This window comes from Podarcis bocagei (genome assembly GCF_964188305.1).
Source record: "Podarcis bocagei genome assembly, chromosome: 13".
Taxonomy (NCBI): domain Eukaryota; kingdom Metazoa; phylum Chordata; class Lepidosauria; order Squamata; family Lacertidae; genus Podarcis; species Podarcis bocagei.
The window spans coordinates 20,717,270-20,773,040 of NC_138138.1; the positions used below are offsets into that span (position 1 = coordinate 20,717,270).

Here is a 55,771-nt window from a genome sequence, read left to right on the forward strand (position 1 = left end):
AATGCAAATACTGGTCAAAGGAACGTACAACTGTTGTGTTATACATGGTGGAATTACTTGCAAATGTGTGTTCATTAGGGGAAAGGTGGACTAAAGCTCTAACAATTTTTCATGACTTGTTGCGAAACTTTGTTGCGAAATTTTGAACGAAAAATTCACGAACTGGGGCAGAAATATGGCGAAGACTGGGAAAATAAGCAGAAATTGGACAGATTTGTCGGCGTCTGCTGCTAAGATCCATTCTGCTGCCATCGTGATTATTAGGAGCGTTAACTCATTCCAGAGTGTTCCTGTTTCATGGAATAGATGCATGTAAAACCTTAAAACTGAAAAGAAGCACAAAACCCAAATCCCGCTGCTTCTCCATGCTTCCAAGGATAAAGTCACACAATGATATTTCTCTCTACATTTTTTATTTCTCCGGGTAAAGTTTGCTCTCTTTCTCATGGTGTTTGCCTTGGGATGCCTTCCCTTTGGAATCTTCTTGGTCCTTATTTTAAAACCCAGAAGTGGAGAGGTTGGCCTGTTAAACATACATGCATGCATACGCACACATTTATATGCAGCGGTAATTACAGCTTCTAAAAACTGCAACGTATCTTGTGTGCTGTTGTCATGATGCTGCTTCTTTTTCCAACCAACGTGGCTCTTCACGCTTTCGAACAGTCATGGAAGTTTGCCATTTTTTATTTTTTTTAAAAAAAGAAAAATGCCCTTGAGGTCCATCAGGGAGACGGAGTATACTAGCTAATAAGAAATCTGCCTTTGGATTTTTCCCTGAGCTTCCTGGAATGCTTTTATTTGAGTCACAACAACAAAGCAATCTTTGCAACTGGGAGTTGAGGGGTTTGATCATTCAAACCTTTGTGAAATAAGTGGTGGAAAGTTTGAGGGAGTCATTTTATTGATCAAAGGTTTGGGATACTCTTAGGGAAGTCTCGCTGAGGTTCCAGATTGGGATAAAAAGAGAAATATTGTGATTTTCTTTCTTTCTTTCTTTCTTTCTTTCTTTCTTTCTTTCTTTCTTTCTTTCTTTTTCACATCAATACAAATAAAGGGACGGTTTGGAATGTGGGTAACATTGTGTACAATGGGAAAAACAACTTTGTATGGTTTTAACAATGTGTTTCAATCTGCTATGTGCACATGTGAAAACTACCCTGCTCTGTTACACATCCTAACAGACTGGCAGCCATGAATATAGGTAAGCCCAGTGCTTTTTAACAGCAATGTTAAAAAGCGTGGCACTTACTCCTGATGAGTACCGGCACTGGGTAAGCCATATCACACAGTGAAAGACATGCACAGGTAGCCTTCCTGTTGTTGTTTTTCACAGGGAGGGTGGTCAAAAATGGAAAGCCAAAACCCTGATACTTTGAGACACCCGACCGCAACCCTGTACTACCTGCGATCATAACTCATCGCTCCATTAGTGACTGCATTGCATGCAAGTTAAATCCCACCGATTTTTTCCTATGGAATTCTCAAGCAAGATATGTTTTATTTCACTGGGGTTATAAACAAGACCAACTCCAGAACTTTCCTCTTTTCAAGCTGTCATAAGCAATGTTTCCTGACGCAGAATCTCAGGTGTACTGCGATTCACCTACAGAGTCCTCATATGCATATGGTGTAGAAAAGGAACAGGGGGGACTTCGAAGGTCAGGAAATTCTGTGCAGAGCTGCTAAACGCAGAGGGACTTGCAGAGATATTCCTTTCCCCTGCAGTTTTGCCTATTTGCTTCTTTTCTTTTGGTCCTTTGTAGATCATTTCAAGCTCCCTTCTCGTTTTTTTTAAAATAGGACACTCTCCAAGCCACTATATACACTTTAAAGGTGTGTATATGAAATTAAGCGGCAATTATTTTTGAAAGGACAGTGAGAAAGAGGACAAGGCGGTGAAAGAAAGGATGGATATAAAATTAAAGCAAACAACAACATAGCAAGGATCAGATCGCATTTAGAGGAAGTTTGCAGGATCCCCAGAGTTTGGCTTTTTCTGTACTTAGAGAAGAAGAGAAAACAAGGACAAACAAATACACACTTTGCTCTACATCTCCCTCTGGTGCCTCACCTTCCCAGGTGCGCTACTAGGTCGTGCAAAACCTGCAAGCTCCATCTCACTACTATCTGATCTTGCATGCCTCTTAATATTCAGCTTTTTTCTTCCTAACGCTCCTGTAACTCCTATTCTTCAAATCAGTCTGCTCCCACTTTTCTTTTAACTCCCCCAGTCCGCATACATCCATACACAAACACATAAGCACCCTTCAATTCATACCCCATTACATTCCTCCCTCTTCCTGCAGAATCTACTGCCAACCCAGAAGATCCACTGGTTTTCTGGAAGAGAGGCTAGTGGGGTCCATTCTTTTTGTGATTGGTTAGAAAGGGGCTTGGCTTTGCTTCTCCACTTTTTGGGAGTGGGTGCGTGTGCGTGTGTGTGTCTGCGTGTCTGTGTGCGCCTTGGGGGCAGGCTGGGCTCCTCTGATTGGCTGAGGGGCTGGCCCAAGATCTCCCCCTCAGCACTCAGAAGCAAGCGAAGAAGGGATCCACCTCTGGGACACTGGACCGTATAAAAAGGGAGGCTAAAAACTTGACAGATTCAGTAGGAAGTTTCTGCTGGGGTCTGGAGTGGAACTACATAAACCAGACCATCCCTGTATGACTGGACACTAAAGCAGAACCAAGGATACAAAGAGTCTTCATGTCTAATATTTAGACATGTTCAGCTTTGTGGATTCCCGGTTACTGCTCTTGATAGCAGCAACTGTTCTACTCACCAAAGGTCAAGGCGGAGAAGACCGTAAGTACAGCATCTTATGTACTCTCGCACAGTGTATACATGTTAAATGACAGTTTTTATTGTAGTCCTATAGATGGGGTGGTGCTTGCCCCCATATTTCCTTTCCCCCATCTCTTTCTGTCGAATGCAAAATTAGTTTCCCCCTCTGCGCCACCCAGAACTCCAGAAGTGCAAAAGGCAGTAAGCACCAAACCATTTCTACCGAGCAGTTTGCCAAAGTCGGGGGAGAGGGGCGGCGGTGGCGGCTGAGTTGTGATTTTGCAATCTGTGCTTCCCTGTGGCTGTACTACTCGCAGCGTGTTGCGGTGGCTTGAGAGATGTAAATATAAGACCAGGCAAAGAGAGCGCTTGTTACATACGGTCTTAAGATTCCTTAAAAAAAGAAATTAAAAAAAAATCGAGAAAGGTCAACACACGTTTGTGACCTTTCCAAACCTTCAGGAGTTGGCATGAAGGCAATGCGGGGAGGAAGGCTTAAGAGACTGAAAAAGAGGGTATCTCTCGCACCTCGTAGATTTCTCCTGAAAGTGCTCTATGGAGAAAACAAACCACTCTTCTAAAAGCAAACTTAGCCAGCTGTGCATAGCCTTGGGCGTGTTTCCTTTGGTTTCTCTCCCCCCCTCGCCCTCCCTCCTTCTTTTCTCTTAACATGTCCCTTGGGGCCAGATAACAAGTTGGATCAATTAGAATCTCTGCACTGGCATGCCAAGTTCAGGAAAGCGGGGCGGGGACTGCGAGTGGGTTGTCACTGGAGGGGGGACAGGAAAGGGGAGCGCGGCAAATGATGGAAAACTCATTGTGCGTTCTTGGAAAGCCAAGCACTTGACAGGGAGGAGAGGAGAGCAGGACAAAGCTGTTTTCCCTGCCTTGTCGAAGAAGTCTGCAAAAGCCATCAGGAAAATATTAGGGGGGGGGGAGGAGGAGGAGAGAGAGAGAAGTTTCAGGATGATTCATAAGGAAAATGTTTCAGCAACTTATAAAGCGCAGGAGTCTAGACATCACTTCATAGACAAAGCCTTTTGGATGGTAAAGGATTGGAGGAGATCACTTTTGCTCGCCGACCAAGTCCAATGGCGACATCTACTGGCCATCAAGGGACTCGCTTGTCCTTGGCATTCTTCTATAGACTTGCCAGGGGTGGGGTTGTGGGGAGTGGCCTTAAAATGGGTCAGCAATGATCAAAGGGAGTGTATTTCCGGGGTCAACAACTGAACAGGATTAGTAAACAACTCCTCACCAGAGGGAAATCAATTTACCATCAAGCAAGCAAAACTTTTTGTGTGTAATATATTCATCACTCCAATTATGGAAGTTTTGCTGCCATCTAGTGATGGGTGGGAAGTTTTCCTGCAGCATCCCAGGAGAGTGTTCTCAAACATGAGTTTCATGTTCCCAAAACAACTTGACTCCTTCCCCCTTTAATTTTTTCCTGAGAATAGCGGGTTATCTTTCTCCCTCCCTGTCCAGTATCTGGAGGTTTTTTTATTTTTGCAGAAAATTCAACAGTCCAGCGCTCGGTTTTAAAAGGAGGAAATAATTAATAAAATGCACGGTCCCTCATTTAAAAAACAAAAACAAAATCTGCTAGAAAAGCAAATGCTTACTTCTTCTCCAGCATTCGTCCTTGGTCATATCTCTTGGTACCTTCCTTAGCTCAGGTATGCTCCACAGTTAACATCCATGGTGCTACGAAACTCCTTGTTTCTGAGCAAGCTGGCGTCGGATTTCAGCCAAGGTGGGAGGCCTAATGAGCCTGCCCTATTGTGATCCACACCTGCTGACTCCTCATCCTACCTAAATTGTTTGCGATGGAGCTGATTTCCCAAGGCCTCACGCCATCAGCGGGATGCAATTTCTTCTCTTACACGGGTCCTCCTCCAGTCCAAATTCCTGAGTGTCTCTCTCTCTCTCTCTCTCTCTCTCTCTCTCTCTCTCCTCTTTATCTCTTTTGCTTCTTAGAAGTCTGTGAATTTCTTCCTCCTTTCTGTGTTTGGCTTGGCTTCAGCTCAGAATGTTGAGGTTACCAAGTTGGATGCAACAACCGGCCAGAAGTGTTGTTTAAATTCCAAAGCAACTGGAAAGAGTTATTGTGAGGCTGGCTCGTTTCCTGTGTCATAGAGTTTGCTTGATGAAAAGCAGATGAGGGTTTTCTTAGAGCACACGCACAAAATGTCAGCGTTAAGTGGAGAGCAGGAGGAGGAGGGAAGGGAGGCCAACCATCGGAAACAATTTTATTTTTTTAAAAAATGTATGTGCTCTCCAGATCGATCCGTTGTAAGAGGTTCAGATGTTTGCACCTTGGCCATTCTGCCGACACTGCTGGCTCCCAAAGGACCCTTTCCCTCTTCCCTTGCCCACCTCATTTCTTGTGTCACCTCCTTCTTTAGTGCCATCTGGAAGATGCATACAGAACGGAATAACGTACAGTGACCGAGATGTTTGGAAACCAAACCCCTGCCAGATCTGCGTATGCGACAGCGGCAGTATCCATTGCGAAGACGTGATGTGTGAAAACTTAGACGACTGCCCAAATCCCGAGCAACGCGATGGAGAATGCTGCCCTGTTTGCCCTGGTATGGATACTGACTTTACCTACTCTTCTTCCATCCACTCATACCATCAGTATTGCCTACGGTTCTGTCCGTCCACGGTCACTCAGTCCCCCCCCCCATTCCATTTAAGCATACTCCAATCAGTCTCCTGGAGAAACTGCCTGCCCGCAAATGTATTTACTCATTATATCTATTCTAGTTTTACTAATTCACCCATCTTCCCAAACGAAACATCCACCTTCTACTAATGTACACCAAAATCCATTTGTTTACCTATCTAGTTCCTCTTCTCCCCTCTCTTCTCTTTACATCAACCAATCAACAGCCATCTAATCACCCATCCATTTATCCATCCACCTACAGCCCCATCACCTATTTAATTGTTTCTTTGTATCCACCCCTCTATGTGCTATCTAACCGCTCATCCATCCATTTTGTTTTCATCGTAAACGTCAATAACAAACCGCTGGTTTCATAGAAATATTTGCATCCCTTCCTTGAGAGATTGCAGAAATTTGGCAAAGAAAATTCTGCAGAGTCAGGAAAGAGAGTGAAGAGTTGGGAGAGGACCTTTCAGGCATCTTAACTTTAGTTGATGCTATATTGGTGCATTGTGGGAAGAAACTGGGCTTTCTTTCCTTTCCTTGAAAAGTAAACACTTCAAATAGGATTGCCCAAGTAGACTGGATGATGTGAATTTGGATAGTCCTTCAGATTGGCCCATTACATATTCTGATTAGGCCAATGATAGGAGTTGCCATTTCCTATCAACTTCTAAATGTACCTAGAAAAGAAGCCTAGTCTTCATTCAATGTTTATTAAGGGAAGGATGTTCTGATAGACCAGAGGGTATTGTGGGTGCAAGGGAGGGGTAGCAATGGTACCAGGTGATGATGATAAATTCTGGGTGATGGTTCTGATTCCTAATATTCCTTTTCCTTTTGTATTCAAGAAACCAGTGAACCTCCCCCAGAAGCCACTGGAGTAGAGGTAAATTATCTTTTGGTAACCCTAACTTCCATTTATTTGGATGCATCGATTTTGTTTTCTTTTTGATAACCAGCTAATCACTATTATCTTCCTAATTGGCAGGGTCCTCAGGGGGAACGAGGCCCTAAAGGAGACAAGGTAGGTATCAGTAATGAAACTTTGGCTGATAATAGTTCAAAGGGGAAAGGAAATAAAATTAATATGCAAGCATGGCAGAAAAATTGGTGGCAAGTAGTTGTGTGTGACTAGGACAGTCACAAAATATTCTTTGGCCGCATTTTGAAATTTCCATTCCTATTCGCAAAAGAAATTCTGCCTACTTAGGTTGTTTAAAAGAACACTCGCCCCCTCTAACCTACAGAAAGGAGATTCAAATCTCCCTTTGCTTCTTTTTTTTAACAACATTTGGATTTCTTCAGCTCACATCAGCTTTTAACTAAACATCCCAAAGCTGTTGCAAAAAGACCCAGCCATTTTGGCATTCTTTACTATAGCATCACGGTGGTTCATATTTTGGGAGTGGGAGAATAGAAGGTCCCCCTTCAAATGTTGCTGGTGTGTGAGGAATTTCCAAACCAGTTTTGATCTTCTAATATTGCCTTCTAATAATGGATAGCTTTAGCATACTCAGGAATCTGAAAGTTTTGTGTCTCTTTTGTAGGAAACATATACATTTTTGTGCATTCAGCACCATATACTGCCACGGTGCTAACCTGTGACTTCCTGCTCTCTTTGTTTTCAGGGGCTTCCTGGTCCCCCAGGCAGAGATGGCATTCCTGGCCGACCCGGACCCCCTGGACCTCCAGGCCCCCCAGGCCTTGGCGGAGTAAGTTGGGTTTGCCTCCATAACTTATGTTTTTCCAACAATTCACGGAGGATGCATTTTTAAGAACCTCAGCAACACGTTCTCTCTTCTCTCTTCCTTCTCCTCCTCTCCCCTTACAGTACTTTGCTCCCCAGATGGGTTACGGTTATGATGAAAAATCTGGTGGCCTTGCTCTTCCTGGCCCAATGGTAAGTGTTGACGGTCTCAGTGGATTTGAGCTTAGTGTGGAAGGAGAAAAGTGGGAAGATTGTAGAAGTATGAATGAAGGAGTCTGTTTCAGCCTTCTTGGTTCCTTAATCTCAGGACAGAATGGTGAGGCCACAGGTAGGGAGGTACATGTTGCTAACTGATGTCCGCCTGATGAGCTCTTAGTAGCAGAAACTGAAGTATCAAAGATACTCCAACTTTATTCTTTTTGATCGGGCAGGCATCTCACTAATAAAGCTGAGTAACTAAGGGATAGCATTGCTTCTTTCCATGAGGAAAAGGGACATGGAATGTGGGTTCCATGAACTAATAATAAGCATCATGACAATGATAATTTTTTATGGTCCTAAGTGTTTACCATAGAGTTGGAAGGGAACTTGAGATTCATCTAGTTATATAACATTAGATCCAGACTAAGTTGGTTAGACGCAGCTCCCAGTGAAACCCGTGGAACAAGTTAGTCATGAAAACTCATTTTAGTGGCAACAGTGGCTTGAGTTTATGGCTGAGCAGTGTGGGTTAGTATACTCGCTTTCTTTAAAATACACCGGTTAATCGGGTTTGAAAAAGGAGCAGGGGACTTAACGGTGAGCAAATCCCCACCAAGAAATTCAATTAGTCTTGCGGGAATCTTTTGAGTGTCTCTCATAGCTTCTCAGAAGTTATTCCATTGCAGGAACCTCCCATTTTGTGTTATGTTTCACTTTAGGCTAAATCTGATGGCAGCCCAACGCCTCTCAGCTGGGAGGTATCCAAACACGCTGACCACTCATATAGCAACTACAAAAACAGACATACCCCAACATCAATGTGGAACACTAGACCAAGAGAGACGAAATGGTTGTTTAAAGAGAGATGGGGGGAAAACAATTTAGGAAATGACGTAAAAGTGGGTGGAGGTCAGAGTGAGGCCTAGTTAAGAGAAAAGGTCAAGAATGTATGGTTAGAGCAAGGCAGTACGAGAATGGATACCCACAAGGGTCAAGGCAAGATGGCTCCAATTTCATTTACTTGGGAAACATGACTGATTCTTCTCACTTTGGTTTGTAGGGTCCAGCTGGTCCCCGTGGTCTTCCTGGTCCTCCTGGCGCTCCCGTAAGTACTTCTTTGCTTCCATCTTAATAACAAATTCTCAATACATTTTAGACAAGGGGTTGTGCATTTGGGATTTCAGATGAGAGAGGTGCATTGTAAATGTACGGACCTCAGTACTTGAGACAATGTTCACCAACCAGAAATTCCCAGTTCTTTCCTTTGGTCTATTCCTTCCTTTGGTTGGAGGAATGGGGGCTAGTGGGGTTTCTAGTGCTCTGGAGAGCAAGGATTTTGTGCCATCTTTGTCTCTTTCCAGAAAATAATAATAATAATGCAAATCTTCATTTGTATAAATTCTGGAGTCACAGAATTCACTTATCCTTGGCACAGAATAGGAGATTGCTTTGGTAGCAGATTTCTTTTCTCTTTGCACAGAAGAAATAAGGTCCTCTCTTGAGAGGCCTACTCCATAGGACTGGATGTTCACAGGCATTCACAGAAACTCTGGAGAGATGAGAGAAGGGGCATGGAATACATAACCATTTCCACATTGATGTGTGAGGTGGTTACTTATTGACACTATTCCTTCTTAAAGCGGGTAGACCAACAGTGTGCAATGAAGTCAGGCAAAGGAACCAAAGTAATGTATCGCTTGCCTCTTCGAACAAGAGAGAGGGTGTGTGTGTGCTGGAGATGTAGGTGTCCTGAACTCCAGTCCAAGATACACGAAGAATCTAGATGTTCTGCAGAACACTCTGCCCATGCACAGTGGCACTTGTTTCTATTTCTTTGTTGAGCTCCCAGCACTGGTGAGCTTTGGCTCCAGCTGACCTTTACTGGGAAGCTTATGCATCTATGTTGGGCAAACTGGGATGTAGGCCAGAATAGGACAAAGGTGGTTCAAGAAGAGATGCTTTGTAGCAGCCCAAGAGGGGTGCAGGTTCAAAGGGAAGAGGAAGTTGCTTCAGGCCAGGAGAGCAGCACAGCAGAAGTCATGGAGGTGGAGATGAAAGGAAGGGGGCACTCGGGGCTGACAAAACTCAGGTGGGCCATCATGGTCTACCCAAAACAAACAGGGGTGCAGTAGGTCATTGCCTTCCATCTAATGTAGATGCTCTGATTTATCTTCCAGGGTCCCCAAGGTTTCCAAGGTCCCCCTGGTGAACCCGGAGAGCCTGGTGCTGCTGTGAGTACCATCTGAACTATTTCCCGTATCTCTTGCATGTATTATTATAGCGAAGCTGAACAGCCTCCTTGGAGTCTGTTCCTTGGAGTTCTCTTTTTCCACCACTTGGGGGAGCTTTTGAATGTCGAATGCAGTAGGCAGGTTTCCATACTAGGGATTCTTTGGCCCACTTTTGAAAAATTCAACCGGCTTATAAATAGGAGCAGGGACGACTCGGCTAGGATTTTAATGCATCTATTTCTTCTCAAACTCTAGGGTCCAATGGGTCCCCGTGGTCCTGCTGGCCCACCTGGAAAGAATGGAGATGATGTGAGTGACTTATGTCTTTTTTCGGAGTGGGGGGGGGCCCGGAAACTTCTTCTTTCCAATTATCCAAAGACGGAGTGTGCCCAAATAGCCACACAAATCACTGACTTCAGTGTCGAGGTTACTCTCAACTTACAGACTTGAGTTGGCCGACTTATCCACCTGCCTTGCTTTGCTTCCAAGTAAAGCGAGTCAGGTCTAAAAAACTCGCAGTGTAAAAATAAAAAAAGCCCTATCTGCAATCAGTGACTTGAACTCCTAAGCAGCCCACCAAACCAGCATTTGATGGGAGACCCCCACAGTTTGTCAGTGCTGGGCCTTATCCATCCTTGCCCCTTACCACTTTCTTTGGCTTCTCCCTTTCTGCTGAGCAGAAGCACCAATCCTTAAGGAACACCTGTTGACGTTACAGGGCCATTTGGTTGCAAACCTTAATGCAAGGTCCAAGTCCCTTTTACAAACACAGTTCCCCAATCAATGGTCTTTCATCCTCGCGTAGTGCACTGTTTCTTGAGCATTGGCTCAGACCCTGTCTCCTTTTCTTTCTCCAAGGGTGAAGCTGGAAAACCTGGCCGTCCTGGCGAGCGTGGTGCCCAAGGTCCACAGGTAAGATGTCTCTCATCATGGGGCGGCTGTCAAGCACCTGTCTTTTTAGGAAGAGCTGCTCCTTGTCCTGGCATCCCTGGAGCCTTGAGATTACAACCTGTTGTTTAGGGAAAGTGATGCAATGTCTTACATTGGCGGCCTGAAAGAGCAGATTCGACGATCGTATTAGCAAGAAGCAGCTTAAGTTTTTCGATTCCTGCTTCGGTACAGAGGGATGGTTCATTTATAAACCCACCCTACAGCCGTCTCCAATCTCCAGATATTTTGGACTACAACTCTTGTCACCCCTCACGACTGGCCATGATGGCGTCTGGGGCTGATGGGATTTGCAATCCGGCAGCACCTGTAGGACACGGGGTTGGCGAAGGGTGACATACAACCTATTCCCACCCCAAATGCTGTATTGCAATGCATCCCGATTTTAGTTCACCTTCCCGGCAATTTTGCAAGGTGGTTAGGTTTGACTGTGAAACAGTTTATGCGCCTAAGGCCTCAAGATGGCTGGGTGAGATTTTGGAGCCCACATTTGAATACATCCACTCTGCCCACTAGACTGGGTGATCACTGACAGACTCCTTCCTAGATTGGAAATTTTGAGCTCTTGATGGGTGGTCCCAGCTGTACAGAGAACTAGGATGTTCAAGGAGATGTAAGGACATAGCACAAAACTAGCAGTAAATATGCCACCATCTGCCTTAACGGCACATCTTAACCCTTTTAAACTGAGTCCTACAGTGTTGTTGCTATTGATGAAAAGCACATTCGGTATGTCCTAATCATAAACCAGCTATTGGTGTGAAGAGGTCCCACCCACTTGCCTAAAGAAGGCGAGAAAGGCGAGACACGTTTTCTTCTTCTTTTCTGACTCCTAAATAACTTTTTGTTCTCTTGCTTTAGGGTGCCCGTGGTCTTCCCGGAACAGCTGGCCTTCCAGGCATGAAGGGACACAGAGTAAGTGTGCTCCAATAGCTCAATGACCAAGGAAATTCGGGGATCTTGCAATTCAGAATGTCCCCTGGCTAGATTATTTACTTAGGAGTAGACATGCATTCCCTCTGGAGCTTTTAAGGTTTACAGCCATCACAATACAAACAGCATCTGCCATTGCCATCATGGCACCTCCACTAGATAATGCCTGCCATGAAGGTGACAATAGCAATGTGGTCACATAAACCTTGGGGTGAAGCCCCACCTAGAACTATTTATCTTAGAAGGTAGCCAAGGTCCAAGCTGAGAAGAGCATGAAACGAACCCTTAAAAATGTCTACTCAGGTGTTTCTAGTTGACCATTATATTATTATCTTGTATATTCATATCCTTGGTTCCAAGGTGGTCTTCCACCCAGGCCTCCTCAGCTTTTGCATGGTTGCCAATATGGAACCTGTAGTCTTTTCAGTTGAACAGTAAAATGAGGAGCTGCTAACCTTCCAAATGTAGAATTAAGGCACCCCATTGCATTTTTTATACTCAACTACTTGAATTTTAATGTTCCCTTTTCTTCTTTGCCATCCATTCCTTCATCCCACTACTTTAGGGTTTCAGCGGTCTTGATGGTGCTAAAGGTGATGCTGGTCCAGCTGGCCCCAAGGTGAGTGTCCACTTTTAAGTATGTGCCCCCCCTTCCGTTTATATCTAATTCTATCCTCTCCTGTTTCAGCAACAGGGTGTTGACGTCTGCTCTGTTTCCTCTTTCAGGGTGAGCCTGGTAGCCCTGGTGAGAATGGTGCTCCTGGACAAGTTGTGAGTATCATTGTTCTTCTGCCCTTTGCTTTGATGGGTAGACAATCTTTCCAAATCTTACAAGCATAGGCAGGGTATTAGCAGAAATTGATTTGTTCAGGTGAAAGGATGATGATGAAAGGAAAATTCCTAGTCACCAAAAGGGGGGAAGTAAGAGGACTTACTCATTGGGAGAGTGCATGCTTTGTGTCCCTGAATGTCCCAGGATCAATCCCTAGCCTCTTAAAAGGAACAAGGAACAGATGATGGGCAAAAGCTCTGTCTGTGATCCTCAGGAGCCTCTTGCAATCCCATAGACAATGTTGAGCTAGGTAGACCCATGGTCCGATTCAATATAAGGTATCTCTGTTTGGTTTCTGCCTACTGTGAACACACCTTACATCCTTTGTGTTCTGAGGATGGATTTGATTCCTAGCATGCTTTGTGGAGAATCAAGTGGAAATAATTTGTCTGAAGGCGTCCAAGTTCAGTATGCTTCCTTTCATATGTTGTTCATGAAAACCCTTCAGGTGAAGTAGTTCCATGTGATGGTTAACATGCAGTAACCCCAAAGGACAACACAATAATTCCATCTGAGTATGGCAGTAGCAACCTACATGAGGGACAGGAGTGTTTTGACATAAAAGAATACAACGAGAAAGATCCAGCGAGATGAAGCATTATTTCATAGCAGGGTTGGGGAAACCGAGGTACCCTCCTGATGTGGTTGGATTCTAGCTCCCATCAGTCCCAGTCACCATGGCCATTTCGTCAGGAAGGGTGGGAAGTGTTGCTCGGCAACTTTTGGAGGGCTGTGAGTTCCTCACCTCTACTTTGCAGAGAACTATGTTTGTGTGAGATTTCAGACAGCAGGGCAGACGTCATGGGTGTTTGTAGCATCCGGGTGGCGAAAGCTACAGAGCAAAGGCTCTTTTGCTTGGTCTAAAGGATTCCACTGTGGCATTTATCATCCTTTTGCGTATAGTTGCAGCCAGATTCAGGAGAGCAAGAATACATAATGAGTCAGAGGGGATTACATCAAGAAATGAGGGGGTAGATAAAAATAAACAATTTTAAGCTGAGGGCGCTTGAGAGGTATGAAGCAAAGACACGAAGAAGCAAGGCATGCTGGCATATACAAAGTCTTTGTTCTCACTTTATGGCTCCCTGGGGAATGAAGGAACCCCTTAACACCAGTAGAGGCATTAGAAATGGTAGATGCTAATGAATGGCTAATGAAAGGTTGGGTGGATGGTAACAGGGCATGGATCAAAGCTACCTTCCCCTAAACTAAACTTGTTTCTCCTTATGCCTAGGGCCCACGTGGTCTTCCCGGTGAGAGAGGCCGCCCTGGACCTTCTGGCCCTGCTGTAAGTACATTGTTTTGTCTTGAGGGACATATTGTGGGGCTAGATGCAACTGGTACCAAGGCATCCTTGGTGTAGCATCCTCCAGGTCTGGTGTGGCCTGGAGAGGTGGCAGTAACTGAAAGGCCTTTCTTCCCCTCTTGTTCACCACAGGGTGCTCGTGGTAATGATGGTGCCCCCGGTGCTGCTGGCCCCCCAGTAAGTATTCCTGCAACCTGCAGTTTCTTCTCTGCTCAAGTGGTGATTATTTTCCTGTGGAGAGGGTTTGTCCTGCCAGACAAACACTGGCCGTTGCCAGACTCCGTATCCTAAATGGGAATTTGCAGGACAACACTCTGTAATTAAACCAGCCATGGGATGGAAGGCCTTGACTCTTGTTTCCCTTTCCCTGACATTTTAAATCACAGACCAAACCTCTGGGGTGGAGTTGGCCAATGTTAAGAGGTTGCTAATTTGGGACTCCAAGGAAAATGCTATAATTGCCATTTCTTTCTTTCTTTCAGGGCCCCACTGGTCCAGCTGGTCCCCCTGGCTTCCCTGGTGCCGCTGGCCCTAAGGTAAAGACACCGGACGACACTGATGCTCAGAAGCAATTGTTTTGTATCAGGAATATCAAAAATTGTTGGGTTTAGACTCTATCAATATCTCAGGTGCCAGTTCTCATGCAAGCCAACATTGCACCATCAGTGCATAAGAGGGAGGTATCTGGAGAATCCCAGTGTTTGCAGGTGTACAAAAATATTTAGGGGGAAATTCTTACAGGTAAAAATTAAAAAAAAATTAAAATACCAACCAATAATGACTGTGCAGACTCGGCACAGAATGCTAACAAACTGTTGGGGTGTGAAGAACAGAAATCTGGGCAGGTGATGAAGTAGAATGGAGTATCTGGAATTGTGGACGGACTGCAACATTTTGTTGCAGATCCCACTGGTCTTCTTGATTTCTCAGTCTATTGTTAATAATAATAATAATAATAATAATAATAATAATAATAATAATAATAATAATATTTTTAAAAGGGGGGAGGGGAGAGACAGTCTTCCACTTCCCCTTCTTAGATGAAAAGCTCTGTAGCACCAGCTCTAGATGAACTATTTCTTACCAAACCAGCTACAAGCACCTTAGTCTTCTGTGGGAAAGATCACAGGCTATTTCTGAAAAGCCATGGCCCTCATAATGTTTGAAAGGCCCTCCTCCCTCTGAGTCTCTGTATTCTGTCTAGAATTATAGCTCTTCATTCAAGAATGGAGGTTGACACATCTACATGGGCCCAGTTCTTAAATTCCATGAGTGGCAGCTTTTCATCCTACCCAGCAATGTCTGAAGCTTAGAGGTTACTTGAGAGGTGCTCGCAATGTTGCTTACTGTTCCAGCGTCTCTTTCACATACAACAAGCAATGTTGGTCTGGGAGGGAAGCCACTGCATTGCTCAACCTCTGGAGTGGCTTATAGGGTTCAGGTGTTCCCAGAGCAGCAAGATGGAAGTCTGTAAAGGACTGGTGACTGCCAAGTTCCTGCAGCATAAGCACTTAGTGGTAGACCCCAAAGAAGCTGTAGCAACAGCCCGCCTCAAAAGGACCAAGTAGTGTTCTTCAGGTGGCAGGCCTCAAACCTCTTGATTTCTGAGAGACAGGGTGGCAAAGGGAGGCCTGAGGCATTGTAGTACTGATCCAACGAGACAAAACTGTGAAGCTTCAGAAGGGCTGGGTGTGGGATGGTGTGGTTTGACAGGGAGACGCTGCCACCATACCTGTGGAAGAGTGCTTATGTCCCTTGTTCTTCTTTCTCTTATTGCACAGGGTGAAACCGGTCCCCAAGGTGCTCGTGGTAGTGAAGGCCCACAAGGTGCTCGTGGTGAACCTGGTCCCGCTGGTCCTGCTGGCGCTGCTGGTCCTTCTGTAAGCTGCGCTACTGGCCGATTTTTGGCTTTTGTCGAATGCGCTTCAGGACTTTCTAAGGTGCATCATCATAATGACTCTTCTCTCCTCCTTCTCCTCTGCTTTAGGGCAACCCCGGTTCTGATGGTCAACCTGGTGCCAAAGGTGCAACTGTAAGTACCCTCCCATCGCTTTTCTTGTCTTCTCCAATGCCTTCCTTTCCCAGTTGCTTCACCAGTGTTGCTCTTTTCTCCTAGGGTGCTCCTGGAGCTTCTGGCGCCCCCGGCTTCCCCGGTCCTCGTGGCCCAGCTGGACCTCAGGGTCCCAGCGGCGCTCCTGGTCCCAAGGGTAACAGCGTAAGTCTCACCTGATCTCCCCTCACCTTTTGGCTCATCATTTAAGTTGTGCCTGCCTTCAGAGGTCTTTGAAGAAATTAGAAATAGAGGCATCTGGGTGGGTTATCCAGGAAACCCAGACTTCTTTAGCCTAACTGAGAGAACGCAAGGAGGAGCCTACCATAACATAATTAATTCAGGAAATACCGCCCTCTGCATATCCTCTCCGACTGTGCTTGTTTAATAGCTAAAGCACTGTTTCTTAGTCTTTTTCAAGCCATGACCTCCAATACTACCAATAATATCAGCTTTCCTGCCTTGGCATCATATAATACACTGGGTTTTAAAATTCTGAAAATGACAGTATTCCAGAGCAGCTAGATTTGTGTAGCAGGTAGGATAAAGGTATCAAAATGGTAGGCGATGGTGTGCAAATCTCTTTTTTAAGGGCAGCAGTATCCAAGATTATTTAGCAGGCCGCTCCTTCTACCAAACCCCATTGTTAACTCTCATATGGTGGAGGTTTACATCAAGTTGCATGTTCACGATTACATTCTCAAGTTCCCTTTCCTTGACTCTGCTTCCTATAAACCAGGCATGGCCAGACTTGGCGCTCCAGATGTTTTGGGACTACAACTCCCATCATCCCTAACTAACAGGACCAGTGGTCAGGGATGATGGGAATTGTAGTCCCAAAACATCTGGAGGGCCAAGTTTGCTCTAAACTGTCCCTTCTATTCAGGGCCCAAGCCCATAATCACATGCATCAGCATCTTATCAAATCTCTTCCTCTGTGGATTGCCAGCCTGGATAGCTCAGCTGGTTGCATCATGGTGCTGATAACTCCAAGGCTGCAGGTTCGATCCCTGTATGGGACAACTGCATTGCAGGGGGTTGGACTAGATGATCCTCAGGGTCCCTTCCAACTCTGCAATTCTAAGTCTTGATAACAGATGCATGTTGAAAGCCATCTCAGAGAAGCCACATCCCCTTGTTCTCTCGTAGAAAAAAGGATTCATTCTTGCCTTCCTTGTGCTGAACGAGATTTGTGATCATGTTGTTTTCTGTCTCTTCCTAATACGTTTAGGGTGAACCTGGCGCTCCCGGAAACAAAGGAGATACTGGCTCTAAAGGCGAACCCGTAAGTATTCCTCTCACCTGGGATGTGTAGTTCTAAAATGGTGCATTTATTCTTGTTTCATTTTCACTTTTGTTAACGCTTGCCTCTCCTTCCTTTTATCTTCCAGGGCCCCGCTGGTGTCCAAGGCCCCCCTGGTCCACCTGGTGAGGAAGGCAAGAGAGGATCTCGTGGTGAGCCTGGACCCGCTGGCTTGCCTGGACCTGCTGGTGAACGTGTACGTACCAACGTTGTTCTCCATATTACTGCCCTCCCGAACCAAAACTAGTCTCTCCTTAACTGCGGGCAGCAAGATCACACCCTCTTAGCAAGCAGACTAATTTGTGCACGGACCATGTATCTGTCTAACATACTCACAGTACATTATTAGATTAGTTAGGAATTGCTGGGTCAAATTACAAATGAAAGCAAAGCAGTCTGGAAAGGCAGCCTCAAGAAGCCTCTGTGAGTCAGAGGAGAGCTATTCTGCAGGGAAAAGCTGTTGCAAAAATAGAGTGCGCTGCAGCACTTCAAAGAAAACTGAATCTGCAGATACCTTTGCCACTTATTAGGAACTGCCTCTTAAGGTGTCTAAGATGGGAGCCCAATTGGTACAATGTGTTCACCGTGGAGTGTTTTAAACCCACGAGGAAGCACTGTCTAGGCCCGGAGGTGGGCAGAACATCGCTGTCCTTTTCACTTAACAGATCACTGCCTTAAGAATCATCCACGGCTGAATTTAGAAAAAGAAACACCGTCATTCTTTTCTGTTCTCAAGTTGGAATCCCAGGGCAGTCCCACGAGAATTGATTTCATACAGAGAAATAAAAAACAACTGAGACCTTTGAGGTCAAAAGACCGCTGCAATATAGCCAGGTCATCAGTTGTGTTTTGAACTTCAAACATTTGATCAAATCCAAACTTCCCTCTCACTTAGACAGTTTTCCTTGTTTACTTTTGTTTCTTTGCTCCCTCTTATAATATGCCATCCGGTACTTTCGCTTGAGTTACCTGCAACTCTTTGCACACCTTTTCAGCCCCTTATCTCTATTTGTGGGTTGTGTCTTGCTGCTTTGAGATGGGGTTGGCAGGTGTGGGGTCCTGTCTTCAGCCTGGGCCCTAAACTAGGATTCTGAGATTCTCAAGATTATCCTGAATCTGAATTTACTTTCTTTGATCTGCATGTGATTCTGCCCCACAGGATTTGTATTTTTGGTCCTTTCTGGCCAATCAATGTTTATTTTCCCTGTCCACTTTGATGGGAGAGCCCAGTGCTGTGTATATGACATTAACCTGTTCTCCTCCTTACCATTCGCAGGGTGCTCCCGGAAGCCGTGGTTTCCCCGGATCTGATGGCATTGCTGGTCCCAAGGTAGGTTCTAGTCTCACGCTGTCACTTCCTTCTCTACAGAACAAAAGGTATAAAAATAATGGCCTCTCCATCCATTGGCATCACTCCAATGGGCTGAGGTGGGAAGCCTCAGATAAGGCTCTGGGAATGTGGGTCAAGGCAGAGACAGTTAAACCAGCGAGAGATGGAATGTTCTCTTAGTAGAAAGGAGCCTGGAGCAATCTTAAATGCTACTGGATATTATTTTATTTTTGCTAGCCGTTACCTACATTAGGAATAGTTTAAAAGAGTTAAATGGGTGATGGAAAGAAAGTCTTCTTCTTTGGAACTCCCCTTAATCTCAGGTGGCCTGAGCAGATTTTCACAACGTTGAGAAACGGCACTCTGCACATGTTCTAATGCTATCAAAACATGACTAGTTCTCAATTTCTTTCATTTCTTTCCTGCCCTGCCAATGCTGATAGTAGGGCTAGTGAAAGTAAAAACATCGAAAATAGCAATTTTCTTTTTTAAAAAAAAAATTACCGTATTTTTTGCACCATAACACTTTTTTCCTCCTAAAAAGTAAGGGGAAATGTCTGTGCGTGTTATGGAGGGAATGCTTACGGGTGGCATGCCTACAGATTTTCCTCCTCTAAAAACTACGTGCGTGTTATGGTCGGGTGCGTGTTATAGAGCAAAAAATACGGTAAAAAGTAAAGCTTCCAGCTCGAATTAACGTCATACAACTCCCATTTTAGATGTGGATGCTGAGTGGGAATTTGGCCAAGCTCCTGCTGAATAAGTTTATGGCAGGCATGCTCCCAGATCTCTAAGATGGAAGTCTAATTGTCCAGCAAATATAGAAAGCTAAGGAGCTCCTTTGCACTAAGTGAATCTGCTCTCCACCTCCCTCCAAAACTCCCTGAAGGAGCTGGGTAGTCTTGTGGAAATTTATAGGGGCCAGCAGGGGTTGCCTAATCATCTGATACCATCACACGCCATCCCTTTTGAAGACACTGCAGCCTCACCCTCAAGCCCCCAGATGAATGATCATTGCTCCCAGCTCTTGTTTAACAACACCAGTTGCTTTCATGTCTTCCCACTCCTGCAGTCCCAGGTTTTTGAGCTTTTTTCTATTTTTTTTAAAGGCACCCAATCTTGTCTGGAAGCCAGCTTCGGTCCTATCCCCGTCCCCCATCCTTTGCCCTTCCCACCCCAGCAACATTTCATTATTATATATCACACTTTACCATGTTCTGGAATTCTCCAGCATAACCTCAAACCACTCACATATGCTCATCTCGCTAAAGGAGAATCAGAGCCCCAGTAGTTATTGCTCATATTGTTGGGTTTGGGACTTTTTTATGGCTCATATCTTATATTTTCTGCCCGTGAAGATGAAGCCATCCACACAGAATCAGGCAGCCTGGTGTTGGTCTCCTTCCCTTGCTGTCCTCCTAGTGGTGCAGCAATAAAACTGCTAGCACACTTGCAAAGCTAAGCAGGGTCCAGTATGGTTTCAAACTGGAGGGGAGACCGCCTGTTCAGATTCCTGCATTGCGAAGGGGTTGGACTAGATGGTCCTCGAGGTTACAATTCTGGGAATATTAGATTGAGCTCTGATATAACACAACAGCCTTCTGAACCAGAAGAAGATGAAACAATGTCGGCATTTACCTGCAGTGCTTCATGGGATAACTTGACCGCTTTTTCTCTTCCAGGGCCCACCTGGCGAACGTGGCTCTCCTGGCCCTGCTGGCCCCAAAGGAAATACTGGCGAAGCTGGACGCCCTGGTGAGCCTGGTCTCCCTGGAGCCAAGGTGAGTGGATTGCAAGAGATCTGGCAGAAGTGCAAAGGCGATCTAGCCATACGCTTTCCTGTTAGGCCCTGGGCAGTGGGAAATGAGGTGCATTCTGTCAGAAGCTCCCATGCCCTAGAGAGGAATTGAAAAACAAACTGTGTTAGGAAATCACAAGCTCCCCTTGTTGTTATAGTAATGGCACCTAGAAAATAACATAGGACTTTGAGGTATGCAAAGGACTTTGCACACCTTGTCACATCCATCCTAACAACTTGGTAAGGGGCAGAGGCAGATTTCGGGCAGCATGACCGGTTCTGCCACACTGGGCGCTAAGCCTGGGGGCGTTGCAGGGTGTCACAAATATGGCATAGTGAATTGAGCAGAAAGGAAGGTGAGAGACAGGGGCACCAAACTGCGGCCTTGCACAGAGCGCTGCTAAAATTTGAAAGACCACCCCTGCAAGGAAAGTCTGCAATGGTTCCATTTTGCAGATGGGAAAACGAGGCTGAGAAACACATAAGTGAATTGAAAGGAGGAAGACTTTTGGCGACAGGTTTTAGTGTCCTCTTTTGGCTGTTTTTTTACGGAAGGGCCATGATGGGATAAGGGTAAGAATTTGCCCAGTTAGAATTAGGGTAATGGATGGCATCGTGGCACCCTGTAGCTCCCTATGTGATCCTTGATTGGTGAGGGTCATTTCTGGAAGGAGAAGAAGCCCTTAAAGAAATAGCAGCCATGTGGGGAAGCAATAGCTGCAAACAGCACCATCAAAGTAAATGCAAGGAGTTTTTAGGGGGAAATTCAGCCTCCCTGAACACCCCATTTTTGCCAAGAACATATCCAGAGGCAAACGTTCAGTGCAACTCTAGAAAGAAGTGACTTGCCCAAGAGCACTAGAAAATGAAATACAGCACTGTAAATTTAACTAGGGGGCTTATTAGCTAAGCTGAAAAACCCTTCTTACTGGGTCACACAAGCTCTCAGATCCTTCCTTGCTCAGTGATTTGAACCCTGCTTCTAGGCCCCACTTCAAGATGCAAAGGGGATCATTACACCCACCTATCTAATGCACCAATCTACCACTTTCTCCCATGAGCTCAGGGCAACTTAGAACAAAATTAAAATCAGATTTTGAAAAAAAACCATGCACCAGTTAATCTGAAATAAAACAAAACCAGAAGGAGGACAACAAAGCAGGACTCGAACTGGAACTGATTTAAGAGAAACCAGCAATCCCTAGAATTCTTTTGGAAACAAAACAAAAGTCTTCCCCTGCCCCCTTATGAAAAAAACACCAACTGCAAGGGACACATTGGATTTATTAGCTGCTCAGATATTCTGTACAGCTGGAGACTATTTAAGGGAAGGGCGAGGGCAAACGGTTCCAGAAGGGGTTCGCAAAAGCTGTAAAGAAGCATTTAGGAGAACTGGGAATCGTTCACAAAAGAGATGCACAATAAGGGGTTCCTATGACAAACAGATGTTGTCAAAACAGAGGTTGTAGAGCATTTATGAGTGACTGTGCTGAATGGGGTGGCAAAGACAGAGCAATTCTACCTTACCCTTTCTAGGTCACAAACCCTCTTTGTTATTGACCAAAGGATGTTTCCTAACTCTCCTTCCTTTTCCCTCCCACCTGTAGGGTCTGACTGGTAGCCCTGGAAGCCCTGGCCCCGATGGCAAGACTGGACCCACTGTGAGTAGCAACAGGATGGCATTCTTCATTTTTTTACTTTGCTCAGAAAGGAATTGTTCTTTTAAAAACACACACACAAACTTACGGGCTTTTTTGTCTCCTAATAGGGCCCTGCTGGTCAAGATGGTCGCCCCGGACCTGCAGGTCCACCTGGTGCAAGAGGTCAAGCTGGTGTCATGGGATTCCCTGGACCTAAAGGCGCTGCTGTAAGTAACTGCTTCCTTTTCCTGAATCTCACATTCTCTTGGATGAAAAGTCAAGGATGGCAAAATCCAGCTTTCTCCTCGCAGTGCCCAGTCTTTGCTTGAAGTTCAGCTTGCAGTGTTGCCATGAAAATGGCAGAACTTCATTTCAGGACTTCCTGAAATGGCTGCCTTCAAGTCTTCATGAAATAACGGCTGGCAGTGCCTGTCACTGCAAGCTCCTTCTAGCTGCCTTCCTTACATTTTTGAACAACTAGAGGGACAAAAAAACAACTTCTGGGTGTTTATAAAGACCAAAAATATTGGTCATTTCTGTTCTTGGTTTTGGTTCTGCATCTGCAGTTACTGCCATGGGGCATCAGCATGGTTTCATGGTTTAGATGGCTCCCTTTCCAGAACTGAATCTTCAGTTCTTGTATTGGACCTTAAAATTAAGCAGATCATTGCAGAGATTCTGTTCTGGGTATGTGGTAAAACAGTTGCAGTCCAAGGATTCAGTATGAGCAGTGGGCACACAAGACAAGTTATGGCTCCTTGTTCATTATTGTTTTGCAAAATAAAGCTACCCTTCAGCTAAAAATCATTCCCAAGAATGCAGCAACATGCAGGCTCTGTGGTTTCCCCATAAATGGTTGTATCCATTTGTGGTCCAAATTTTGAACACAGCATACACATACCCTGGATTTGACTCGTTCTAGTATGACCCAAAGAGTGCAATGAAGTCCCACTGCTACGAATATCTTCTTGCTCACTGCTTGTCAAGTTGTCAATCCTGTCTCTGAAATGACCCCCTTTGTCCCCTTCTTTTTCTAGGGTGAGCCTGGCAAACCTGGCGAGAGAGGTGCTCCTGGACCTACTGGTGCTGTTGTAAGTATTCTGCTTAATGCCCTCTGCAGTCAGGTTCAGATACAGCTTTGCACCTGCACAGGGATTTTTAGATGAAAGCAAGAAATCTTGGGCACTTGTTCGCTATAGCAAGCCCCGTCGCGGCAAGGAGATGGATTTGACACCAAGACACTATATAGATGTCAGGGGCTGGTCTGGATCAGAAGACTGCGGAATTCAAATGCAGGGAGATCAGTTCCCAACGGAAGAGGAGGGGGAATATTTGACCCTGCCTGCTTCCAGTGTTTCCAGAAGCAGAGAGACAGGTAGACACAGAAGCTGCACAGTTAGAGAGGAGCTACCCAGTTATGAGATAGTAGCTAAGCAACCAGAAGGGAGGGAGCAGCTGGACGATACATCAGTTGAGAGTGGGGGGACAACACCCTCCCTCCCTCCAAACTTCGAGGTCCGAGCGTGTCAGAAAACAAAGGAGACACGGGAGGGTACTTCCCTTTGGCACACTTCTTGCTGCGGAAGTGGGGAGGAGTCAGAGTAGGCAACTGATAGCCTTGCGGAGGGTTGCCTGTTTGTGCTGGTAACAGAATGCCGCAATAAAAGGACTATAAATCTGCCAAACGCTCATTAATTCTTATCGGTGAACCACCGGAAGGGAGAGGGGAACTCCCATACCTGACAATAGAACACAGAAGTGATCACAACCCTAGCTTTCAATCTATGTAACAGAGAAGGCTGAGAGCAGAGGGAGAGGTTGGGGACTGATACATTTGTCCTGGGCCTTTATCCCACGAGCCAGTCAGAGAGCAGTGGAGGAGCAGGCAAGGCGAAGCTCTGGGAAGGCTTTACTAAGGACAAATCACAGATGAGATGCATTTCTGTGGAGAGTCACACAAAGAAGAGCAGCGCATAGACGTTAGAGGCTGCAAGTTTGACAGTTGTATAGAGCGACAAGGAAGTCAATGCAATGAATTCAGAAGATCTGGACACAGGAGTAGAAAAATGATGAAGTGCTTTCAATGTAGACTGTTCTCCGAAGAGTCCATCCAGATACTCTCATCTCTGCCTTTTTGATTCTCTTCTCCTCTGCAGGGTGCTCCTGGTAAAGATGGTGAAACTGGTGCCCAGGGACCCCCTGGCCCAAGTGTAAGTATGAATTCTTCCCTGATCCCGCTTTCCGTACCATTGATGGCTATTATAGGAAACCACTTTTTGAAGCCTACCAACCTTTGAACTTTCCTTTGCTTCTCATCCCAGGGCCCTGCTGGAGAAAGAGGTGAACAAGGTCCCGGTGGAGCTCCCGGATTCCAGGTAAAAAAAAAGCTTTCCATGAATAGAGGCACATACAGAACTGTGTGTGTATTTTCTGCCAAAACTCCAAATTTGGAAGCCGGCTGGATGGGGAAGAAACTTCAGGGATAGCAATAAACGATGCAAACATAGTGCATTTCTGCATTTTGCATGCTTAAACCTGCTCCTTCGCTTCAGCTTTTCAGATTTCTTTGCAAATTTTCTGGAAGGAGTGGGAGGCAACAGTATAATAGTTTGACAGGGACAACATGCAAATATGTTCTTCAAATCAAGGCTTTGAAGAAGAAAAAAGGAAAGCTGGGGAATTTAACTATGCAGAAACCATGACAACAGGCATCAATGCCTGTGCTTGTGCACACACAAAAAATAATTGTGGGTGATCAAATTATAGGATAGATATAGCTAAGCTCTTTGAAAAGCAAGATTTCAGTTCCTAATCTAACTCCTTCTCCATCTCTGGTTTTCTCTTACAGGGTCTTCCTGGTCCTGCAGGTGCACCTGGTGAATCTGGAAAGCCTGGTGAACAGGTAAGAAATGAGGCTGCACATAGAGAAATGTGAAGAAGAGACTACTGGGTTCGGAGATAGGTAGTTTAGGGTCTGATCTGAGCATGCTGGCTCTCCAGTAAGCCTCGCTCCACATATAGATATGGCATTTGCATCTGCCTTCCTGAATACCTTCAGACAGAATGCAGTACTTACACCATACTATAGAAAGGCGTAAGGATACCTTGAGGAGAACCGGGTGGTCAAGCTTCTCCCCACTTAGCCTTTTCTGCTTGGTTATTCACCATCTACATGTGCGCGCACACAGCAGGGTGAGGTTTCTCCTCCTTTGAATAGCTGGAGGGAATTTCAGCAGGCAAAGTTTGCTCCTTCCTTTCAGGACCATGAAGTTTAGAATCCCTTAGCTCAGGTGGCTTTCTTTAGTCCCTGCAAAAAAACAGGACAGTGCTTGTGCTGAATCTATCCGGTAACCTTCTGAGAACCACATGCACCCTTTGCACTGAATGAATTGGAAGCTGTGCAATCACAGCAGAGTTCGTGCTATGCCTGCTTTTCATATGACGCTTTCCCCATATGACGCTTCTCCCATGCTTCCAGTTGATTGGCCAACAATAAAAATCCAGAGCACATGCAAAGATGTATATAGGAGGGCGGGAAGTAAATATTTTCCTTTTGCATGGCCCAATGGCCATAGAAACCTCCCATATAGTAGGCAACAGATCTGTATCTCCCCCATGTCCTTCTCCTACTAGAGATAGGATTGATTGCTTGGATTAAAACTGGGGTTTCAGGCATTCAAAGCACGGTAGATACTTGATGCTTCTTGTTGCTCAAGGGGGCGTTGTCTCAGCGAGGTGAAGAGATGCTGAAACGAGTGAAGTCCTTAGTTTAGGCCTAATGACTCTTTCAGTAAGCCATTGGATTGGACACAACTTGATGATTCAAAATGCACAGGGCTTTTTGATACCCAGGAGCCCGCAATTCATGCTAATATTCTGCGGCTGAAGTTGGCATTTTAAAAGAGTCCATCTTCAGATCCTGTCCGCTCATGTTTCCAATGTGTAGTTTTGGAGAAGCCGTCAAGGGAGGTTTACAATGCATACCTCCTGAATTGTCTCCTACCAGGCAGAAGAGAATAGCTAGATGCTTCTCATCATGTTGTCCGCTTTCCTCCATGCTTTCATATGCTAGAGAGCCTGCCCACACTGCACAAATCCTGCCACTTCAGACTTGAGCTGTTCCTTCTAGAATTCCACAACTCAAAGGGACCATAAATCCACATAGTCCTCAGCCGTGAAGCAGCAAAATTCACCCCCATTGCTGCACAGCGGGACCATCCATCAGCCCCATTTTGTATTACCTATGACACCTGGATGTCAAAGATTCATTAACCAATTATTTTTCTTCTTCTGATAGGGCGTCCCTGGTGACGTTGGTCCTCCTGGTCCCTCTGGTGCAAGAGTAAGTGAAGATCTTCTTCTCCATACTGGTCTTCCATATGCATTTTCATTGGTCCGCTGCTGTTTACTGTGATGCTGGCATTCTAACCAGATCTCTTTCCCCCCTCTAGGGCGAGAGAGGTTTCCCCGGTGAACGTGGTGTCCAAGGCCCCCCAGGTCCTCAGGGTGCCCGTGGTTCTAATGGTGCTCCTGGTAACGATGGTGCTAAGGTAAGGGTGCATGATAGGATGTAGTCCATCACTTATTATTATTCATGTCCTTTTTCTTCCTTGAAAATATCTTGCATGACAAATATAAAAATCTGTCTTGGGTGCTTGGTTTTTTTTTTCAAATGATCAGAGTTAGGTTTTGAGCCACGTAGGCAACTAAACATCTATAAATCAAGAGGTGAAGGAAATAATCTATGCCTTCTGAAGCATCCCCTCACACCTCCTGTTTTCTCAACCAAGGTGATGTACAGTGCTCACCAGCTTAAGACAGAGTGGGAGCACCTGTAGCATTCGGGATCCTCTTATGAGCTTATGTATCTTAATAATAGTGCATCTCCACACACACACACACACGTTATAAGGATATTGGGCAAATCAGGAGTAGAAGCCCACAGCTGAGCTGTTTCATTTCATCAGGGCTGAGCTAAGTTTTGGAATCCAACCAAGCATCTGCCATGAAGCAGAACACAGCTTCCATTCTGCTACCTTATTACGTTAGCCAGACCATATGGGACAAGCTCTGGGACCTTCTTTCTCCCTTTAGCACCTAGAGGCACATTTCACTCCAAGCAAGGCAACTTCTGCACCCTAAAGCAAATAAGAAAGAAATGGATTTGCCTTGGCATGGGCATGTTCAGGAATCCTTAGTATCATCTACCCAATCCCTCTGAATCACTGCCTTCCTGGGTGCAACAAGGCTCTTCGTCCCTAGCATACAGACTGAAAATCTGAAAAATAAATAAATGTTGTTTTGCAAATGTGTATGAGGCAGACAGACAGAATTCAGAAGGGATTAGGTGCTGTCATCTATGCTGGGCCTGATATCTTAGCTCTGTTTCTGATATGTGTTTGTTTGTTTGGCTCTGCTCCTCTAGGGTGATGCTGGTGCTCCTGGTGCCCCCGGAAACCAAGGTCCTGCTGGCCTTCAGGGTATGCCTGGCGAACGTGGTGCTGCTGGTCTGCCTGGTGCCAAGGGAGACAGAGTAAGTATCTGGTCCATGGAAACAATGCCACCAAAATGGCAGCTCACTAACTTAACCGACCTATAAAGAAGGCGAACAAGCAAACAACAATGGCAACAGCCCTTTGACTCTCCCAAATATAACCCTCCAATTAGGAGGCTTTCCCAACTTCTCCTCGTATCTCTCTCCAGCCCACTTTCACGACGAACCACCATTACTGCAACTGTGCAGAGATAATCTTGACACAGGTCCTCATGCCCACAGGTTCATATGAGGGTCATAGGGGGACAGTGGGTGGAAGACTTAATAAAAACAGGAGGTCACTTGCAAGGCTGTTGCTGTTTTGCAGGTGGGATTTACCTGCACACCAACAAACTCAGGCTGTGCAATTGACATGCATTTGGTGTTGTTTAGCAACACACCCACTTCCCTCCAAAACAGGACTTTTAGATGATAAAGAAAGTGATAGGAAAACGCACTGGGCTCTTGACTGGCTTTGTAACACACCGTTTCAATTGGGTGGGAAGTGTGTGGAAAAGCAACATCCGGAGTTGCTTTACACTGAGTCAGGGAATTGGTCCATCAAGCCCAGTACTCTGTCTATTTCAGCTGGCGACATAGCTCCACCATATCTGGCTGAGACATTTCCCACTCCCAGCACATGGGATCCTTTTTTAAAAAATGGGAAAAAAGGCAGAAATCTAACCTAGGGCCTTCTCCATCCAAAGCCTGTGATCTGCCCCCAGCCCTTCCTCTACTTGAAGTAGACTGCTGGCAGAATCGTAATGTGGGAAATAAGGAACAGGAAGATAATATTAAATTCTGTTCGCTGGTATTTAGAAACTTCCCTCCTTAAAATATCCCGTGGGCAGGCGACTCTTTCCTTCTGTATGGCCAAAGCAAGAGGATGGTTGATGCAGCCCTCCAGATGGACTATAGCTGCCAGCATCCCTGACCATCATCCATGCTGGCTGGGGATGAATAGAAACTCAACATCTGGAGAGGCACAGTTTCCCCACCTCTAGCTTGCAGGCTTTTGCCTTCAGGGTTGGCCTAAGAGTTTGGAATGAAGGGCAGATCTCGGGGTGCTATCCAGTCCTTCTTCCATCAGTTTCCTTGAGATGAATTCCCTCGCGCCAAACTTGACATCCTAATGTAGATTCTGCTAGATGGTCGGATCTCTTTCAAGACCTTCAAATATGAGACACATTGTATTGTCAACACAGAGTTCTTCCTCCCAGTTCTTGCACCAGCCTGTTCCTTTTGGTGCTTCATGGTCTGCTCTGTTTCTCCTTCCTCCTAGGGTGACACTGGTCCCAAAGGTGCTGATGGTGCTCCTGGCAAGGATGGAGTTAGAGGATTGACTGGACCTATTGGCCCACCTGGACCTTCTGGTGCTCCTGGTGACAAGGCAAGTGCTCCACTGACTTTATGTACCTCTTTTCCAGAAAAAAAGTCTAGTGATCTCCAATTGTCAGATGTCTAGGTGCATTTTCTGGTGTTTTAACGAATTTGTGAATGAGCTGGGATCTATTTGGTGTCTTCCGACTTGGGCTTTGACGCCACTCCTTTGCAAAGCATGCTGTGGAGAGACAGAGGAAACTCTTTCCTGACCAGGTGTTCTGATGGCGTAGGGATGCAGAGATCCAACCTGGCCCTTTCTAGTCAGCTCAGCGTCCCCACCCTACATGCTGATGGCCAGAATAGGGCAGCCATGGGGACAGTCCCCTTTCCCAAGAAATTCTAAGTATGAGAATCTCAGCACTGTGTGCCCTTATTGGATCCTGATCCTGGGATTTTAGCCTATGATGACTGGCTTCATCTGAAGCCCTCAATCTCTATGAGGTCACCTGGGCTAGGCTTGGGCAGAGAGCAAGGGGCTAGTGGAATGTTGCTCTATATCGGAACCTTTCTAGCTCATGTCCACATGGACCAGAGCTGATTTGACAGGTGCTAGCTTGAAATTAAAACAGTGGCCAGCAACTAGATTCAGTGATAGGTCAATCTGGAGTGGAGCACTGGGGAGAAGAGCTTAGCCCCTTCCTCCTCACCTTATTCACTTGATGCCACCTGGACACCCATTGCTGGTTGAGGCTACAACCTCCACAACAGTTGGTTCTGCCTGTGGGAAGGACACTGGATGAAAGTTGTTGGCTGTGGAAAGAACACATGGGGACAAAGGGCTTCTTTTTGCCTGCAGAATTGCATGGATGAGAGTGATGGGCCGACAGGTGATCATCTGCAGGTCACATTGTCTCACAGGCCACCCTGACTACACAGATAAAGGATTTCCCCAGCTCAACCTGCTATATTATGTATACCATTTAGGGATGCTTTCAGGTCCTACGAATAGGCTAGGCTGAAAGGTATGACCAGCCTTCCAGTCTCCCCTCTTCAGCCACATACAATCCAAGCACCATTGATCCATCTAGCTTAGTATTGTCCACAATGAGTGGCACCACCTCTCCAGGGTTACAGGCAGGTATCAGGGATCAACCCTTTGGAGGACCTTTGCTTACAGAGGATTCACTCTACCACTGAGCTATGATCCTTCCCCATCCTTCCCCAATTTTGTTCTTCCAACTTGTCACTAATAAGCTTTCCCCCTCCTGTTTTCATACCATAAAACTCAATGGCTCTCTCTCTCTCTCTCTCTGCTAGATATGTAGGCAAACGGTTCATGTTTTTGAATTCACATGTTGAACATGGTGGGAACAGTGGGAACATGATTAGAAAAAGAGGCATTTATCCAACCTGGTGAGAGTAGCAAGGTATAAGAGAGGAACGTAACTAACCGGTAGGATTATGCAGCTTTAGATCACAGATTTGTAGAATTGGAAGAGGGACCACAAGGGTCATCTTGTGTCCAACCTTCTGCAATGCAGGAATCTTTCATCCAATGTGGGACTCAAACCTACAACCCTGAGATTAAGAGTCTCATGTTTGACTGACTGAGCTATGCATCCTGGGTGCATTTTTTGGTGCTTTTTTCCTACTTGTGTTACAGTGCCTTTTGTGGTTCCTCCTGGTTCCCTGGAGCTTAACCTCATCTCTATTTCTTTTCTTCCTCAACCAGGGTGAAGCTGGTCCTGCTGGTCCTGCTGGTCCCACTGGTGCTCGTGGTGCTCCCGTAAGTACTTTCTTTTCCATCCTTGAAACATAGAATTGCAGAGTTGGAAGGTACCCCAAGGGTTATCTAGTCCAACACCCCTGCAACGCAGGGATCTCATCCTTATCACCTTCTCTCATCCTTTGACCCTTCCTCTCATCACCACTGACCAAATGCATTTGTCTCTTTTTCCTCCCCAGGGAGATCGTGGTGAGCCTGGCCCTGCCGGACCCGCTGGATTTGCCGGCCCCCCTGTGAGTATGATGACAAGTGTTCAGTTCTCATCAAACTGTTGATTCGTTGCATGTTGGGTGTCAGGTGCAGAGTGGACAACCCTTCCGTGTTGGTGGACATTGTGGCAAACAAGCGACAACAGTTGACAGGCAAGGTTGGCGACCAGAAGCACCTGTAGATTGTTATCAAGTGATCTCTGGTAGGAGAAAGTGATACGTTCCAGGCATTGCACTCATAAAGTAAACAAAATAGTCCAAATTTGGGGTATATTCATAGAATCATAGAACTGTAGAGTTGGAGGGATCCCAAGGGTCATCTAGTCCAGCTCCCTGCAATGCAGGGATCTCAGCTAAAGCATCCATGACATAAACCTCCAAGGAAGGAGAGTCCACCACCTTCCCAGGGAGGCCTTTCTACTGTAGAACAACTTTTACTGTCAGGTTTTTGCTGATGTTTAGTTGGAATCTCCTCTCTTGTAACTTGAAGCCATTGATTCAAGTCCTACCCTTCAAAGCAGGAGAAAACAAGCTTCCTCCATCTTCCACGTGACAGCCCTTGAGATATTTGAAGATGGCTATCATACCTTCTCTCAGTCTCCTCTTTCCCAGGCTAAACATGCACAGTTCCTTCGACTGTTCCTCATAAGGCTTGGAAGAACAATTCAGTTCTTCCTTACCTTCCTCCTAACTACAGCAATCAAGCCAGCGTTAATTAGTGCACTGTTGAGGTGGCAAATTCAACCCAGCAGTGCCTTTTTCAGTGCCTTATACCACTTTCATTGCCACCTTGAGGTCCTTTGGAGAACAAGGTAGGGTACGATTAAAATAAATAAAATAGGAGCCCAGAGAGCAATCCTCCATGTCCTATGTGAATCCATTTTAGGAGTATTTTCCAGAACTGGGTGAACTTGAATGTAGAGCCACTAAAAAGAACTGGCTCAGTCAAGACAGTAAATCACAAGTTGATTTGGCTTCCAGGCTGTTTCTTGACGACAGCCAATTGCTTTGCAAGTGCTCATCCTCTTTGTCTTCCCAACAAATCCCCTGAGGTTGATTAAACTGAGAGAAAGGTGATGCTTGAACCCAAAGCTGAGGAGTGGGCATTTGAACCTGGATTTCCCCATGTCCCAAGCTGAACTGCAACCGGGTTGACTCCACTATGTAACTGAGAGAGACTGGGAACTGAATCTCCCAAACCTGACTGTGAACCCTCCTCTCCATTTGCACCCTCCCCGTTCCAGGTTGAGCAAACCTTGCTTCTCATGCTGCCTCTTCCTGTTTGATTCACACCTGGTGGATTATCAGAAGCAATGTGGTCCAACCTCCTCTGGCACAATGAGATCCTTTAGTCAGATGTACTTGGATGGTGCAGAGAAAGATCCATTAATACCTTCCATCTTAAGTAGATACGTCTTTCCTTTTCCATCCTTCTGTAACTCACCACCACCTGCTCTGCTCTTACCTCCACAGGGTGCTGATGGCCAACCTGGTGCTAAAGGTGAACAAGGTGATGCTGGTGCTAAAGGCGATGCTGGTCCTCCCGGACCTGCTGGTGCCACTGGACCTCCCGGACCCGCTGTAAGTGACCCTCTTGTTGCACCCCAATCTCTTTTGTGAACCCATCACCTTCCATCAGCCTTTGGCTTAACGCTGTCTCCCTCCCACCTGTTGCAGGGTGCTGTTGGTGCTCCTGGACCCAAAGGTGCTCGTGGAAGTGCAGGACCCCCTGTGAGTATCTTCTTCTTCTGCACTATTAAGCTGGGTGCGAGTCAAAAATGCATTCATGTTCGAAACCCAGAGTTTTCACATCCTAAGGAAATCGCTCCCAGTTTATCACCCTAGGACATTTAAAGCAGATTGTGGGTTAGAGAACTAATACAGCTCTCCACTGCAGCAGTGGGTTGCAGAAATGAACCACAGAAGGGATCGTGCAACCTCTGCCCAGAAAGATCACGGTCTATGTGAGGTGGGCACCTGATCCAGCATAGTTAATTGGTATTCACAGCAGACCAGCTACGCCGTAGTGAGGAAAAGTCTCTGTGTATGTTCAGAGGCTCTCACTAGCTAGCCTAAACTCATCTAACACACAAGAAGGGGGTGGGGGAATCACATTCCAGAGCTCGCCACTGGCAGGTTTTAGGCTGAAATTAAGCCTGAGCTGATTGCAATGCAATTAACCTCAATCACGTCATCCAAACTGATTTAGCTGCATGATGTATGAGGATCTCTAGCTGGTAGAAACAAATAATAAAATAAAATAAAATTGGCACCCTTTTTCTGCATACCCGGAAACAGTAGTAACAAGAGGCTAGAAGAGCTGAGATTATCATTATCTTTCTGTGGCAAGGAGCTTTGGCATTGCAAAGAGGTTGCCGAACTGAAAAATTAAGACGAAATCCATTGCAGGATCCTACTGAGTGGGGAATCTGTGTTAGAATCACACATACAGTTCCTGCTTGGTATGGGAGGAGTTATTGAAAAGGAACCTTCTCTTCTGTTCCTTTCATAGGGTGCTACTGGATTCCCCGGAGCTGCTGGAAGAGTCGGACCCCCTGGCCCATCTGTAAGTACCCTCCCATGAAACACACACATGCCAGCATTGTGGGCAACAATTTAGAAAGCTGTTACACAACCCCCAGGTGGCTGGTGGTGGGAGAGGATGCTCAGTAGGTAGTGCCTTAGAGCCTACATAAGAGGACCTACAAAGATATATGTTGACTTTCTCAGCAGCAGAAGAGGGCCATAAGGTAGAGAAGACACAGATTGAGAATAATGCTGAATCAGTTCATATCTAAATATATACAATGGTTTTAGTCCGAACCAGAAGCATTCCTTATAGAATCATAGAACTGGAAAAGTTGGAAGGGACCCCAAGAGTGATCTAGTCCAAACCCCTTCAAGTAGGGAACTTTGTACATCCACTTTTATTTTTATACTCCCCAAGTTTGCAAACTGGATATCTAGGTTTCCCCCCCAAATTTTTAGCCCCATCCCCCCCCCACAGTAAAAAAATCCAACCTTCAGACACAGCAGAAATTTTTGGGCCTTATGGATTATTATGGCACACAAGAATCTCTAGGTATGTTTATACCACTATCTTAATGGCCATTCCTTCTTCGTGGAATTGCAGCTGGGGAGGAGAGGCCAAGGGTCTTTTAGCATTAAGTTCTCAGCATCCTCGCCGAAACTGCAGTACACAGGATTTGCTGGAGCAAACCACAGCATTTAAATGACGCTGTCACATAAGCACGGGCAGGCTTTTCGTTTCAGTTTGCTCTACTTGGAGCGGCACCTGATTTCGAAATGCGGTGGCCCAAGCTTTTGGCTGTCTCTAGGCACATAGCTGATGGGATGGAAACTCCTTCTCATTCTCAGTGACCCACTAGAACCTCACTGGGGTGGGGTGGGGGTCCTTCCTCAAAGATGCTTCCTTTGGGGGCCACTGTTCCCAAACTCAACACATGGCCTGTGAGTGTCACTGATTTTCTTGTCCTCTTTCCTTTCCCCCAAAGGGTAACATCGGCCTTCCCGGCCCCCCAGGCCCTGGTGGAAAGGAAGGTGCCAAAGGACCCCGTGGTGAGACCGGACCTGCTGGACGCCCTGGTGAAGCTGGACCTGCTGGCCCACCCGGACCCCCTGGCGAGAAGGGCTCTCCTGGTTCCGATGGACCTGCTGTAAGTAAATGCCACCTCTTACCTTTCATTCCTCTTGAACGGGGTTGCTCGAGCCAAACTTGGGCGCCTCCTCCATGGGGTTATCTCCCTGTCGCAACATCTGGCTCCCTGATGGCAGCCCAGCTGCCATGTTAACGATTTCTCTGGCTTAAATTGGCTTTGGAATTTCCCACCGCTTGTGCAAATCTTTACGGCTGCACCTCTTCAGTGGTGATGTTCTAGTGAACATCGTTGAAATGCCACATAATGGCTGCCTACATTATAGACCAGATCCATTCGTTCCGATTGTTGCTTGCCAAGTGTTTGGGTTTTTTAATGTGGGATGTGTTTCAGTAGAAAAGGTAGTCCTTGCCATGTGTGGTCACACTTTGCTTAAAGAGAGCCTGAAGAAAAATCCCCTAGCCAGCCAAGATACAACAAGGTGTGGGTTCCTTTAGGCAAGGGTAGAAAGCCTCATGGGCATTACTCACAATGTGGAGTCAGGGCATCCAACAGTTCTTCTCCTTCAAGCAAGCCCGCCATGTTCTTATTTCCCAGCCTGTCTGGGGTCTTCCTTCTTCTTCGGCGATCACTTGTAGCTGAGTAAGATTGTCTTCCATAAACACGGTTTAACAGTGAGTCTGTAAGTGACCGTGGAGGCCAATTCTGGATCCACACATCCTTCCATAGTGTCTGGGTTATGCTGTTGCCAGTCCACTGCTTGCTGAGGCCCAGCTCACCTCCAACCCTTCTGCAGTGCAACATAACACTGGCAAAAATGAAATGTGTTTTTCTAGCCAGGAACTTCTCTGTTGACATCTCATGCTCATGTCCGCTTTCCTCCTTTAGGGTGCACCTGGTACTCCTGGCCCACAAGGTATTGCTGGACAGCGTGGTGTGGTTGGTCTTCCTGGACAAAGAGGCGAGAGAGGTTTCCCTGGTCTTCCCGGACCATCTGTGAGTGCTCCCCTTCAGCTCTTCTCTGACTACTCTGCTCAGAAAGTCTGGGTTCAGTTTCCTTCTGGGGCTGGAGTTTGTGGGCTGGGGAACAGCGAGGAAATTTTTATTTGAGGGGGAATGTTTCTTAAGTGGACGCAGCCACATAGAAGGCTGAAAACACAAGGATACATAAAAGCAAAATAGACACACACACCCCGAGTCTAACTGGAATATATGCCCCAAGTATACCCAGCGCCCACAATTAGAAGTTTATCAATTGGCAAAGCACTCAGTTGCATCAACTCTGAAGGTGCAAGAATCTAGCTAGCTGAACAGGTCCTCCTACAGACCTGTAGTATGTCCCAGCAGTTGTACCATGCCTCCTCCAGCCCATTTACCCCCCCCCCCCACCTCGGGACATGGTGCATGCAAGCAACCAGTGACTTTTCCTGCGTGTCATGTCCAGCTTCTCCTGTCCCTTTAAGCCCCTCCTCATCCTTGGAGACAGTGCAGGAGGGGACAGAGGAGATTCGATTCCCTGCAGCTGTTCCCCTGTCTCTGACTGCCCAGCCGCTTCCTTTCTCCGCTGCCTCATTGGTGGCACAGAACGTCACAAATAACTGGCCCTTCCCCTGGATCATTCTCCTGCCCTGCTGCCTCCTCTGCCCGTCCCTTCAGACTCCTGCCTCTCCCGGACAATATACTTCAGTGTCTGATGACTCAGCCTGAAGTCTATGCTTGGCATACGAGGCCCAAAGAACAGGAGGGAACACAGCAAAGTTTCAATTTGAGTTGCTTGTTCAGGTTTAGTCTTCAGCTAAACACATTTATATGGAAGTCAGTACTGTATCAGCGGTACATCTGCAGATATGAGGGATTTGGATCACAGCTCGGGTCTCAAAGCAAGGCTTGTTTTCATCCTTGTGCTGCTCTTTGATCCTGCTCCTAATATAATGCATAATAACTATGGGCTCTGTCGTCGTTTTCCTTAGTGGCAGTAAGAGTGTGCATTAACCCAGATAATCGCTTTTGTTTCCTCCAAGGCCAAGAATGAAAATAAAATAAAAGGTCAATACCATTATCCTGTAGAAACAGAGGAACATGTTTTCTATATTGCATCTATGGGCTTACCCACACTTACCTTTTGCCCCGGGCTTTCTTAGGCACAAGTCCTGCACTTTAAAGCTCTGTATTCCCCAGGAAAACCTGCTCTTTAAAGCTGAATCGGAACAAACAGCAATTCAGGTTTTCTGCAGATTGCCGTTTGCTCCAATTCAGCAGTTCGGAGTCTTGCAGGGAAAGCACAAGGATAACAATAACAAAATGCTCTAACACAGAGATTTGAAATGTGGACCTGTGCCTAGAAACACGGCCCAAAAGGAAGTCTTGATGAGCTAAGACAAAGCACTGTTTATTGTTTTAGTTTGCTCACAAATACCTGCACAGCCCCTGGCTGAATTGCTGAAAAGTGAAAGCTAAACCCTGGAATTCAGTTCCAAATCTTCCCTACCCCATCAAAAAGACTTATCATTCAACCACAAGTTCTGTGAATTGTCAAAAGTAAGAAACATTTCTAGGGAATCCTGTTGATCATATTAAATGTAAGCCCTGAGACAGGACGTCCTGAAAGATGTAGTAACGTTCATCTGTTCAGGTTTTTAATCTGACCATATTGCTAGGCCTTTAAAATGCATTTGACAGATTTTCTGTGTTTTAAGGGCAGGTGTATTTTTTTGAGGAGTGCAACTGTTTCTTAGAAGCAGCTCACAATTTTTTGCAATTCTGTTTTAAAACAACCATCCACAGCTCCCCTGAACAGAAAAGAAACCACAGTTGTGTGTACTGGAAATGAAAAGAATTCTGGGGGAAAGTTCTCAAGCAAGTTTTTCTAGCTCAAACTTGTTTTCAAATCTTGTCTCTGTCCTCTCTTAATGAGGATTTGTCTCACAGCCTAGACTGCTAAAGATGTAGTTGGATTAAGTGGTATAGGATAGGGGACAAGGTGGGGAGGAGTTAAAATATTGAATTTGGTCAGTTATAACTTAATATCGTTGCCTTAAGGAAGAGATGAATCTTTGGTTTTGCAAAGTGTTTTTATAAATCTCAGTTTTCAAAGCTGAAACAGATTCAATTTGTAAAATGTAAAATGCAATTATGGTTTGAAAAAACTTCCTGGATTCTCAATACCAGGAAGTGAGCGAGCTTTCATAAATAGAACAGTGCTCTGGGTTCTGCAGTATCTAGAAAAGTGATGTCAACCTTACAAAACAAAACTCAATAGAAATAGACTAGCCCATGCTTTATACAACAGATGCTTCCCCAGTTCTGAAATGCAGAGCTATATATTTCAAGTGATATAGAACCCAATGGAAAAGATAACCTTCCCTGGCTCCATCCCATAAGCCATGTTGCATTGAAAGTTCTACTTTAGTGCTTTCTGAGATCCCAGGGAACAGAATTCAAACTCTGCCTAGACTAGGCTCCTTGTTTCGCTCTTTTTAACCGTAGTTAACCGTGGTCAAGCATGATGTGTGAATGTGATTCCTCTCCTGCTGTCTTCCTCCCGCCTCCTTCCGTATCTCAACAACTGGATTCTTTTTGTTCTAACTGGGACTGATCTCCACAGGGCGAGCCTGGCAAACAAGGCCCATCTGGTCCTTCTGGTGAACGTGGTCCTCCCGGCCCAATGGGACCACCTGGCTTGGCCGGACCCCCTGGTGAATCTGGACGTGAGGCAAGTCTTCCAATTTCCACGGGAGCTCCGGACTCCTAAACTTGTTCACCTTTCTCTGTCAAACCCCAGTCTCTTACCATTGATCAGAAATATGCTCCAAGCCATACTGTGCAGACGGTGGTAAAATGCAGGTGCAGAATGCCTTGGCATCCCCAGCTAAAATAACCTTAGATAAGGACCTCTATCTGGAGCCTTGGAAAGGAAGGCAATACTGGGCTAAATAGGCCAATGGTCTGGCTCAGAGCAGTGTAGCTTCGTGAGGGACCATGATCAGGGTCATGTTTTACTTGCAGAAGATCCCATGTTTGTTCCTTAGCATCTCCTGTTAAAAGGGTATTCAAGCAGGCTGCTGCCTGAGACCTTGGAGATACGGTGCCCGATTTTTTTGGTCCTTACAGAGGATAGACAATACTGCTAGATAGACCAGTAGTCCTCCTCAGTTAATAATAATAATAATAATAATAATAATAATAATAATAATAATAATAATAATATAACAACAACAACAATAACAATTTATTATTCATACCCCACCCATTTGGCTGGGTTTCCCCAGCCACTCTGGGCAGCTTCCAACAAAATATTAAAATACAGTAATGCATCAAACATTAAAAGCTTCTCTGAACAGTGCTGCCTTCAGATGTCATCTAAAAGTCTGGTAGTTGTTTATTTCCTTGACATGTGGTGGAAGGGCGTTCCACAGGGTGGGCGCCACTACCGAGAAGGCCCTCTGCCTGCTTCCCTGTAACTTGGCTTCTCACAGTGAGGGAACCGCCAGAAGGCCCTCAGCGCTGGACCTCAGTGTCTGGGTAGAACGACATATGGCAACTTCATATGTCCGTAAATCCTTACTAGTAGATGTACACTGAATGATATAGTTCAGTTACGGAGCTGAATGGTTTTAACTCAGTTCTAGATCTCCCATGGGTAGCTAGAGAGTTCTAGAGCTTCAATGCCATGGCGATCTCAGTCTCACCATCTTTCTTCTTGGCTGACAGGGCTCTCCTGGTGCTGAAGGTGCTCCCGGTCGCGATGGTGCTGCTGGTCCCAAGGTGAGTTGAAAATGCATGTGTGTATGCAGCAGGTGTCCAGAACGGGCCGGTGTCGCAAGACCTGGGTCCAATAACTCTGCAAAATGAAAGACTTGATTTCACAAACGCACACCGATTCTGAGCTTTGATCGCCTCTTCTTGCCTTTCCCTTTCCCAAACAGGGTGATCGTGGTGAGACCGGCCCAGCTGGTGCCCCTGGCGCTCCCGGTGCCCCCGGTGCCCCTGGCCCAGTTGGCCCTGCTGGCAAGAATGGCGACCGTGGTGAGACTGTAAGTGGCGCTTCCTTTCCTTCTGCTACAACGTTTTCTGAATCCTTCATTTTTCCGAATCCCACTAGGCCACATATATGCAAACCAGCTTATTCCAGATCAGTGGATCTGAAATAATGCCAGTCATTCTCAACTTTCCGCTTTCACGATCAGTAAAGATGCAGGCAAGATGGGTATCCGTTTGCAGATGAGGTAGGCATACCCTCCACACCCAGCTTCAGGATCTTACATATTTCAGGAGCGTGCCTTCGTACTTAATTAACGTGGAACGCATGCCACTTCTGGTCCTGTGCTCACATTCGCTAAAGGGGCTCTCTTTCACGCTGCTTTAATTAACTTGGATTGGCATCCACCTATGGCTCCTCATTTGTTAGTTCGAAATAATTACTCGAGCCATATGAGAGCGCCGTGGGGGGACCTCTTCCATTACGCTCTCCCCATCCTTATTGCAACTCTGCCAGAGGATTAATGAGGTCACTCGTTTGTGATCTTCCGCTGAAATCCTATGGAACATCCCAGGATTTTGCTAGCAAATGCAGGAATAGACAACTCCCAGATTTATTCGTTGGCGTGCTTATATCCTGCCTTTTTCATCTTTGGAACTCAAGGCAGTCTGTGTGGGGGTTCCCAGGTGGTCCCCTGTGCGAATCCTGAGCAGACCTAAATTTGCTTAGTTTCAGCAAGGTGGATGTAGCCATCTGGTGGCCATATATGCCCACCTACACATCCTAAACATCAGGCTGGCTGCTATAGTGAAAACACTTTATAACTAACAATCCAACAAACAGATAGACAGACAGACTCTACAGACAGAATCGAGCTCTTCCTGCTGTGATTGCCCTCCCTTCCAAGGACTGGGCTCCTAAAGGAATAAGTTGCATGCTCAATTACATGCGGAATTTTAAAAGCGATGATATGTACATTTTCTCCTTTTCTCTTTCCCTCTAGGGTCCCGCTGGCCCTGCTGGCCCCGCTGGCCCTGCTGGTGCTCGTGGTCCTGCAGTAAGTTTGGGCTTTGAAATGTCCTCTCTCTTTCTCTCTTTCTTTTCATAAAATCATAGAATTGGAAGGGGTCGCAAGGGCCATCTAGTCCAACCCCCTGCAATGCAGGAATCTTTGGCCCGGCATGGGATTCGAACCCATGAGCCTGAGAGTAAGAGTCTCGTGCTCTACCAGCTCAGCTATGTTATAATGGTAGAATATATCATATGCTATTCAATAAGGCTGAATGGATATACTTGGACACTTCCTGTCTGTATGATCTCTGCTACCTTTGCCTTATGGCTGAAATACAACTAGAAATAAGCACTCCAAGTTCATATCCGAGTTAGGCAGAGTGACTTGCCTTTTTCCTTTGTGAAAGCTCAATAAGCCAATTTTTAAAAATTAAAATTAAAATCTTGCTTTCCGTTTCTAGGGCCCACAAGGTGCTCGTGGTGACAAGGGTGAGACTGGCGAACAAGGTGACAGAGGAATGAAGGGTCACAGAGGATTCTCTGGTCTCCAGGGTCCCCCTGGCCCACCTGTAAGTACCAGAGAGCTCTTTGCCATTTTTGATGTAGAGAAGCTTCAGACGTCACAGATACCCTCTGACATTTCTCAAATAGGGACGTCCTAAGGAAAAGCGGGATCAAATCAGAAACCGGGACGGCTTCTCTTAAGTCAGGGGCATCCCTGGAAAATAGGGACACCTGGAAGGTCTTGCTTTAAGGCTTTAGTCCTCATGAAGGAAAGAAATGTCCTCACACAAATTAGAGCCTTGCACCTCTGATCTAGAGAGCTAGAGCTTTCCTATCTCATTTCTGTAGCTTAAGACGGTCTGGAAAAGAATGAAGGACAGACCTTTCTTTCAATAGCCACAATAACTTAAATTGAGCCTCTGCATTCAGAGGAAACCTGCCTCCTTCCCCACCCTGTTTTCTGAACTCCCCAGAGGCCTCTGACTAGCCACTATTCAGAGACAGGTGGATCTTGGTCCAGTTGTTTAATGAGCAAAAGCTACCGTCGCTTTCTGCAAGGAAATTCCACCTTTGGATACCTTTTCGATGAAACATCTAGTCGGGGGTGGAGGAAAGAAAAGGGGGAGCTTTGACATCTATTTGGCCTGTACGACTGCAGGTCCTTGAAGGGTCCCCAAAGCCCTCGCCCATTAATCGGCTTCTGTTTACAATTCCATCCAGATCTCCAGTTGCACCAACTTACTTAATCAAAACTTGTAATTCCAGTTTTCCAACTTTTGGAGACAGAGGGCAGGCTAACGAGCAACAATTTTGTTCCTAAATTTCTTCAGCTACCCATATGTATTCCCCTTACAGACGGCAGTTTTTTCACGCCATGCATTTTGCAAATAAGTGCTTGCCTGCGTTCATGCACATCTCAATTTGTTCCACATATTCCTCAGTCCAGAAAGGCTTTGAGCCTGCCATGTGGTCGAAAGCAGCAGCGGGCCTCAGCTATAATTCGGTGTATAGTTTTTGTCACTGAGCAATGGCCAAGGCAGGCTTGGGCCTACCTTAGCGGCAAAGAAATAAGAACTTTAAAGATGGAGGCCTTAGATTGCTTCCTTCGGGTCCCTAGTTAACGCAGCCCACTTAATTACAAGGTGGCAAGATTGCAGAAGATGAATTTAGATCTCCACACTCCCCAAAGCAATCTGCATTTGAAACACATTTCTTCCTGGTCCCAAATGTGAATACAGTATGCTACCCAGTAGTTGTGACGAGCATGGGCAAGATTAAAAAAATTGCCTATCCTTCTTTCCACCCAAGACCTATAAATCTAATTGCTGAAAGGCTTCTGTTTGAGATATACCCAGTTTCCATTGTACTGAGTGAAACCTTTTTTTAAAAAATATATATATATAGGGTTGCCATATTTCAAAAAGTAAAAACCAGGACCCGACCCCCCCCCCCCCAAAAAGTGATTTTTCTATTTACTTGCCTAAGATCCAGGACAAAGCTCTGCCTTTTGGAATTTCCTCCCTGACCTCAATTTCACCTTTGAAATCCCAGTAATGTCTGGGGAAATCCAGACATATGGCAGCATAGATATCATTTTTATTTTGTCCTGAGTGAACCTATTGGTTCCCGTTGCCACTTGGAAGAGTAGATTGATGAAGGAGCACATGTGAGATTGACATGGACAGAAGCTAGACTGATACTTCCTCTCTGTTACTGAACAGGACTGCATTTTCTCCCATTTAAATAAACCTGTTTCCCCCAGATGATCATCAAAACTGACAATTTTTTTCTTTTGTGCAGGGCTCTCCTGGTGAACAAGGTCCCTCTGGTGCTTCTGGCCCTGCTGGTCCAAGAGTAAGTATGGATTGGGCTGTAAAGCACAGCATTTTAGCTATTAGCTATTATTGCTAGACTTCAGTCCTTCTATGCACCTGTTGTTGTTGCTGTTGCTGCATACATGTTAACAACAAAAGCTTCACTCATGGTACATTTTTGTTCTGCCTTCCTGACAGGGTCCCCCTGGCTCTTCCGGTGCCGCTGGCAAAGACGGTCTGAATGGTCTTCCCGGCCCCATTGGCCCACCTGGTCCCCGTGGTCGCACTGGTGATGTTGGTCCTGCTGTACGTATTCCTTCTCGCCGTACAAAGCTCATAGTTAACAGCACAATGGGTGGATGAGATCTTTGCCTCCAACTCTTCTTCTTTTCCTTCTCCAGGGTCCTCCCGGACCTCCTGGACCACCTGGTCCCCCAGGCCCGCCCAGCGGCGGCTTTGACTTCAGCTTCCTGCCCCAGCCTCCTCAGGAGAAAGCTCACGACGGTGGTCGCTACTACAGAGCTGACGATGCAAACGTGATGCGCGACCGCGACCTGGAAGTAGACACTACCCTCAAGAGCCTGTCCATGCAGATTGAGAACATCCGCAGCCCTGACGGAACCCGTAAGAACCCAGCCCGCACTTGCCGCGACCTGAAGATGTGCCACGGAGACTGGAAGAGTGGTGAGTACAGTCGGGGGGAAAACAATTCTGAGGTGCATCTCTTAAATGCCACTAATTCTCATTTCTTCTGGACCACGTTCGTTGGCAGAATGGCTCTGCCCTGCTCTTTTCTTCCCCGTATATCAATCTTCTCACTTCCCCTCTCTTCTCTGCCACTGTTGACCTTTCTCTTTCACTTGGGGATTGTTTGCACAGCCAAGCATATAGTTGTTTTCTCAGGTCTGGGGCCAGGAATGGATTTTCCACTGGAGCTGACTGGGCAGTGATTTGGGTGCCTTTTCTTGCAGCCTCTTCCCTAAATAACGTGCTTGAGTCAAGCAGAACGATTAATTCTCCCAAGTAGCTTCTATCTGCAGAATGTGACTTGCATTTACTTAGGTCCTAAAGGGTAAATTTCAGTTTCGCTGTTCTGTATGGGACAATGACAATAAAGATTATCGTATCGTGAAGTGGGCCTTCTAAGTTGCTGTAGAGCTTCTAGCTCCAGCCCAGGCTCTTCTCTGGCCCCTCTTCTTTCTCCTACAAAAAAAAAAAAAATGCTTAGGAACCAGAATGTCATTACTTATGTAGATAATTAATGCTGGGAAGTGATGGGGCAACCATCTATTTTATATAATACACATCCCCCCCCCCCCTATTCCCTGGCTCTCTGAAGTCTATCTCAGCCATACATAGGTAGTTCTCTTTTCTATTCTTTTGTTTTAAGCTGTTTGCCTCCTCGTCTTGTACGGAGTAAGGCTTGGGCAGATATTTTCCTGACCCACTTGGGCAAGTCTGAGAACTCATTGCATGGGGGGTGGGATCTGTGAGATAGGAAGAAGCAGGAGGGGGCAAATGGTTGGCCAGTCCCCTTTTAGATCGGGTTGGCGTAAATTGATGTTTTGTTTTGTTTTGCTCCTGTGATCCGTTCTCCATGAACCTCATTCACTTGACCCCATTCCTCACCAGGCGAGTACTGGATTGACCCCAACCAAGGCTGCAACCTGGATGCTATCAAGGTCTACTGTAACATGGAGACTGGAGAGACTTGTGTCCAAGCTTCTCAGCCCACCATCCCCCAGAAGAACTGGTACATCAGCAAGAACCCCAAGGAGAAGAAGCATGTCTGGTTCGGCGAAAGCATGTCCGATGGCTTCCAGGTGAGACCAGGAATCGGTGAGGCAGCGATAGTTAACCAGCAAGTGGCTTAGCTGGGACTGCCAATCCCGTATTCTGAGCTGGGACCGGAGAGAGTTACTTCAGGGTCATGTTTCCTCCAAGTCACCTGCTGAACTAGAATGGATATGAATTCCACATGAATTCCATGTGTGGAAAGAATGTCGCAGGCAGTAGAACCTGGTGACTGTTTGGTTGTTTCAGTGGAAGCTTTGGGACTGTTTAGCAAGAGGATGAAAAGATTGAGAATAGATAATCACCTTAATGCACAGGTAGGAGCAGCCTCAATGAGACTGAGAAATCCATGTCGACTTTCCATGTCTGCCATGAAATCTGCTCAGATTGTAACCAGAAAGATTAAGTTGCCCATTGAGAAAGGGCCTTTAGCTGTAAAAGGCGGAAGAGCCCTGGAATTGGTTGCATAGGGAGGCCTGGGCATCACTGGGCTTTGTTGGAATGGGCTTGATTCACAAGGCAGAACCTGGATGGTGGCTTGATGTCACTTCTAACCTTTATCCAAGGATGTTGAACACAACAGATGATAAATGGACAGGACGAGGGTATTTATGTTGACCAAGGCACCTCGGAGTACAATTCCTGGTGCTTGCAGGAAGTTGGGCTTGATGGCTCCTTAAATCACTTCCAACTCTATGATACTTGGAAGCAAAAGGGAGAGGGGAAGACCATTGGTTAAAAGCAAGCATAGGCCAGTTTTCAAGTGATATATTCCAGAGGTTCAGCTGGGCTCAAAGGTCCCTTGACTTAGCATGCTGGAGTAGTCTAGCTCAAAGAAGCTGTAGATGCTGCAACTTGGAAAAACAGTCTGTCAAGAAGAATGTATACCTGTGGCCTCATATCTCTCTCTCTCTCTCTCTCTCTCTCTCTCTCTCTCTCTTTCTCTCTCTCTGCATCTTATTTGTTTCCAAGCTGGATTTGGGCTCCTTAAAGAGGGCAGCAGTCAGCTTATCTGGCTTTGCCCATTATTGCATTACTTCCTGCCTCGGCCCTCTGAGCATGAAGAGAAAACAAAGAAGCTGGTTAGATTCCTAGATATAGCAGGGGGTGGGGTTCCTAGAAGACATGACACAAGCGCTAACCAATTCCTTGCTCCCTCCTTCCCTCCGTCTCCCATGGCAGTTCGAATATGGTGGCGAGGGATCCGACCCAGCTGACGTTTCCATTCAACTGACCTTCCTGCGGTTGATGTCCACTGAAGCTTCCCAGAACATCACCTACCACTGCAAGAACAGCGTGGCTTACATGAACGCAGAGACTGGCAACCTGCAGAACGCTCTGCTCCTCCAAGGCTCCAACGAGATCGAGATCAGAGCAGAGGGCAACAGCCGCTTCCTCTATGGAGTCCCCAAGGATGGTTGCACGGTGAGCGATTGGGTCTTTAGATGCCGCAATGAGGGGTGGGGGGTACAATAGATTCTCTCTCTCTCTCTCAGACTGGAGACCTTGTGCATAAGCTGCAGTGTTTTACTCGCAGCTGGCAGGGGTGTTCCCCCTCTGTACCTCCTGCTAAAACCATGCTTTGCAACTGGGAGACAATCCATATAAAAACAAACGTCATATGTAAGAATGGCCAGAGGCAGGGGGAAATAGGGGTAGGCAGGTCTGGCTGAGGAAGTCAGGACTGCAGTTGACGTCTCGGTGCTGTGATTCCTATCTGTGTTTGGAAACACATACACTGGGTGCTTTTCAGTGCTGAAGCATGGCAGATGAGGGATGGAATATCCCTATTCAGCAGCAGAACCCTCTGAAAGATCTCAGGACGGGGAAGCCGTGGCCCGCCAGAAGTTTGTCGGACTTCAGTTCCCATCAGCTCCATAACCAGTGCTCAAGAGTGATGAGGGTTACAGTCCAATAATACCTGGAGGGCCGCAGTCTCCATACTGCTGCCATAATAAATCTTCAGAACCTGCAAAGGTGTATCTCGCTTAGTATAGCAGTCCCTACTTGCTTGTGCTCTTGGCATCTGGATCAGGGACAGACTCTTGGACTGTTTCCCTTTGAAGGCACATCCTGTTTTTTGAGCCAAAAGGCCTTCAAGGCAAAAGAGCGTCCAGATGGCTGAGTCCAGAGTAGCTTAAATCCATCAGAAGACAGTGATAGCTCAAGATCAGATGATATGACTGCTCCCCCTGGCTATTCATGGTGGCTTCCTCTGGACTTAAGGACCTGGATTCTGGTCATGCAGAAGATAGACCATAACATATCCTCCAACTTCTATGTTGGTTCTGCCTCTTCTCTCACAGTGCCCTGAATCCCTGAAGTTCTAAATGCCAGAGTAATTATGTGTTCCAGTGGCACAATGGGATGGGCAGCCAGGGTGGGGAAGGGAGGAGCAAGGTTTTAGGAGCACAGCTGGCCAGGGAAAAAGTTCAAATCGGATGTGGGGAGGGGGTGTCATTCGGAAGCTTCAAAAGTCTATGGAGCCAAAAACAAAATTCTGATTTCTAAATTCTGATTTTTCCTCCCTCTGCAGCGTCACACTGGCAGTTGGGACAAGACAGTCATCGAATACAAGACAACAAAAACTTCCCGGTTGCCCATCATTGATGTGGCTCCCATGGACATTGGTGGCAGAGACCAGGAATTCGGCTTTGAGATTGGACCAGTCTGCTTCTTGTAAACCCAAAAGGAAACCTGACAGTTTAAAAAATAAAATAAAAAACAGCCAAAAAAGAAGGAAATTTCACATGGACTTGAATTTGTGTCTTTTTCTATCCATCATCTCTAAAACTATTTTTGTTTCCGTTAAAAAAAAACAAAAAAAGCATTAAACCAAAAAAATAAAAATAAATGACTTTTCAAAAATAATTAAGGAAGTGCATCCACTTGCTTGACTTTATTATTATTATTAAAATCCCCAAAGACAGAATGGTTTGATTTTATCTTCTTCTTTTTTTAAAAAAAAGATCAAGTAATATTGTGGGACCAATATTTGTACATTCCAAAAATACATATATAAAAACCATACAAAATGACAAAATCAGTCGAAACCAAGTAACAGCTGAAATACACCTGTATGAAAATCTGGTGTGTGTTTTTATCTTCCTGGCAGTAATCAGAGCAATACTAAACTTAGTCGTAGAACCTGCCCATCACAAGCCCATCAAAAATAACCTCCCCTCCTCTCAGCCCAGAACTGTAATAATAAATAAACCCCAAAATCTACCTATAGACCATCTTTCTCTGCCGGTACCTGATAGAAAGAGATTTATCTTTCTCTCTTTTATTTTTACTCGGAGCAAAGCCACTGAAAAGATGATTCTTTCAGCCATTTTAAATGTACGTTTTTTTCAGTTTTGTTCAGTCGGCAACAGGGATGAATTTGGCGAAGTTATCATAAAAAAAGGTGTGGCACTGAGTGGTTTTTCGAAACAGAAACCTGTTTGAAGGAAAAGAACAGGTGATAGTGCCCGTCCCTCTCACAGACATCAGGTAGAGGGGGGGAAAGCCAGGTTTAAGAGCTTTAATTATTTTGTCGGTGAGCAACTGAAGGGGAAAAAATGGCCAATAATACCAGAAAGCAGAGAAAATGTAATGTTTAAATGTATATTATTGTTGTATGGATGGCTACCTCACCATTGTCTTTTTCAAGTTCTTTGGGGTAGTTTTGGGGTCTTTTTTTTAATACTAGCATCAGCTTGCATGGAGGGGGGGCGAAGAAACTGGGCAGAGTTTCAGGTTTAGATAAAGGTGCTACCTGTGTCTTTCATATATCTTTTTTTTTTAGTCTGCGATGTTAATAATTTTCAGGTCCCATGAACTTTTTATTTTTTTGAGGTGACGAAACCTAGAAAAACCTCGCCCCGAGCACAGCTTTGCTGAAAAGGGGGCCATTTGGTGCTATAGAAATGAGATTATTGGAGGGGAAAAGCAAACTGGATGCCTTGCTGCCCAGAGATACTTGTGATTTTTTTTTTCTTCAAAAGGTGCTATTTCTTTTTTAACAAGCAAAAATAATAATTAAAAAAATCGAGGATGAGGAAAAAAAATAAATCAAACATTGCTACAAGGGATCAAGGTCTCAGCAGTTTCTGTCTTTCTCTTGTAAAGCAGGTGGATTCTCTTTTGGCTTGTATTTTCTCCCCCATTCCCTCAGTTCTTCTCCTCCATCACCACCTCTCTCTCTTTTTCTCTCTTTCTTCCATCTTTCGTCCCATCCCAAGCAAACACTTTTGCTCATCGCCCTCCCTCGCTGCTGATTCATTTTTCCCTTTCTTATCCATCTCTTTTTCCTCAGCTCTGCCAACATCACCCCTCATCTCTCTTTTCCCCCCCCTCCACTTTCTGTCTTTCGTTGGGTTTCCAACTCAAGCAAAAAAACCCATAATTCCTCTCTTTCTCACAAGAGGCAGATGTTGTAGGGAGTGTGAGCGGCCGAAGATTCTGTACCTATTTTGTATATGTATAATAATTTGAGATGTTTTTAATTATTTTGACTGCTGAAATAAAGCATGTGAAATGATCCAACACACCGGTTGTTCTTCGGACTTTTTCTGTCACGCAAGGCCAGGGCGTCGGTTGGGAGAACGGGGCAAAGGCTTCCTGCACTTTTACTGGTGTGCCTAACATTTCAAACGTGAGCCGCTTTGGGAAATTATCATTACTAACCAGTGCTATTTTTTTTCTAGAAAAAAGAGGTGCCGGAACTCACCATGAACACCTCCCTTGTTGTCTTATAATGGCACCCATCTGAAGGGTGCCAGAACTGAGTTCCGGCTATATTTAAAAATGTCCTGTTGTTAACTGTCATGGCATTCCTCAAGGAACCTAGGGGGACACAGTTGTGTGAGGGCGTTGAGATAATTTTCTGTCAGAGACAGGGAAGCAAAGCCCAGGCCCTCCATATGTTTCCGTACTTCCAAGTCCCATCAGCCCCTGGTCAGAAATGGTGGGACTTGTAGTCCGGCAAGATCTTGAAGGCCACAGGATCCTTGCTTTGGGGGAAAACATGTCCCTGCGTTTCTCACTGGGAGCCCCACCAATTGACATTTGTAGTGTGGGCACGCTGTAGCCTGAGGGAAAGGAGTCTGAGTTTTGTTCCTTCGCTTAGTTCTTCTGACAACTTCTCCCTTTGCATGGCCCTGTCTCATCCTCGCTCTCTCCTTGTATGCCTGGTTATTTCCTCCCACCCCACAACTTCTTCTAGAACTGGTCAATATGTCCCCTGCCCCACCCAACGCTGCTATTAGTCTCGACAACTTCTAACCGCCTGGCTCCCATATGTTTTAACACAGAGAGACGGAAAAAACAAACTTAAGCAGGTAAAGGGCTCATCGTTTTAGCTCCCTGAGAAGAAAAACGCCTCTTGTCACTCCGTGGGTCACGCTCCCCCCGGCAAAAACACACCACACCTGTCCTCCTGGCTGCCACCCTCATCCTCAGTTCAACAGATTCATTTTGATTTGATGTTTTTCCTCCCCATCTCCAGATATTTCACCTCAGACATTTACCCCCACAGGAATTCCCTGCTGGTTTTCAGCCACCATGGAATTTCTCTTTTAATCCTCCCTCCCCACCATCTCAAAACCCCCAGAGAGCTGGAAGAAACAAGCAAACAGCCAACCCACCACCCAACATTCAGTTTCATAACAGAGTGGCAAGGAATTCTGGACAAAAAAACATATAAAAACTACATACTTAGCAAAATGCTGAGGAAGATGGTACTCCTCGAGGCAGGAGGCTTAAGTTCCGACAAATACTTATAAAGCAAAAAAACTTTCTGGGAATATTCCACCCCGAAAATTTCTTTTTCACACTCACATTTCTCCCCTCATATATTCCCTCCCCCCTCTTCTCTATGAGCCGGAGAACACCTTTCTTTTAAAGGAAGCTGAACAAATTCCAGAAACCAAAAGCCCATCTGCCCTCCCACAAACAAAACATCAGTTCCATTATTTAAAAAGGTGCCCCAACACCACAACGGTCACCTTCCCCTCCTGCAATACATTCTTGCAAAGTGTGATTTATGAGGGTGAAACTCCAGAGCTTGAGTTTGCCTAGCGGCCAATGCCATCTTACCCTTGAAGCCTCATGCCAACGATCCAAACTGTGTGGGAGAGATCTGGGGGGGGGGAGAGATAAAAGGCACTCTGTGCATGCTCAGAAGCACTTCTCCGTGGCACTGAAAAGAGATTTCAAGGCTGAGCTGTGGAGGCACATGCGAAGCTGTGGGATACTGTCTGCAGATGCTCAAAGCCAGAAGGAACAAGCTTCGCAGTCTCATTGCATCACCTCAATATCCACCAGCCTTTCTTTCTTGGGTTTCTTCTTCCTTCTATCCATTGTCCAGGAACTATCCTTGCCTCTGGTCTCCTATTCCAGTCTGCCATTATGTCAGATATGCACCAGTTGCAGCCCATCGCCCCAACACCCTACCAGCTCTCTCATGTACTCAGCATTTCTGAGATCTTTGCAAACCGGACGGAGCTTCCCATTCCTTTTGCTTACCTGACGCTCTAAACAGGCCCTCCTCCTCCCTCACCAAACGCGAGAGCTGGCGTCTTCTCCCCACATGCCAGGAAAGCTGGATGGCGTTCAATGGTCCTCATTCAGGAGCTAGCGAGAAGAGGGGCTCTTTGCATCAAAGGGTGCTTTGTCAAAGGGGAAAACGCACAGCAAGGGCATCATGCGCAAACATGCGCACGGTGGATATTTTGCCCCCTTCCAAAGAGGCCTGGTTGTGAAGCCGGAAAAAGCACAGCCGCTCAGACGGCTGCTCATGAATAAGCAGCTTTTGGAAACACAAAGGATGGATGGAGCGTTTTCAAAACAACCAACATCTGTCTGGGAAACCCCAAGGCCCAAATGGAGTGGGACGAAAACCAGTCTCAGCAGTTTCTGCCTTGATGTTGCTGTGTAGCTGTCTTACACAGGGTCAGACCATTTGCCCATCGCAGGGCCAGATTTAGGTTTGATGAGGCCCCAAACTACTGAAGGTAATGGGGCCCTTTGTATGTCCAGCTGTTCTTTGTCAACAACAAATTGCCTCTGTTTTTTGTGTTGAATATATGCTCTATGGTAATTTATGGACCTAATAGGTATCTAAAGCCATTTGCACATGTTGCCAGGCAACCAGTCCATGCAAAATGTAGGCACCCTATATATAGAAATGAGCAAACCAGAGATATTTTAGGGAGCAGGCTAACAGGCAGGGCCCATTACTTACATCATAGAAGAAGAAGAGTTTGGATTTGATATCCCACTTTATCACTAGCCTAAAAGGTAATGGTAAAGGGACCCCTGACTGCTAAGTCCAGTCACAAACGACTCTGGGGTTGTGGCGCTCATCTCGATTTACTGGCCGAGGGAGCTGGCATTTGTCCACAGACAGCTTCCGGGTCATGTCGCCAGCATGACTAAGCCGCTTCTGGCAAACCAGAGCAGCGCACGGAAACGCTGTTTACCTTCCCGCTGGAGCGGTACCTATTTATCTACTTGCACTTTGACGTGCTTTCGAACTGCTAGGTTGGCAGGAGCTGGGACCGAGCAACGAGAGCTCACCCCGTCATGGGGATTCGAACTGCCGACCTTCTGATCAGCAAGCCCAAGAAGCTCAGTGGTTTAGACCACAGTGCCACCCGCGTCCCTACCCTAAGGAGTCTCAAAGCGGCTAACAATCTCCTTTCCCTTCCTCCCCCACAACAAACACTCTGTGAGGCGAGTGGGGCTGAGAGACTTCAGAGAAGTGTGACTGGCCCAAGGTCACCCAGCAGCTGCATGTGGAGGAGCGGGGAAGCGAACCTGGTTCACCAGATTACGAGTCTACCGCTCTTAACCACTACATACACACTGGCTTGTGTAGGAGTTTTATTTTATTTGTTTTTTATCTTATATTTTGGAAATGCAAATCCAGGTTTTTTTCTTTAAAGAGAGTGGGGCCCTAAGCATTATTAGTATTATTTTTAAAGCCCTATACAGGATTGCCTTCAGATGGCTCGGGGGTTGGATAACACCATACCCTCCAACATACCTCCAATGAAAATAGGGACATCCTAAGGGAAAGTGGGGGGCACGTGTGGCGCTGTGGGTTAAACCACAGAGCCTAGGACTTGCCGATCAGAAGGTCGGCAGTTCGAATCCCCACAACGGGGTGAGCTCCTTTTGCTCTGTCCCTGCTCCTGCCACCTAGCAGTTCAAAAGCACGTCAAAGTGCAAGTAGATAAATAGGTACCACTCTGGCAGGAAGGTAAACGGCGTTTCTGTGCGCTGCTCTGGTTCACCAAAAGCGGCTTAGTCATGCTGGCCACATGACCTGGAAGCTGTACGCCGGCTCCCTCGGCCAATAAAGCAAGATGAGCACCACAACCCCAGAGTTGGCTGTGACTGGACCTAATGGCCAAGGGTCCCTTTACCTTTTAAGGGAAAGTGGATCATTCCAGGATCAAATCAGAAACCGGGACAGCTTCTCTAAATCAGGGACATCCCTGGAAAATAGGGACACTCAGAGGGTCTGTTCAAGATGACCCTAACTACATGTAGACTAGCCCCGAAACACCCACTGCCCAGAAATGTATCCATCATCAATATTAAGACTGATCTGAAATGCCCACTTAGCAATGATGCACACTCAGGACACGAAGAACTACAACAGAGTCCGCATAGTGCTCCAACTATTCATCTACAATGAAGCTTCTGTGCTGAGTTTCCTAGTGGCCCTTCGACTTGGTGGGATAACTTTGCAGCACACTCTGAATTTGCTCCTTCAGAACTCAGGCAATGCTTGCTGTACAGCAAAATCTGTGCTCTGTTCAACAGAAAATGGATTTTACAAAATGGAAAATGATTGTGAAATGGTGAGGCATTGCTGCAAAAAGGACCGTCTTTGTGTTTATACTCATGCATTTATCCATTTCTGGTCCTAGCTTCAGAATCAAGGTGCAGGGTATATGAGATGTGCAGTATGCGCCTTCATATTTGCCTTATTAAATCAAACTTTTCACATGGCTGCTCCACAGATTCGGAGGCAGGGCATGCTCCTCTGGTGATGCCACAGAAACTGGCCAATCAGCAACTACCACAATCACACATATATCTGGGAGATCAAGCTTAGAATCTGTTTCTTTCCCCAGGTAGAGCTTGAAGCGTGCTGAAGATCTGCAAAAACCCGTTTGCTCTGAGCAGACGACAGCTAGACAGAAAAGCTGTGTTCCGTATTGTGGGCTATGGAGACTCCTCCACTTTTCTGCAACTGAATGGAACGGAGATGAGGATAGGAACAGGTTGCTTTTTCGTGGATTATGTGCTTTCATGTTATGGTCCTTGGTTAGCCAGTGAACCAGAAAAGGAAAGAAAAAGCTGGCTTGCTTTTTTTCTGGATGCAGCCTAAAAAGAGAGCCAATACTTTCGGGAGATGGAGGAGGAGGAGGAGGAGAAGAATCCTGGACATTCTGCTCCAATCAACTGCCATGGCATTAAATTTGTAGGTTGTTGTTCTTCAGATGACTCTTGATTCCTCCCAGAACTAAAGACTTAAAAGCACCAAATAGACTTTTTAAAAATATTGCTTTAATCACTGTTCAGAGTTCACTTGTTGTGGCATCACAGTGCGTCCGTTAACAATGAAAGGTTATTATTTAGTTTGGTGGTAGTGCAAAGGTAAGTATAGTGTGTGTGTGTGTGTGTGAGAGAGAGAGAGAGAGAGAGAGAGAGAGAGAGAGAGAGAGAGAGAGAGAGAGGAAGGAAGGAAGGAAGGAAGGAAGGAAGGAAGGAAGGAAGGAAGGAAGGAAGGAAGGAAGGAAGGTTTTTCTTTTAACGAGAGTGTCATATTTAAAGTACAAAACTGTAAAATGTTTTTATTGAAGTGTTCTGTGAATTGTGAAAGCTGACATATACAGATCTCACCTCTTCCAATACAAAGGGGGTAATTTTGCCTGAGTTGTCATTTTAGGATTTTAAAACCGGGGGTGGGGGTGGACCTGTACTCTTTGAAGACAAGGAGCTTCCATAATGTTCTATTTGACAGTTTCTGATGTCCAACTGCGACATACTGTGTGAACCAGGAGTATAGAACATTTGAATCTATAGGTCGGGTGTCTGTGAGCATGTGGCAGTCAAAGGTGTTGAGGTTTTCTTTGTACTGAGCAGGAAGTAGGATTGGGTGAATATGTCCATTTTGGATTCTCTCTGTTTTTCATTTTTCTAGTCTTAAACTCAATTCTCCATCCTGCCACATTAGTTTTTATTCATTAAAAAAATAAGTCAGCGTGAAAATTAATCAGCATCTTAGTGCAAATTTCTCCATATACACATGTCAATGCAATTTTATGCATGTTTTTGCAAGCAATTTCCCCTAATGTACTGCAATTTGATACGTCAGTTCTAATAATCATACATTTCAGCGTATGTGCATTTTCTTTACTCATTACCTGGCTGGAGAACTGCAAGGCAAAATCCGGACAACAGTGAATTCCGAAGGATGCTTCAGGTCACCTTATGTTCAGTGAAGTGTGATTTATGTATGTTTGCCTTTAAATGCGAACTGAACCAAATTTATCTCCATTCCTAGCTGGGGAGGCAGCATTCTCAGAATATGAGGTGTTGAGGATTTCTCTGTGTGAAATGAGAGAGTAGGCTGTGCAAGGACACAGCATGTGCTAAGGGGGTGTGGGAGATTTATTATATGCATTAATAGGTCCATGCTGAAATGTGTGCAGGTTAAAAAAAAAAAAAAAGGTAAAGGACCCCTGGATGGTTACATCCAGTCAAATTCGACTATGGGATTGCAACGCTCATCTCGCTTTCAGGCCGAGGGAGCCGGCGTTTATCGTGTGTGTGTGTTTGTACACTCCGGCAGGATATAAACAAATATTTTGAAAATAGACCTTTGAGTTGTGTGTTGGAAATGAATGTTTCTCGGTGGTGGATAGGTAGTGCCTTTGTTGGAAGTAGAGATAAGGTAGAAATTCAATTCGGCTTCCATTCAAAGCCCGATCTATCAAACCTGCACTTACCAAAACCACGTGAGAGCCAAAACAAAGCCATTTTTTTGAAGTTAGCACTTATCCAAGTTTTACAATGTAGCTCTCCAACCTATCCATGGTTACAAAAATGCACATATCAGGGGAAAGTATGCATTAGAATGATTATATTCATGAAAACTCGATACAAAAGTGCATTATATTAGGAAAAATTGCTTGGAAACGTGCATATCAGTCAAACCTGCATACAAAAATGTGCTTATTAGGAGAAATTTGCACTAAATTGCTGAAGAATTTTTATGAGGATTTATTTTATTTTTTTGCAGAGAAAATTGCCAATTGTTGCAGAAATATGGAGGACAGAATTTAAGACTCGAAGAATGAGAAGCTGGGAGAACCAAAATGGACAGACCTTTCCATCCATTGCTGGAAAGTATTTACGCCCATTGTACAAATGTGTGCGGGTGAAAATTAATGTGTG

The 55,771-nt window shown here is 45.7% G+C and overlaps 1 protein-coding gene and 1 long non-coding RNA gene across 4 annotated transcripts; one reads left to right on the forward strand and one right to left on the reverse strand.

Annotated features, from left to right (window-relative positions):
• Positions 1-2,596: 2,596 nt before the first annotated feature.
• Positions 2,597-48,843, forward strand: COL1A1 (collagen type I alpha 1 chain). Of its 2 annotated transcripts, none has more exons than XM_081166075.1 (51): positions 2,597-2,806; positions 5,194-5,379; positions 6,311-6,348; positions 6,451-6,486; positions 7,091-7,183; positions 7,294-7,362; positions 8,432-8,476; positions 9,549-9,602; positions 9,858-9,911; positions 10,461-10,514; positions 11,412-11,465; positions 12,049-12,102; positions 12,210-12,254; positions 13,550-13,603; positions 13,754-13,798; positions 14,104-14,157; positions 15,403-15,501; positions 15,609-15,653; positions 15,738-15,836; positions 16,903-16,956; positions 17,063-17,170; positions 18,251-18,304; positions 19,987-20,085; positions 21,710-21,763; positions 21,871-21,969; positions 22,780-22,833; positions 23,899-23,952; positions 24,064-24,117; positions 24,591-24,644; positions 26,040-26,084; positions 26,194-26,292; positions 27,168-27,275; positions 28,558-28,665; positions 30,331-30,384; positions 30,564-30,617; positions 32,067-32,174; positions 32,271-32,324; positions 33,106-33,159; positions 34,109-34,270; positions 35,099-35,206; positions 37,815-37,922; positions 38,921-38,974; positions 39,136-39,243; positions 40,192-40,245; positions 40,661-40,768; positions 42,504-42,557; positions 42,716-42,823; positions 42,919-43,201; positions 44,150-44,340; positions 45,494-45,736; positions 46,848-48,843. In XM_081166075.1, exons 1-51 carry the CDS (start codon positions 2,725-2,727, stop codon positions 46,992-46,994), a joined length of 4,356 nt encoding a protein of 1,451 aa, XP_081022201.1. In that variant the 5' UTR covers positions 2,597-2,724; the 3' UTR covers positions 46,995-48,843. The 2 variants fall into 2 exon arrangements, with proteins under 2 accessions (XP_081022201.1, XP_081022202.1); XM_081166076.1 differs by having other exon boundaries at positions 7,091-7,174.
• Positions 18,234-50,812, reverse strand: LOC308571397. 2 transcript variants are annotated; one of them, XR_014001382.1, is made up of 3 exons: positions 50,393-50,812; positions 19,943-20,199; positions 18,234-18,337 (listed from the first exon to the last, which is right to left on the reverse strand). It is a non-coding gene; the product is annotated as an uncharacterized lncRNA (long non-coding RNA). The 2 variants fall into 2 exon arrangements; XR_014001383.1 differs by lacking the exon at positions 50,393-50,812 and adding an exon at positions 34,293-35,090.
• Positions 50,813-55,771: the final 4,959 nt, after the last annotated feature.

Coding starts and splice junctions, on each gene's coding strand:
- COL1A1 (XM_081166075.1), top strand. CDS start 2,725: ATGTTCAGCTTTGTGGATTCCCGGTTACTGCTCTTGATAGCAGCAACT. Junction 7,363..8,431: donor TTGCTCTTCCTGGCCCAATG/GTAAGTGTTGAC, acceptor TTTGGTTTGTAG/GGTCCAGCTGGTCCCCGTGG. Junction 24,645..26,039: donor CTGGAAAGCCTGGTGAACAG/GTAAGAAATGAG, acceptor TTCTTCTGATAG/GGCGTCCCTGGTGACGTTGG.